This window comes from Myiozetetes cayanensis, unplaced genomic scaffold (genome assembly GCF_022539395.1).
Source record: "Myiozetetes cayanensis isolate MyiCay16 unplaced genomic scaffold, myiCay2020 scf1, whole genome shotgun sequence".
In the NCBI taxonomy this organism is placed as follows: Eukaryota; Metazoa; Chordata; class Aves; order Passeriformes; family Tyrannidae; genus Myiozetetes; species Myiozetetes cayanensis.
The window spans coordinates 142,881,985-142,954,073 of record NW_026086604.1 but is presented as its reverse complement, the minus strand read 5'-3'; positions in this window follow the sequence as shown (position 1 = coordinate 142,954,073).

Sequence of the window (72,089 nt, the reverse complement as noted above, 5' to 3'; positions counted from 1 at the left end):
TAATTCAGCTAGAATTGGCTCTCCAACAGTAAAAAGTGTCATACATTATTCATAATCCTCTGATGAGCTACTTCTAAGCAGCCTCAGATATGCAATTTCTAACATAAACCTCATATAGATATCCTTCTCTAAGTTCATATCTGTTAATTTTCTAGTAGTTTGCGTAGTAGGATAGCAAATGTGATTGAAATACTGACTCTGTTCCTGAGGTTGTAGTGAGATCTACAGAGCATCTGTACATTTGCAAAGATATTTGGGTTCACGTGGAGTCCTCATGGAGACCGTGCCATAGCCAGGAACCAGATATGTTCATTTCCTGGAAGTAACGACAGTACAGGTGCGAAATACCTGACCAATACCTTTGGGACCAAAAGTCACAGGGTGACTTAATAGCCTTAAAAGTTAGGAGGCTACGGGATGATCCAAACTGCAGATGTGTGTCCAGGGAGAGCCCTGTTTTCTAAAAGCTGAGCCCTTAGAACTTGCCTCAGTCAGGCAGCCAAATGCTTCGAGAAATCCTACTGCCTCTTTCCTCATTTTGAGGTAATACTGTGGTGTTTAGTGCATTATTTTTTCAGATAAGTCATCCATAAGACCATGGTGCAACCACTCAAGGCACAAGTACAGTGCAGCACAGTCAGTTTATTCGCTTGTATCTGGTTCCTTTAAAAACCCACACTATTGCCTTGATTCAATTAGCTCACCTTTACGAGCAGAATAGAATATCAGAAGTTAAAAGAAAGAAATAGTGTAGCCAGTTCAGGGTTAGAGCCTAGGGGATCAACAATAACCTGTAGCTCCACAACACATCATACCTGAAGGTTCATTTGCAGACGGAAGTTACTATCTCCCTTGAAGAATGAACTCAGCTTCATTCTTACATCTCTTGACAGCAGCCTTGGCCAGAGAATAAAGGTAGAGGCCTTCACCTGAGCTATTTGATCCTTGATTTCCGTAGCTGAGATCAGGGACTAAACCCAAACCTCAGACCAGTGAGCCGAGAAGGTTTTTTATTCACTTCGGTCAGACGAGACCATAATCCAATTCCCAAAATGTAGGGGAGTTGAAAATGAAAGGCAGATATGATGGACAGCTTTCCTGAGACTTCCCTGCAGTTAAACACTAGATAAGGAATTCACACATTATGTTGCTGTTAAAAATGTGGATATTTGTATTTCTTCAGAAAGCAAAAAATAAACAAGTAAATGACACTGGTTACAGTCCAGCCCATGACAAGAATGATTGTCAGAGTTTCACAAGAGAGGTGATGTTATCAGCCAGGAATAACGTTTATTAGAAAAAAAGATAAGCAGACTGGTTTGATTCACTGCCATAATGGAGCAGTGGAGTGTGCAAAATGCCCCTCACTGAGAACTGCCAGCAAAGTACAGAGTGATGTTATGGGAAAATGGAAAAAGCTGGCATTCAGCTGTTCATCTGAATTCAGCCACTACTGAAGAATTTGGGTCCAAAAAGAAAGGGAGGAGGTGGCTGTTGAGCTGGCTACTAAAGATCCCTATGTAACAAGCCAACTGTATAGTGACAATTGTATTGAAATGAATTTATTTTTATGATTATGTCAGTATTTCTTCTAAAGTGTGAATTTACAGCTTCACTACAGCTTAGAACAAAGTTCTACATTTCTAACAGAGACAACATAATAGAAGAAAAGGAAGAACTTTGCATCTCTGACATTTGTTTTAGAAAGAAAGGCAGGTTGGAAAAGGAGAAATTAATTAATTAAGATTTAACATTAACTAGAACTTTCATCTAATTGTTTTTGTTGCCTTCAGAGCTGACATTTTAGACGTGCATTCCTCTCCGTAGTTCAAGGAACTCTGCTGTGAGTTTCCCTCAGAACATTCTACTTTTTAGGATCCCAAGAATAACCCTGCTCCATTGTCACACTAATTCCCAACAATGAGGTCTTCAGCCTCAATAGAAGGAGAAAGGTTTTACAATACCAAATTTTCACAAAACCAAAGTGGCTAAAAGCTACTGTAACTCCACATTCCCTGAGGTGCCTTGTGAAAACATTCAGAAGCTTAGCACTGTACTTAACTGGGGGTTTTATAAGTTTTGTCTACTCAGCCCATGTCTGCATTAAAAAAAACATTCAGCATCTCAGGATTACAAGAGCAACAATTAAAGTAAAGCCTAAAAGCTGACCTCTCTTCAAAACCTTGAGCTATTGCTGTGCAGGAAACTATTTTATACTTAGGTGCCAATCTTTGCATAAGCCTTAAGCTTCCCATAAGCAAACAAAGACTAAAGAAACATTCGTCTCCACCAAACACCAGTGGCAAACATAAACATAGGGGGGTTTTGTGTATCTGGTGAAAAGATGGTTTGGGAACGGAACCATAATTCACTCTAATTGCCAGATCTGACTTCTGCTCTTTCAGAGCAAAAAGATAAATTTGAAACTTCACAATCTCTTTGGTCAACTCACCTACAACAGACATCATACACTCTCATTTTCACATAGTCTCGTGATAAGTTTAACTTGAAAGTGCCCTTTAATGTCCTGGAAGAGAAAAGCAAAGTGAAGAAATATCTCTGACACCTCAATGCTAGGCCTCCTAAAGTAAATGGTATATAACAAATAAAGCTGAAAATAAATCCTGACCATCAGCATTTCAAATCCCATATTCATATGAGGTAAATTGATTTTCATTTGAAATTTGTGTATAAAGTAGTCAACAAGTGCTTTAGTAAAATCACCTTTTACTAGCAAGATGGAAAGCTCATAGGAAATATTTTCAGTGACTATAATGATCAGGGATAGAGTCTGCCCAGTTGCATGTGTCAGATCTGTAGAGCTAAAAATGGGTAGGGTGACTGGGTTACCTCTATTCTTCACTGTGTGAAGATACTGGGAAGGGAGGGGGTAAACTGGAACATGCTTTCAGGTTAATACAACAGTGATTATCCTCACAGTTTAAAGAGGTCTGCAACCAATGGTAAAGTTGGCTTGAGATTGACAATTAAACCTGAATTCCTCCTCCACCAACAAGAAATTAAGACCACTGTATTTCAACATTTTTAAATGAGCCATTTTACTTACACATCTTACATTTTCTGGTTTTGATACCCGGAGAGATTCAGTCATTCACAGGGATTGAATTGGGCTGTGTTAACACAGAGAAGGAAGCTCTTTCATGGGGCACATTCTGTTCAGGAGGTGGATCCACAGCCATTCTCATGCTCCTTGGAAGAAGTCCAATGGAGTCAACTCCCTGAAACCAGTGATTGCTGCATGTTGAGAGGCTGTATAATGCCATACGCTGGCATGTACTGTAAAACAAAGGAGTTACAGAAAGCACAGATAGAAAATCAAAGGAAAATCCACTGTATCCCTGTCTATTTTAACTTAACCTGACTGAAGAAGATAGAGGCATAGATCAGATAAGACAAGTGCCCCAGTCATGATATTTATCATTAAGCTACTTCATAGAAAAATAAAAAAAGAGATTGAGAAGAATGAATTGGACTTAGATGTGATTTCATTTGTGTACTGCAAGCGGCTCAGGATTATAAGCAAGGCACATTCACAGACAATAAACTATCCCTGATGGACTGTTTGAGGAAAGTCTGCTTTCCAAAGTCAGGGAACAAAAATAATTAGCATTTAGATAGCACTTTCAGTTAGCAAAGCACTTGTAGGATCAGTACAGCAATATTAGGCAAAATGTTTTGGAGGATCACATAAAATGGATAATGGTGTCATGTAATATTCCCATTCTTGTGACCTGGGTCATGATCTGGTAGAAGGTGTCCCTGCCATGGGCAGGGTAGGTTGTAACTAGATGATTTTTAAGGTCCTTTGCAAGCCAAGCCATTCTATGATTCTATGATCACTTCATTCTGGAAGGTACTGCTCAAAAGGACTGTCAAAAAGACTTTTCTTCAGCAAAACTAGCATGGCAAAATTTCTCATTTTGTTTCAGCTGATGCTTGCCCCCTGAATTTTTGTTGCAGGTGGTTTCTAGTCATATCAATCACACTGTCAGCAAAGAAAGGGAAGATATTGTAAGTAACAACTTATAGGTATGAAGTCACACTGGCCAGTCCTCTAACATGCAGTTTATGTCATATGTACTTAGCACATTTAGTCTGGACACATGGTGGTTATTCTTCTGCAAATCACTCATGTCAAATACCTGAGCTGGGGGATAAACAAGCGGGCAAAGGCCACCCACAGGAATTTCCCTCAAGGCTACAGGTTATTATATAAAACAGCTCTTTAGACATCTTTTATAGCCAAGGAAAGGAAAGGTCCTCAAAGGTCAATTAATCCCTCTTATTTGAAGAAGCCAAGGATCCTGAATGTCACTGGGAGTACCTGTCCCTCCCCACCAGCCAGTGAGGGAGCCAGATAATCCAACCAAGATACCTAATTTGTGCACAGATACAGTCAAATCTAAGCATATTAGTTAAAGTTATTGAAACTGGTTTTTTTCTGAGCAATGCTCACACTTTGTCTTTAGCCTGCAAGGTGTTGCTAGAAAAATTATCACAAAAATACTTCTTTTTTTCCCTTCTTTAACTCTTATACCCAATTAGGGAAAATACTGTTCTTTAATGATGACAAGCTCTCACAGTTCTCATGGAAAATAAAATATCAAAATTAAGCCTGCACCTTTCTTTCCATATTTTGTTCTCTTCATCTCGTTCATGATAAATGCTTGTCTTTAAGAGAGAATCTTTGACACTAAGTAAATTAATGCATAGCTTTCCTGATACTTCCGCTTTAAACCATCTGTAACTGCTGTTACAAGATGTCTTGATCTAACCACCTGCTGCCTTCAAATTGACGGAGGATGAAGGAAGAGGCAAGGATGCTCCCACGACTGCGCTCATTCTAGAAGAATGACCAAGAAGACATTTCTTGTTTCTCCCCAAGGATTTTGCCCTGCTCCCTCTGTTCTTCTTGTATAAAAAGGGAGATAGAGCAGAAGGTAAAGCAGAAATGGTCATCAGCTTCCTGGGGTTTCAGAGCACAGGTAACATTTGTTATTTATTAATTGAATTACTTACAGTATTTCTACTGCAAAAGCTTCAGGATGAAAAACGTAATATAATCATTTTAAAAAATTGAAGAAAAGGCTGTCTTTCCCAAACATGTTAAAGCATATGGAAGTAGTCTGGCAAATCAAGCAAAAAGATAGCTAATGGGCCAACAGGATATCAATATCTTTCTCTGACAAGGTAGGCAGTAAATGTGAGAAAAGCAAGGGGAAGGAGAGAAAACACTCAAATGAAAGAAACAACAAAGAATGCCAATAAGGACATTTCCACCCTCCCACTCTCCCTTTCAGAGAAACAGCCTCTCCGTTTTTTAGGAAGTAGTTACAAGAACTATAAGCAATCCTTGGAAAGCAAAATAGTATGTTCCTGTGCTGGTCTACTGCCCTCCATGTACCTAAACTGACAAAGATTGTAGCACCAAAAAATGTGGGTATTAATATTTTATAGATGGCTGAAGCTTTTTAATGAGCATGTATATAAGTAGACTGCAACTCCAGGCATACTAAATTTAATGTTAGGGGTAGAGCCACCAGAATAATTTGAAGACCATTTAAAACTAATGGCAAACAATGCATTTGGTACATTCACAGAATCTGTCAGACCGAAATGAAATATCCAGACAGGGGGGGATCCACTTACGTATTAGCTCTGTGAGTTACCCTCCAAGCATGTGCCCATGCTGCTGATAATGGTGGAGTCTCCCAAGATGGCACTGGCAAAGTGGCTGTGTTGAAGTGGCACAACACCCCCACTCTGCAGCTCTGCACAAAGTCATGGTCCATGAACCTGAGCATGATATCAAGCTCATACAACTTTGATATGCCTGGACAGTGAGAAAGTATCTCTAGGCAGAGGTGCAAAATATAATCTCACAGCCTCTATGATGTTAATTTGAGGGTCTCTGCAGGTCTCCATTGTAGAGTGTAAGCATGACACATAGACTGAGGCTGGATGCCACTCTTTAGCTGGCTAACACAATCCGAACGTGCTGGTCATCACATCTGCCCAGATGTATGGAATCAGACACTTTGTGCTCTGAGGTTTACCAGATCGAAAATGTATCTTCCCATAACAAAGAAGAAGGGCAAAGCCTCTCATCTCACCTTACCAGATAAAGCCCCCAGACTTGAAGTTGTGGAAACACTACTGTAGCCTCCAGTCAAAGAATATGGAGCTCAGAGGAGATGCTCAGCTATATAACAGTACAGGTCTAGGCCACTGACCTCATCTGACCAAAGGACATGTGAGTAGAACATCCACAGAAAAACATATCTGGATGTGTTAGAGAAACTAAGATATCCCTTAAACTGTCATACTTTAGTTCCTAAAGATTCGCTCCAATGCCTTTGATTTACCCAGAAATCCAACAGTCAGTATGCTATCAAAAGGCACATTTAATGAATTATCTGTAATATTTTTGGCCCAAATCCATACATCACCTTCATTTGCACCCAAGTTTTAGAAAAAAAATGTTGTAATCAATCACCTTTTAAGCTGGTTCTCCCCTGTTGTATTCAGGACATATTCTGACTATTATGAAATCAGAAATAGGATATAATTTGAAAGCAAATACCTATGTGCCTATTTAGCTATATATATTTAGCTGTTTTGAAAAACAGCTCTTGTTTTAGGACAGCCACTGTTTCTGGCTGTCTGACATATCACCTTCATGAATCAGGTCAGAAATCTTCCTACTCTCTGCATCACTCTTCTGTCACTAAATAAAAAAATATGTTGACTCCAGAAGTGCCCCATATGGTATAGATTGCAGAGCTGCTTCAAGACTGGTCATCTTGGAGTGGAGACATAGGAATTGGTATCTGTCTACAGCCATCTTTGTCAATGTACCCTTATGATGATATCCATCTCACATAACTTAAGATATCTAAAAATCAAGCATTTAGTTTAAGCCAGGCTGCTTCAATAGCAGTGAATGAATTTCTTCAGGTGTGAAGCTCCAACTGTGACTCATTCACTCACCATCATCTTAAAATTAAGGAGTATTTTCATCCTGTCATCTTTTTTTGTTATGATATTTAAATAGTGTTCTAAATATTTTGGTTAATGATCATGGACTTGTTATGCAAAACAGCATCTTGAACCCATTTAGTCTCTAGGTACTGTAGAATTATAATGCTGGATGTCATTGCTAAGGGAGCCCATTAGACAAAGAAGATGATACGTCAGCTTACTATCATTGGCTCTTAACTCAAATTTGGGGGAGTTTGTTCAATTCTCCTCAATATTTTTTTTTACCAAACAAGTCCAGAAGTTGGAAACAAAACAAAACAAACAAATGAACAAACAAAAACAAGCAGAAAAAAGACCATCAGCTCCAGCTGTGTTTTCTTGATAATAAGATACCGCTTCGTGCCATCCATTTGGGTGTGCAGATGGAAAAAATCTCAGACATCTCTGTGAAATTAACAGCAAAAACATTCAACATGAAGTGATCACAAAACCCAGTGACTTAGTTACGTAAACATCTCAGGTCTGTGGGAATTCCAGAGACTGGATGTTGGGAGTAGGGCACAAGAGGAGTGTAGGGGTACATTCAGAAAATAGGGGCCTACTACAGACAATGTTGCAGCTGTACAGAATGTGGAAGATTTCTTGCACAATGGCTACAGTATTACTTTTTAATAAACAGTTGAAAGAGAATGAGTGTCTCTACAGCACAGGTAAGTAATTAAAATTCTTAACTGCACAGTCAAACACATACAGCAGCACATTGCCAACTACAGACAAAAGTAGGGCTGTACAAGTCTGAACATGCACCTATTTATTAAATCTTATTTAAAACACTGAAATAAGTGCAATGTCTGATGAAATATTTAGGGTGTTTAAACGTGCCACAGCTGACAGAAAGCTTTTTTTTTTCCCCCTACTGGCACAAGATTATTTTGTTTTGATTTTTTTTCTCTCTTTTCTTTCAAAGAAAAAAAGACAAGGTAAATTATTTGAACAGCATCTAAGTAAAAGGTAGGCTTTACATGTCTGTAGTTTTATCATGGGGTTTTCTAAATGAAGTGCTGCTGATTAATTGAATAACTTTTTGTTTCGCTGGATTTTAATCCGTAGAATTTCCTTTGTACCACTAAAGACACAAGTGTTTGCATATAATATGACATTGTGCCACTTAATATCACTGCATAGCTGTGCAACTGGCCCCAAGTATAATTTAAGCCCAGGCAAACTATTCTTTTGAAGTGGATGTCCTGGTAGTGATTCCGGTAAAGTGCAAAAAAAAAGGACATTGTATTATAAATTCTTTGAAATATAGAGGTCTCACCATCCCACATTCCTCCTTCAAGCAATAGCAGCTGTTAATACTACTGCTACCAGTTCTGAACTTTCACATCACCTGGCCCCAGCAGAACACCTCCACCAATAAAATTTTGGTAAGTCTTCCCCAGCCTCCTTTGAAAACCACACTGTTCTCTTTGAATGGCACAACCTCCCAACACAGGCACACGCTCCCAAACAGCCATCCAGTCATTACTGACTTATTATGACTAAGAAGTGGGCTGAACACTGTAGAAATTGGTTTTTACTACCTTCACCTCTCAAGAGGCTCCTGTCCCTTGGCCAGCCTGGACTTTGTGAGCTCCACCCAACCACATCACTCCCTTTTTGACTTTGTGTGAAGCTCCAAGAAGCCAGAGGTCATTATCACAACACCAGATAATACTGTTTTCTGCTTTGGTAAGTGTTGTTTCTTTTACATTGATCACTCGCTCTTTCATGCCTCTGTACTTCCACAGAGCTTCCTGTCAATGCTAATGGTTGTCTTGGTGCCTATTGGTGCAAAATATATACCCCTGAGAACAGTGGCGATTATTTGCATGCATGCACACAACTTTCTATTTGCTCTTTCTCGCTGGCTTACAAACCTATTACAAATTATTCTTGGTGAGGCTATTAACACATTGCGTTTGAATGTCATGGTTTCAGTGATTCCATAATAATCACTCAAGTGCCCTCCTCAGTTTTCCGGTTGCTCTGCCCATTTTGCAGGCTATTAAGCATGTGTGTAGTGCAAATTATCCAAGAAAGCACACAGCATCTCTCAGGTCACTTTGAGTGCCTTCCCATTTACTGAAATGTGAGTGGTCAGCTTTCTCACCCAAGCACATCCTGAGTAGCAGGTCCCACCAGCAGGAAAGGTAGGGAGGAGAAAAAATCTCAGCAAGTTATGTCAGGTCATGCCATAGACACTGCTGGTGGGAGCTGGCCTTATTTTGAGGACACAGAAACAAAGACGAGGAGAGAGTAAGTCAAGGTGAAGCAGTAGGATGGGTGTCAGGAAAGAGACAGGAATTTAAGGAACGGTGGAAAGCAAGCCAAGGTAGAAAAAAATTGGAAAAAATAAAAATGGGAAAAGAAGGTGGTAATTCCCGTTCAAACAGCTCTGCCGAGCACTGGTTTAGAGCTTCCGCCATGACTGGCTTGGCTGGATGCAGAGGAAGGCATCACAATACACAGGGAAAGCTAAAAAAAATATATGGCTGAGCCAAACAACCATTTCAAACCCTGTAACGCAGTAAATGTCTGAAGGAACAATTTCCACAGCTAAAAGGGATTAATTTCTACTCTGAGTGCCACCCACAGGAGCTGTAGACACCAACACAAATCGCCTGAGGATGCTGTGTTGAAGGCCCTCAGGGGTACCACAGCGGCAGCACCTTGGCAGATCAGAACCTGAACTGACATCCAGAAACAGTGATCCTGTTTCACTCCTGACATGTGGAATCTCACGCGGTCATTGCTAGTCCAGGAAGCCCTTATCCATTGAATTCTCCTCCATCTTCCTTCTTAAGTCAATGCTTTTAAAGTCTCAAGGAGCTTCTTGACAGCCTTGCTCCTATACCTTCTGGATTGAATGGGAGGATCTGCTTTGACTGCAGCAAGTATTGGGGCAGATCTTTACAGAACAGTGGAAAGGTTTTCTCAGTTGCTAATGAACAGCCTAAAAGATCTCAAAAGATGAGCTTCTCTTTTTCTCTTTGGGCACTCTGTGAGTGTGTCATCAGTCTTACAGATGTCACCCTACGATGAGTAAGTAATTTATAAGTTATCCAGTTAATGATTTCATCCTTACTGTGTAAGGTGTACTACAAATTTTGCAGTTTTCTCATGACTGTTCATCCTTCAGATTAAAATGTATCTGTTTATTCTTGGATTGTTCTGATGGTTCTGTTGGATTATTTTGTGACTAGTCACAAAAGTCACACGATCTGTGCAGTTTCAAATTCCAGATTGGATAAATGCAAAAGCACCCACATCTTCCATTTTATAACAGCTTTTATAGTTGACTTTTCACAAAAATTGTGAGAATTGTCCAGTTTAGAAAGCAAATTAATTTATTTCAAAATTGATTGATTATAACTAGTTGCTGTAACAGCTGTTGCCCAAAAAAGTGCCAGATATATACTGTATTTTGTGTTTTAATAGGCTAATGAAAATTTCAGATTTTATAAAGAAAATGTGAGGCTGTTTGCAAGGAAATGGAAGGGAAGAAGGGATCACGAGGGTGCCACTGATCCCAAATTTACAGTATTTGTCACTGAACCTCAACATATACAAAGACTGCTTCCCTCCCAAAGACTGATGTTTTCTGCCTTCTTAGTTGTTTTGCAGTGGGCAGAACAGTTACTGATGTAAGCTTAAAAGGGTATTTGGAAGGAATATGGGATGTCGTATTCATGAAAGAATATGAAATTGGATAGACAATATATCTATAATTATTCATATTGTGGTAGTAAAGACAGATCCTACTCAGAGAACCATGCCATAGTAGGTGATGTGTATTTATTGAAAAATCCCAACAGTCTTTCCTCTAAAAATCTCACCATTGAAGCATGGGATGAAAACAACAGGTGGATATAACCAAGAGGGAAATAAAGCAGTCGGGATAACAGCATATTTATCGTCTTCAGTGCAATAAGTAGCAGCACACCAGCTGCTGGGCTATTGTCAGATGTTTTCCAGCCACCACAGAAAAAGTGAGTTTTGAGGAGGGGTTTGAAGGAGAATAGATTAGCAGCCTTATGGCATTATTATGAGGAGTTATGCATATGCATAAGGAGTAGCTCTGAGAAAGTAAGGAGGCTCTTGGACTAACAAGCGATGAAGAGAGGCATCATGGGGCTGCCACAATGTAGTGCATATTGAACCTGCTTTCATATGTAAACAGACAGCATGCTGCAGTCTCACAGGATCTCTGTTGCCTTTTATTCAGCATCCCAATGCTGCATGTAGTGGTGGCTGCTATGCCAGTGAAACATTAAATACATTCAGTTAAATAAATATAATTTTAAATGTCTCAGGATTTGAATACTGAGCACAGTTATAGTGTGATGAAGAAAAAGGAAGAAAACGGTAACTATGGTATTTTAGGACTACTGGAAATAATGACCAATTTGCTACTAACCCCACTGGAAGATAGATTTTGCTCTAAGCATTTTGGAACCTTTCAGCTTCGGGTCATAAGCAAGGAACTTAGGAAAGGTTTTCCTTATTGATAGGTTATCTTACAGGTCACTTTTGCAAGATTTTCACTTTTGTCTTATGCAGGAACATACAAAGCACAGCGTTGACTCCCTGCAGCGAGCCTCTTAACATTGACATAGCTCCCTCTTAACACAGTAGCTTAGGAAAACAATTTGGAGTAAGCTGCACAGGAATCAAGTGAAAATTTCTTCATTTTCCAGATATATCTGATTTTTTTTTTCTGTCAGTCCCTTGCATCAATAATATCAGGAAAATGAGGGGGTTTTTTTTGATGACAACGTTTACTTTAGGACAGTGAATGTGCTTCCACATGAAACACATGGGCCATGTCAGTACACGTCCATGTACTGCACATAACCTTTTCATTTGAATTGTACATGTGTTAGGAACATATTCGCCGGGGCTACACTGGATGCTGAACACTAATATTTGCACAGGAGGTTCTGTTCCTGCATTTATTCCTCAGTGGGCAGGCTCCTGCCTTCCTTTGAAGGCATTTATAGGCGTATGGTTCAAACAAAATGTGCTGCAGACTGAAATCACCTAGTGCAAAATAATATATGGAGGTTATTTGCTCGACTGCGTGAGCCTGAGACCGGAGTGTATCGCTGCAGGAAGCCATGGGGACTACGCTGTATTTTCATTAGGTACTTAGGATTTAAATGATTTGAAAACTGCATTTCAAGTAGAGAGAAAATTTGCTGAATGGCCTCTTCACCTACCTTGGGAAATCTGTGAGCTTTCCAGTATTTCAGATATTTCCACAAGCAAATAGGCACTTCTAGAATATCTTTTACGATTTATCATCGGCAGGGCTCTGTATGGAAGGCCACTGGAGTGCCTTGGCATTCTGCAAACACCCTGAACAATTTAGAAATGTTATTTTGCCCTCTTATCAATAGATGGAATACATTACAAAGCTCAGCCCTGATAGAGAGCTCCTGCTCTCACAAATAGTGGACCTAGCATGAAAAAGAGAAAGATTTTTAACTCTTCCAGCTCCCTTGTCACACACCACACCAAGTTACTACAGGACTGCTACAGGCAGGTGAAAAACCCCAAGGAGAGACATCCAACATGGTGCAAGCACCAACTGACCCCACAAAACTGAGCAGCCTGTTCAAGCAAGGGCTGCTTGTCTTGGCGTTGCCACTCAGGAGAGGGATGTGCAGCAGAGAGGAAGGGAGGGAGGGCAGGAGTCTGGCCCTTGCACCACCAAGCGCACAAACATGAACCAGAACGCAACAGGGATCAACCTGTGTCATTTGGGGGATATTTTCTGAGCTTCTGTTTTGTTCCTGATCAGCTGATATGACCTCTGTTGTGTTTCCTAGCAGTTAAGACACTTTGTCAAGCAGTTTGATTTCATTTTGTGGGCATCTTTCACCTTACTTTTACTTCCAAAACAGAGTAGGCTGCATTTACCTCTCTGATACAACTTCCAGAGCAGCTGATGTATCGAACAATGGGGTGAGCTATGAAAGGCCAGGGGATTAGTCATTTTGCTTTATGTTTAGGAATGCTATTTAATTTCCCTCCAACACTTTTGAGTCAAAGTCCTACAGAAGGCTTGAGAAAGAAAACTGAAATTCATTGTGGACAAAACCTGTTAACCTCAGTGTTTTGCACTGTGGTTTTGTTTTTTTCCTCTTTAATCACTGACAGTGCCATGGGCAGTATCAGTGGCGTAGCCTTATCAGTTTCTATGTGTTAAAATACAGGGTGGATTTTCAGAGGATGGGTAGGAAACCAGCTACTGCTCTTTCAGTGGACATTTTACCTCTCCAAATAGTCTTATAAAATATTCCCCTATATGTGGAAAACCTGTCAGGGAGGAATGCACGTTCTACAGTCTCCTACACTCAGTTTTATGCCTCTTTTTTAGACAATTCCAGCCTGGCTAGGGCCAGAGGCAGCAGTGTGTAAAAATGCTGCAGAGTTATGTGGCTATGACTGCAGGCATGGGCGCCACTTTCAGGTAACTGAAGGGCAAAGGGAGAAAGGAAAAACAACCTCCTTGAACCCCCTTTATGAAATCCATACCAGGTACAGTGGGCTTGGTTTGCACAGAAAGGTCCTTTTGTTGCTCCTCTGCCATGACCTCTGTCTGTTTGTCTGCCTGTCCATCCAGAGACTGAAAGCACCAGCTCTTCCTGAAAGCCTAGAAAGTGCCTGTAACACTGTGGGCACTACCACAAACAAACATGAAGAAAGACAAAGTCTTATAAGATGTTAATAGGAATGTGAAGGCAAATAGTCTTGCAAAATGCAGGAGACCAGACTCAATTATTCAAAGAGTCTTTCCTGGACCTTGTTGTTTATCATTCCATGATAAGGGATATATTTATCTTTTAAATTCTTACTAGTCAAACAGAAGATCTTTGCTTTCCCAGAGGAACAATTTCCCTCCTTCCCAAGTTGAACACCTTCGCCTCCCTCCTGCCCTCCCCTCTTCCCGATACACACAGCTCCTGGTGCGTGGAAACAGCACTGGGACATGTCAAGTACATTTTTTCTCCTTAAAGCACGTGTACCTGGGAGGTCACAATCTTTACAAAGTCAAAGTTTTGTGTGTTTGAGAGCTTTGCCCTACTACCATGTAATTGAAATCAAGCTTTTAAAAGCTCACGACAATGTGTTTGTTCTTCAACCTCACCCAGAGAAAAAAAGAGGGCTTTGCTGAGAGAACCCATTGTTAAGCTCCTACACTTAAGTGATAAGGCACTGATACAACCAGTAGCAAAGAAAGAAACTAATAATAATAATAAAAGAAAAGATTCACATGCCTTCCTTCCCCACTACATTAATGCCCTGCCCAGATTAATTTTCCGAGTTCTTAACAGATGAGGCACAGCATCTTTAATCATATTAAAATATTGTTATGAGATTATTTAATAACAGGGAGATGTAATGAGTTCTCACATCAGAAAACGGAGGGTTTCATGCATTTGAAGGTCTGCTCATTAACCATTCCTACATTTTAATGATAGATGTGTCTATTACTCAAAAAAGTAGAGGCTCTATTCAGCAATGTTTGAGACTAAATGACTGGAACAATACATACTTAAACCATCTTACATCATCATCATGCATATGGGACACTTATGTTGTTGTGTGAAAACCTCTGAGCACATGGGGAGGAAGCACAAAGACTGAAATGGGGTTGTTTCTCTGACCCCGAGGAGATGACGTGCAGGTTGTGAGAGTGTATACAGCAATCAAAGCAATCACACCCTTTCCCGTCCAGGAACTAGGAGCCCAGGAGTGAACTCTGCAGGTGTTTGGATTCCGATTATTTATTTTTTTCATTCATGCCAAAGACTACTCACAAAAGATTTGTTTCCTCAGGAGAAGGTTTGCAGAAGCATGATCCAGCTTTACCAAGTCACACCTCTGGCTTGCCACACAATTTATAAACCCAGAGCTTTCCTTCGGCATGAAAACACCTTGCAAGGATTCAACCATTTCCACCCTGACTAGCTCGCTGATCTACGAGTTTTCCTCTCTTTACATCACGGTGCCTCCATGAAAATGCAAGTGGTTCCTGTTGGCCTCAACCTTCAATAACACAAAAAGATGCCTGAGATCCAGCAGTGAAAACCCTAGAATGATGGTATCTGTAAAGACAAGGAGTTTCCAAGGACTCTAATTGAATTCAACCGGCAAACTTCTCTGAATGGAAAATTGCTGGTAGCCAAAAGGTTTTTCCTGGGAAACCACCCAAAGATAGAACTTTGAGCTGACTTCATCAAAGGAGATTCTCAACTGTGAAAAATTATAACACCCCCATGGCAAGTAGTACATCAAAATCAAATGAGGCTTGGAACAGGAGTAACTAGAAGGGGAGTTTGTTGTGATACAGCAAATATCCATGTGCTGTATGTGCAGAGAAACACTGTGAGATAGTCTTTAAAGGGGGAAATTTCCACCACAGTGTAAAGTCCTTCTAAAGAAGTAGACAGCTGTATGGACTAGGATGTTTTTGCTGAATGATAAGCCAAAACACTTGGAATATGACAAAAGTCTATAAAAAAAATACATTCCCTTTAACGGAGATAATTTATAAAAAAGAAAGAGAAAATCTAGAAAACAAAGCCATTTCCAGTAGCTTGACCAATTTTTACAACTGAAAGCTGTCCATGTCCCTATATAATGGTTAGTTATGCTACTGCAGTGTTATGTTTTACCTTCTGAGCAAGTGGGTAAGAAAATTTATACAGCCAAAGAGATATGCAGGGAGGCTTAATTGATTCACTACTTTATTTGCTGATTTATCACAGTGGCTGTATAAAAGCAGCACAAAATTCTCTGCTTCTTGCAAGGCTGCCATTGAACTCCCCAGCACAGAAAACAGGTGTGCACAGTGAGCATCGATGCAGTTTTGAGTTGCAATCACTTTTAAGAGACAACCCCTTCATACCACCTGTCTCAGGGTTATCAGGGATTTTAGTTGCATTGTGGCCTAATGGTAAATAATTCAGCAGAAACTGAGAATCACATACAAACACAGACAAAGACAGAAAAGTAAAATAAAAAAGATCAGAGGAAAGATCCTTCTCTAGATTTGAAAGGTCATCAGTAAAACCCTATTTATAGGCTTTTCTGACCAGCTGAAGCTCTGTCCCTGGAGGTAAAAGCTGTCTGAAATGTCCCCATGTGGGCAGAGCAAACAGAGCCGTTCTAAAGAGTGAGGAAAGGTTAGGCTCTGGGATGAGTATGAGTGAAAAATATTTGGCTAGACTCCTGGTACAAACTCCCACGCAATGCTTTGAAAATCTACCCCTCTGTGTCCTTAGCATTGGTTTTCAAAGTACAGCAGCCTAGAGACAGATGTGCCATTATTGTTTATGGTTCAAAGGCAGAGAACTCGTTTGGTGGGGAAATAAAATCCATACTAATAGAGCAAGTACCAAAAAATGTTCTAAGAGGGAATAAGCATGTTCTAAGGTGTTTTAACAATCTTCTGGCTCCTAGCCCAGAACTCAGTTGGAACAGTTGTATTCATCTCTAGGCCACCACTCTTTGAACTTATGGAAACCTATGGTTATATTTAGCTAGTTAAAAGATATATGGCCAGCGCATTGTAACCCTTTTGTCAATGACTCCCCATTACAAGTTTTAATTTTATTGCTTTTTAACCACAGTTGCTTAATTCATGGGTTCAGCTGAGAGGGACAGTTGATGGATGGTGTGACAATGGCACTCCTGGCTGCTGTTAAGGCACTCATCATCTTAGGAGGAAAAGCCAGTTTGCATCACTCTGCTCAATGGGTGATATCAAAGTGACACGTGCTCTGAACCAGCCCTCTCTGTGCTTACAGGACTATTAATAGATCTGCTGTTAACAAGACAATTTGCAAACAGAACATCCCCTTAGATAGACAGTGTACACAGGGCATTGTTGCCAGCAGATTTTAGAGTATAAGAATGAAATTTAGTAGTCTTTAATACTGTACAGGTGCTCATTTGTACAGGGGGGGAAATAAAATCACTAAAGAAAAAACAGCAATAAAAAAAGGAACTTGTGCAGCAGCCTACACCTAAAACTTTTCATTTATAATGAGTTTCATATTCTTTTGGTTATAAGGGGATCAATCAGGAAAACGTAAAATCTTAATGAAGGAGAATAAAGCAGAATATTCAGAATATTCATAGACCTGACACTGTCTTCCTATGTGATTGTAAAGATCAAGTCTGCAGATAATGTGCCAAAAGGTCAAGCAATTAAAACCACCACCGAAGCTCCAGTCTACTAATAGGTCTGGTAAAAAGAAAAGTTTGAGTAAGTGAGAAGCTGTAAAAGTATCACAGCTGCTCTGCTGGGTAGCCCAGGTTTCCAGCAACCCCAAAATAGCACTACAGATAACGGGTAACAGTGAGGGCTTAGAGGGTAAGAGGCAACTTTTCTCAGTTTAACCTCCCAGTTTCCAGTGCCAGTCCTGAACAGGTGATTCCACCCAGACCACTTGTGTTCAGCAGCCACCACCAAGGACTGGAACGGCATCATGAAGGATAAAATGAAGATGTGAGGTTGAACAGACCACAGAATTGAGTGGCCTAATTACTTCCACCCTCCCTATTTTGAATGCAAAATGTTGGCTGTGCTGCATCAGACACACAGTCAGCAAGTGCATGGGATCAGAGAGTCATGTAGGAGCACATGCCAAGTCCACAGATCACAACATAATTACTTGCCCAAGTTATTCAACCAAGAGGATTTTCCTGCAGCTCCTTAACACCGTGTGTAAAAGCAAACTAAGGACATAAAAAAACACATGCATAAAGTCAGAGCAAATTTGTGTTCTAATGCAACATTTAATTGTTATAAAAGCGATTTTTAAAGTCCAAAGAAAGTGAAAAGAAGAAGAGAAGAAGCACAGGTATTAATTATGGCTCATCACATGTGGAGCAAAACAGCTAAGATTGGAAGGTTGAAGTGATTTCAAATAGATGTGATTGGAGGCTGTCATCACAAAAGGCCTGCCTTCCTTCCTTCCTCCCTCCCTCCTCCTGCCTTCCTTCCTTCCCTCCTTTCCTTTCCTTTCTTCCCTTCCTTCATTTCCTTTCCTTCCTTTCCTTTCTTTCCCTCTTACTTCCCTTACACGGAGTACTCCTCCATTCAGACAAGTGATAAGATGGATGAGCTACCTAAAGTCAGCTGGAGGAGCAGGGCAATTTTCAGCCCTCACTGGGATTTGCATGGGTATGATGGGCACAATGGAGGCATCAGGAATTTATATTTGGAGAAAGGAAAAGACAAAACTTCACCTTTCAGCAGCTGCCTGCACAGAGTTTTGCCTAAAGAAGTCAGGAAACTATAGCTTGACTTCATTAGACCTACACACCCAAAGGCAGGAGTGTGGTGTGAACTCACGCTGTAATTCTCTCTGGTGTCTTACTGCTGCTGCTCAATGAGGGCAAGCAACCTCTCCATCACCACACATTGCCTGCCTTGAGAGCTGAGCTCCCCAAAACACACACAGAAATAGTTATAAATAGGAGTTGTAAACAGGAGTTGTAAACAGTCCTTCAGTTCACTACCAAAGCAGTCAGACATATGTGAGGACTGTGTTAAAATCACGTTAAACTTCACATTCCCTGTTTCACTCAAAACCAAGAGGATCATCAGCTGTCGGCTCAGCAGCTGTGACTGCAGCTGGGCTACAAGGGTTCCTGAGCTATGACTGCCTTGAGGAAGCTTGGAGGCATCTAGATTTCCTTAGGCTCTGGAGAAACCTAATGAGATGTGTGAACAACCTCTGCAATCAAACTAAGTGGGAATGTGCATCAAAGAATACAGCAACATACAAAAATTTTGAAACGGTATCAATGCATTTACTGCTTTATGTTAAATAAGTTAACCCAAACCATTCCTAGAACTCCTTGAAAATATTTTTGAGGATGTGCTAAGTGCTTGCTCACCAGCAGTTTTCTGCAGCTCTTTCTAAAGCCTACCAGCAGCAGGTATTAACAGCTGTAATTGGGACTTCACATGCAACAAGCTTGAGAATTAACCCCATGCACAACCCACAGTTCAGACTGTGCTCATCAGAAAGACAATCTGAGGTGCAGGGAAAAGTGAACAGTGAGGGCATTGTACATGTTTCATCTCCCTCATACTCCTTGACCATTGTGCATGCTTATTAAAAACTAGACTCCAAAACTCGTGAGTGTTAATTAGTCTTTTCCTGCAATGCAGCAAGCGTATGGCAAGCGTATCCACCTCTCCACATCTGTCACTGGCAGGCAGCTGACACCTGTCCTTCGAACCTTCGGTGTTTTTCTCTAACTCTTCTCCCACCCTTATTCCCTTCTTGCTTCTCAGGTCCCAGCTCATCTTCCTGACCTTCCCTCTCGATGCTGAGACAAGGACCAAGCATAGCATAACAGCCAACTCCATGTAACAAGCTTTTCTTTAAGTTTATCTTTGAAGAAGCTGTCCTATCAAGAGTAAAAAAAAAAAAAAAAACAAAAACAAAACAAAACAAAAAAAAACCAAATAATAGTATCGTGTCTATCTACATATATATTCATGTATCAGGCTAGGAAATCAGGTAAATATTTTAGTCCCCGTTTCACTCCTAAAACCTGTATTTTCAGGAGCTGTCAAAGGTGTGCTATCACACTGGAAGACAGCCAGAACCATCTCATTCTGAGGTATGCAGTGAAAATACATCATTACTGGAAAGCTTTCCTTTTCTGGTGGATTGTTTAAAACATTTCCATAAAAATGTACTCCATAATCCAAACAGGAGCAAGGTTTCCCTCCTCACACATCAGGCTAACACATACAAGTAATTCAATTCCTCTTCTTCCCCCAGCATGGTGTAAGCAGTAGCCAACTCTCTTCCTCACCAAATATCCTGGAAAAATGTAAAAGGTTGTTAAGGTCTGTGCAGTTCAATTTAAAATAGAAATACTCCTATGAGCTCTAAGCTTCTGTTTAACTATCTAAGAGAACAACTGCAGCAGGGATATGCTCTCCAATATCATTCAGAGTAAATCTGCCTATTTGACAACAGGCCTTTAATGGGAAGCTGTGACAGAACAGGTATTCAAAGGAGATGGGATTTGGAGTAATTACATCAGCATCTTGTGGTGAGGAAAAACCTTTGGTCTCACCTGGATTATGCACACAGCCTATGAAAGCAGAAACCGCTCCATGATTTTGTAGCCTAAAAGCAATTTTAAAAATACATAACAAAGGGCTGTAACAACTCTATCCAAGTTAAACCAATGAAATTTGCTGCTACCACACACTGCTGAGCCCTAAGGAAAGCACCTCAAGAACCTGGGATTTGAGTCCAAGACAATTAAAAAGAGGTTTATTCATCAGAAGTCTGGAAGCACAGGGTGGGATTCAGCTGCCTAAACATAAATGTCTAGTGCCATTTTTGATGCCTTAGGGTATCGCATCTGGCCCCCAGCTGCTGCTCCAAAAGGGAGTAGGTCTTTCATAGATCATGTGTCATATCTGCCAGTCCTGTGTGGACGTCTCAGGTGGCCTCAGGCACAGAAAATGACGCTACATGCTTATGTTTTGGCACCTGAATCGCTTCTGTGCTGTCTATAAGCAATTTCCAATTATCTGTTTTAAGCGTTTATCCTTTTTTGGTTTTGCTTTTCCCAGTCTTCATTAAATCATGGAGATTAATTGTCTCACTCCAAGCACCCCTTCTTTTGCTTGGGCTATCTTGGTGCAGAAGGCTGGCAGAAGCGATGCTTCACCCCTTCCTGAGCCCTTCATGAAGGAGCTGAGTGACCCACGTTCCCTTGGGCTTTGGTGGGAGCTGAGGCAGCTCTGTGCATCACTGCAACCCTCTGCCTGGATCTGGACAGATGCAGAGGAATAATCCCCACATGAATCACACACAGGCAGCACAGGACAATGAAGGTTTCAATGCCATGGGACTTTGGCAAGGGACAAAATTTTATTTCTGTCTGTGTTAGCTGCATCTGGGCATCTGCTGCTGACAGAACTGACTTTCCATTTGTAAGAGGAGTTCCTCTCTCACCTTTGTTATCAGACACTCACCTCTCTGAGACAAGAGTAATGATGACTAACCCTCTGAAGGCATTTGAGCCTTACTTATTTCAAGTCACAGAGGCACACTGTGGTGACACGGTTGCTGTCACAGCATGGCCACAGGGATGTCCCTGCTGCTCTCAGAAAGGTAAAGGACACCTTTTGCTAGAGACAATTAGGTAGGCTGTTAACACACAGGATAGTAAAAGGGTGGTATGGGGAAGATCTTCATCAATTCATTCAGCCTATTTATGTAGCAGGAATTGTTTTCCAATGAGGACTTTATTTAATTAGAATAGGGTAAGTTATTGTGCCTGTGAAGCAGATAAAAGAATGGTGAAGGTGCTTACTGTTATATAACCAGACTTATGAGGAGTGGCTGAGGGAGCTGGGAGCATTTAACCTGGAGAAGAGGAGGCTCAGGGGGAATCTTATAGCTCTCTCCTACTATATGACATGAGGTTTTAGCAATGTGTGGATTGGTTTCTTCTTCCAAGTAACAAGAACAAGAGGAAATGGCCTCAAGTTGTACCAGGGGAGGTTTAGACTGGATATTAGGAAAAATTTCTCCACTGAAAGGGTGGTCAGGCATTGGAACAAGTTGCCCAGGGAAGTGGTGAAGTCAGCATCCCTGGAGGTATTTAAAAGATGTATAGATGTGGCGCTGAGGGACATGGTTTAGTGGTGAACTTGGCAGTGCTGGGCTAGCAGTTGGACTTGATGACCCTAGAGGTCTTCTCCAGCCTAAACAATTCTACTATTCTATGATTCATGTGACCCAGAGTAGCGTTTCATGCTGCCACTGCAAATAGCTACAAGATAGTGAGTGCCTCTGATCTGTTAATCACAGAAAAAATCACATCAGTTTCTGCTACAAATAGCACATCTTCAAAAGCAAACTGTAACACATCAGTAAGTTTTTGTAAGCTGTTTCAGTACAATGGCTCAAGAACAGCTTTGTAACACCACCTACAAGTGCCAATGAAGGATCCTGATGCATTTATTTGCCAAGACAGAAACACAGCAGCATCCACAGGTGCTTATTTTGCCTTTTTGTACTTCATCAACGTCATGCAACTGTTGGCTCAGTCAGCAAATGTGTCAGGTCTTGGAGTAACAACTACTTGGGTAGCTTAGGTACCCTGCCAAAAGGTAAGTGTTTTAAAGACTAAAATCATAAAGTATTATGGACATAAAGCCTGTGATAGCAAAGGTGACTCCTCAGCATTATGCTCCATAGCAACACATTTTGCCAAGGCTGGTAAGAGTCAGCTTTATCATCACCACTGTCATCACTCTTAAATATTGAATCCTAGGTAATTTCTTTTTTGATTTAGACAGATGCTTTCTCAAGCTCTAATTTTTGCTCTTTTAATCTCTAATAAACACAGGGTTCTCAATTAACATTTATGAGTTGCCCTCACGTGGCTCACCCTACACAAAAAGCACACAATACTCCCCAACTCTGCCCTGGGCACACTGTGTGCACGTTGGTATGGAAGCATGAACACAGGGATGGCTCAGAAAACAGGTAGGAAGCCTGGCTAAAGCCAAGCAGAGGGCTGACAACATGGTCAAGGGCCAAGAGAACATGACTCAGAGGGAGAGGCTAAAGGAGTTGAGTTTGTTTAGTCTGGCAAAGAGGATAAGGGGCAATATAATAGCAGTTGACATCTACTTGACAGGGAGTTACAAAAATGACAGAGCCAAAACTCCTTTCAATGGTCCTAGACAACATAACAAGGAACAACTGCCACAGGCTGAATCTTGGCATGTTCAAGTTGGACATTATGGAAATAGTGCACTTGAAGGGAAGTGCAGCACGAGAACAGGTGCCTGGAGAGGTAATGAAAACTAAGTCCTCAGTGGTTTTTAAGACTGTTAAAGTCATAGCTGAACTTATCCCCAGCTGGCAACAGTCCCACCTCTTATGGGGGGCTGGATGAGAGAACCTCAGAGTTTCCTCCCAACTACCATTTCTGTTTCCTGTTTCATTTCTTTAAGTCTGGGGGAATTGTGCCTTAAAAGTGCAATTTGCACTTCATATTTTCTTATGCTCTAAGTGAGCCTCTGAGCCCTTGAGATTTAGAAGGTCAATGCTACTCTTCTTTTAGGTGGGATGTGCCTCTCATGACTCTCCATGAAGTGGCATGTTCAGAGCATGTCTTCCAGAGGTGAGCTTTGCTGTGAGAGTGGACATGTGATCATGTATGTATAAATGAGCTGTCTTGCCGGATGCCATTATTAGCACCAGGATGCTTCTGATATGCCCAGAAGTGAAACTTTAATGTCTGCTGCTTTTAATCAATTGCATCTTAGGTAGCAGAAGTGCAGCATTCTTGGGCTTCAGTTTTTTGATTTAGGCAACTAATTCAACATAGCTTGTTCAGCTTTGTGTGACTGAGCAAATAATTTAATGTAAGCCCTTAGAAGTAAATCACTATGTGATAGTTCAGCTGGTCCCTCTATCTATGCCATACATGTGGTCTGGTAATTTTGCCTTGAAGAAAGTACAGCCTGATCCCTGATCTGAACTCCACTACACAGGTGGTTTGAAGCTGTCTGAAGCATCAGTCACTGGTTTGGATCTATTTGTCCTCCTTGGGGATTGGTGTGTGTTAGAAGCAAATATTGGAGCTTCCTGGTTCATCTTTGAAGGGAACCTACTGGGCACATAAGAAAACCACTCTGTCAACTCCAGAAACGATGAGTAAGTTGCAGCAACCAAAGCATTTATCTCAAATCCACACCAGACTTCACTGCCAAAGCCAGTCTCCAGATACTTACTACATTCATGGCAAGAGTGTTTTCAGAGAAAGGAGCATAAGAACAGAGTGCATCTAAAGCATTTAAGTAACACACAGTGTTATGTAACTTACCAAGCATTATATGATGATATAGTATTTTATTAGCAGTAGTAAGCACAGAAAGACAAACTTCATTATTTTTAATAATAAATCCTTATGAGTTTTCTGTGGCATCAAATGGTACATAAGAATAACCATAGAGTATTAAACCACTGCAGCCCAGTATCCTGTCTCTGATGGTGGCCAGTAGGTAAACATTGCATGGATAGATCAAATACTGAGTTATTCCCTGGTATAATTCATCCTCCTGAAATAGTCTCCTTGAAATGACTTAAGAGTCATGAGAACATATATTCTTCACAGATTTATTAAAGTCTCTTACAGTTTATACTTTTGGCTTCCACAAATTTCAGTGTCAAGGTGCATCAAAATTTAATCATATTTCCTAAAAAAAAAAAAAAAAAAAAAAAAAAAGGGGGGGGTTTTTGTATGTCTTAAGGTTCCTGCTTCATAGTTTCACTGCATTCCCCTAATTCTTGCATTATGAGAAATTGTGAAGCAGTCACAGAGGAGTGCTGTGATGACTACACTGAAGCGCTTGAGATGAGTAATTTTGAGTAATCTGTCCTTTGATTACATGATATTAAAGCAGAAGGAAAACCAGACCCTGCAAATAATTTATATCATCTTGCTGCTAGCTTTGATTTTCTGAAGAAGATATTCTACAACTGAGTACAGGCTAACAATGAAATTTCTCTCTTTGTGCAAAGCAGCATGAACTAACAAAGCACGTCTGTGTAACACATACACAGCAGTTGGTTAACCATTTCAGAGTGTTACCTTGGCAGTATGAGATAAAAGAGAGCAGAGCAAAGAGGAATGATGAGGATGTCAGTGTGTTATAAACAAATCTCCAGAATGGCTTAATTTCATTGCAGAGTTGACACTGGCACTGTTAAATCATACTGTAGAATTCTCTGGTGTCCTTTATTCTGTGGTTCTGTAAACACCACAAATCTTATTGACTCTCATCCAGTAATTGTAAGGTGTGTGTGTGTATATATATATATATGAGCTACTACTCTTTGTGTTTTTCACAAAAAGCAATAAAAGTTTTCAAGCATCCCTTTCAATTCCACACCAGAATCTGACCCAAGAGAAGACATGGCACTCTTGAAGCAATATTAAGTACCAAGGGTCATGGTGAAACCTCTCTTCTGAGGTATCACTCTATTTTTGCAATTTGTTTCCTGCACAAGCTGAAAGCAAAGTGGGTCCACATGACAATTAAAGGCTAGAATGATTCATGACTGGTCTTTAACAATAAATTACCAATGGATTTCTGAAGACCCCAATTCAATTCTCATTACAATCTCACAATAAGCACTGCCATCTATGCCCTTCAACGTTTGACATAAATTATTTGAGGCAGCATGTATTTCATCTTCGTTGATACAAGAAATTACAAGTGGCCTAATGGTTAGTGACAGAAGCTGACATATCAAAGGATTCAGAGAAACATAAACAAAAAATAAATCACCATCCGACTGCCCCTCCCCAATGCTAAATTCCTCATTTTACAAAGACCATATAATCCTTTCTTTTTCAAACAAATACCACCATATCGCTGTTATTCTAGCATAAGCTAGCATAAAGCTTACAATAAGGACCTGTTTAATGTGCTTTTTAATAGCCCTGTTTGAAGGACTTCTTACTGACATCATATCGCTGGGCGATCCAGAGGGGATTACACGTGTCAGCCCAATCAATTGCTGGTAATTGTAGCACAAAAGACCTATCTGAGAGCTCACACAGGCACAGTAAACTGTGCTTCTATATTGTCCTACCTTGTTAAAAAAAAAAAAAAAAACCTGCTATTAAATTAATTGGCACTAAAAGCATGTAATAGTTATCTAATCTATTAATTTTTAGTTTAATATTAACTAGGGTGTCTCCTATGACAAGTATTTGACCTGTAGAGAAAGAATGGAGTAAGATCACCCGTGCAGTCTTTCAAGTTAACAAAACAGTTGCCTGAACGAAAGAGGTGAAGGCATTCTTTAGCCTCTGCCTCGTACTCTAAGATTTTATTTGTTTTCATACAAGTATTGACTTTATGTGGGGCCAGCCTGGTTGTGCCTGGCGCAGCATGTTTCTCTGCAAACTTCAGGCCTTTCAGCCCAGCCTGGGGGACAGCAGAGGCCACAGTGCCGTCACAGAGCACAGAGGATGCATTCAGAGCTCACATCGGCTGTTTGGTCACAGGGGGGCACAAAGAGGTGACCATCCTGCTTGTCAGGATTTGCTGGGTACCGTTGGCTCTAAGAGAGGACTCAGGAGCTCTCATCACCTCCAGGACGTTGGCCCACGCACGGGGGTCAAGAGAACAATCAGCCTGGGTGTCAGCATCCTCTTCCCATTTCATTGCTTTGCTTTGCTCCTCTACCCCAGGGTTCAGATAGGAAATCACCAGCCTGCCACAGGGCCTGATGCTGCAAGGTGCTGAGGGCTCACACTCTGCTGCAGTCAATACAAGTTAAAAGTGTCTAACTTCTTCCAGTACCAGCTCGCTGCTCAGTCTGCAGCACACCCATCACCCAGGTCAGACCCAGCTCTCAAAACCAACACACTTACTCTAATTTATATTCGTGCCACTGAGGTCAGGGCTCAGTCTCACTAATTCTGAGTAGTGCAGGATTAGACACAAGTCCAAAACCCCTTCAGCAGTCAATTAGTTCCAATTATGGCAAAAAATTATTTGCCCCCTTCTGCTCCCCTTCTAGGAGAGGTTTTGGGAAAGCATCAGGAAGCGCAAGATAAATATCCAGAATACAAATCATGATTTCATCCTTCTAAAAAACTGCATTTAGGAGGCTGACATAATTTATTGATCTCAGTAAAAGAGGAGTTTCTGGCTGGAGTGCCACAGCTCCAGGGGAGTGGCTGTCACAAGCAGCAAATGCACCTGAGGCATGATCTGGTGCATCCCCATCACCACTGAGTTAACACACTTCCTGTGGTGCCATAAAGTTGGCAGAGAGTTGCAGGTTAAATGGAGTAAAATATAAGGGAAGAGTTTCAAGGCAGTAAATTCATTCCCTAAGAATACTCAGTCACAAAATAATCTCTCCTATTTCAAATATTGGTAAAGGAAGACCATGTTTTCTTTATATGCAGCCTACCTACCAAGTCTTTTTAAATACCTCACAAAACAAGTAAGAAGCATTAAAACAAACCAAAGCTATCTCACACAGCAAAACTTTCCAAAGTGCCAACGCTGCCCTAGCAGTGAAACTATCACCTGTTTTTTTTCTCTGACATTTTTGGACAAAGAAAGTCAACAAAGAGGGTTAGAAATTATATCCTCTTTATAGGCCAAGATAAATGGTTCTCTCGAAAATTCCACACTTCTATATGTGTAAAAATATACACTCCTCTGCGCTGACAATGTCCAGGACTGAGCAGTCACTTGTGATGAGGGCAACAACCAACCATCTTTCACTAGTGATGCACAAGCAGAGTTATAGTAAATTTGTCTGTAGTGTTGAAAAATGAGAACAGAAGTGTACACGTGTCTTCCAATGCTATCCCATAAGGTGAGCAGTAAAAACAATACTGTAGTCTTCAAAAGACTAAGTTGGTCCATGTCTCTGAAAGTCCTCAAAATCTTCCTGAGGCAGGGCAACCTCAAACCTAACACGAAAATAAATGGTTTTTTGGTGACCCCATCTTCTGCAAAAGTACAATCCAATAACATTGTTTCAATGGAAAATGTAATTTAAAAAAGAATCCAAGTATGGGTGCAAATGTGCTGACACATGAAATGTCCTAAAGAAACCCTGACTGTTGTTGGTATTGAGGGATACGAGGTCCTTATGAACTGAACATATAAACCTGAGCCACCTGAACAGATAAACTTGTCAAATGAAAGGAAAATGTAGCATATAGGATTGGTTTTGTTTGTTCCCTTTAGACAGGTGCTAAGTTATTATATTTCTTCCTACAGATCCCTTCATGGTGAGGAGTGTGAGTGCATGGTGATTCTGCTCAATGTTCAGGATTTGAAGATAATGTCTCTATCAGTTGCCCTTTCTCCAGGGAGGAAACTGGAGGTAGGGTTGCATCAGTCCAAATTATTTTTATGTTTGTCCTCTCTCCATTTAATTGTCTCACAGAAATTGCCCTTCCTGAAGCTTAGCTGCTTTTGCATTTTGTCAGATTTTCTTTTCTTACCTTCACCTCATGTATTGTTTTTTCATGGATGCCATCCAAAATAACTAAAGAAGATAAAAATCACTGCATTTTAAGAAGACCAAGAGGAAATTTTTAAACTTTCTGTCCACCATCTGCACAACACCTATCCTACTCAGGTGGGCAGAGTACAGGGTCATGAAAGAGTGTGGAGAGAGCAGCTCTTTCACTGCAGAATTAAGACCTCTGCTATGCCTGGCAGTTCTCTTCTTGCTTTTCTCTGCACCTCTGCAGGGTTGGATAGTTTACAGTCTGCACCATGGTTTGGGACAAGTAGCCTGAGAATGTGTCCAGCCTTGACTGAAGCTTCAGGAGCTACTGCAATATATGAAATAAAATATGCAGAGAAAAAAATTAAAAAAACAAAACAAAACAAAACAAAACAGGGTCAGATTATAGACGCTCTAAAATAGAATTACAAACCCTTGTGACATTTCAGCCTAAGATGTCAAGGGGCAGATTGCAAGACCAGCTATTCACAGCCACTAGACTTTGCTTCACCCACAATTAGCAAAGATGCAAGAAGTATATTCACACTGTTGTCTGTGCACACACAGCATAAAAGCCATGCTCCTTTTCTCCACTGACTCACAAGGAACTGGGTCCACAGCCCTCGAGATCAGCTAATCTGAGTTGTACATTCTTGGAGATTTGGTGCAGTGCTAAGCACGGTGCCACTCTCAGCCAGCATAATAAGTAATTTAATGAAGACCATAAGCTAACCATTTCAGGATTGTGTTTGCAGGTCAGGTGTCCCTTCTTCATACCCTGTGGACAAGGCTTCAATTTCTCTTCTCCATGTCATTTGTGTACCCATAATTTAGTTGTCAGCTGCAGAATAGTGGGTTTTATTACAGATGGATATACTAGAGACAGTCAAGATACAGATTTAATAGTGCAAAATTCCTGCCATTTCCCACTAGTAATGTTAGCACCCAGTGGTCACAACAGTTGGGTGCAAAGTCAGAGATTATTGTTGTATCTCAAAAATCAGTCAGAATTGAGCTGCTCTTTTGATCTAAATGACAAACAAAATGTATTTTCTTTACAAGCACACAAGGGCTGTCAAGCATCTTTGCTCTGCTTAGAATAGTTTCGCTTCAACTTCCTATGTTCAACAGGGCCAGGATCTCAGCAGTAGAGCTTTCTTACATTCTTCTCTGTTGATTTGTTAGTGCTCTTGAGTGATAAAAATCATGATTTTCATAATAAGTGGAGTTAGTGAAGTATGTTTGGAATTTGAAAGAAGTGTTGAGCTCATGGTGTGCATCTCATTCCAGTTAGGCAGCCTTTTGCAAACCAACTAAAGGCTCAAATGCGAAGTACAAATTATTCCTTGTCCTTCACAAGTGCCTGACAGCATTGATCCCTTTGAGACTGCAGCACATTACTTTCCTTGCAACACCAGTCGTGGCTGTGCAGTGAGCACCGAGGTATCCTGGTGCATTGACATTAGCAGTGACATTAGCTTAGGTCACTAGAATTGCAAAAACGTACAAAAGAAGTTACTGTTTTAACCTTGGCAGCATAAAAAGGCATGAGGGCTTTGTTTGTGCTGTTCTTTAGACATCTGAGCATTTCTTGTCTGTGTGGCAGTATCTCCCCACAACATGGCCAGGTCAGTGTGCTGTCTGTGTGGTCAGCAAAGGAGCATTATCTTACACAGCACAGTGACAGCAGAGGAGGACAGGGAATACTGTGGCAGTTTCATCACACTACAACTCAGAAGGTGCATGTACAACTCCTTACTGTAGATTAGCTTCTATGATCCTGGGCATTTCCTATCTTTTTTCAAAGCCTGATTTCACACCGTTGTGCTAGTGCTTTCTGCTCCTCTGTCCTAGACTTTACATCTCTCCCTGAGCCAAATTGTAGCTGAATCTGAAAGTGAACTTCGGATAAGTATGTTTTTTTCATGTACCTTATACAAGGCATCCCTTCCTCTAGGCACTGCTGTAGTACAAATTATCATTAATAATAATATGTGCTTTGCAAGGAGACTTAATTCCATAATTATATGGGTAATTATATAAGGAAAAGTGAGTAGTCTGAATAGGTCTCATTGCATCCTGGCTAGAAAAGTATTTCTCAGACTGCAGAACTTTACTTTTCTGGCACAGGAGATTCTCAGATAGGAATGACCCATAACCCACACCACGAAGCAAGATGTGACACTGTCCCTACACAAGATCCCGGTGCAGATAAAGGGGAGCAAATACTTCCCAAGGTTAAGAACAAGTAAGAGGATTCTACTGTCATTATCATGGCAATGCAGCTAGCCTACACTCCTTAAAAATGAACCATGATCTGGAGGATTTGGCTTTGTCTGAAAGCTGGAAATTATGTAGAATTACACAGTACAGAAATGAACTTTTGGCTACTTTCCCTTTTCCTGCTGGACTCACACAGACTCAGCTGTCACCAGGTATTTGCCCACCAAGAGCTTGACACTGAGAAAGCTGGGAGATGGAGATGCTTGAACATTTTGGTTCCATGTCTGGCCCTCTACCTCTCTCACCCACACTCAAAGTGGTTAGAGGAGAGTTTGTTTCCTATCACAGTACAGACACCCAGCTGTGCTGACCAAGGTTTCACACCTCTTCATCACACAGAGCGCCTCTGGTTCCCCCAGAGCCATATACTACTTTTTGAATATTTATGGAGAAAGGACCAAAGGATCTATCCATATGAGAGGGCTGGAAATGGAAGAACTGATGTGGATCTGGTCTGAATCAATTAGGAGTATTTGCATCACATCTCTGTCTCTTGGGCATGAACTGAAAGACCAAGAGCACGAAGAACCACAGGGAGGTTCAGCAAACTGAGTGGGGAAGAGATTTTCACCCACCAGTAAAGAATCAAAACCATGTAGACCAGAAAAGATCACCAGGATCTCTACAGATTTGTGTTCTCAGCATAGAGGTTACCAGCCATCTGCAGATGGTAATTCAGGAGCTGAAACAGTCTTCAGTGTGAAGAGAGGGAATATTAACCAGTAATACTGGATTGAAACATAGTTCTCTTAACAAGTAGCTGTGTGATAGGATAAAGCAGAATAAAATACAATAAAATAGACTTTTGCTAGACTTTTTACTATCTTAAATAAATTTAGACTATCCACTATGATAACTAATGTCACAAGAAGACAGATGGTGTTGACACAGTATGTGATTACTGAGATAGATTTTCTTGGCCAAGACAAATATTTTAATTGAAGAGAAAATAAATACAATTTTCATTTCTTTTTGAGGTTGTTTGAAATCCAGTGGGGAAAAGCAGTTATCTCATTTCTACTTTTTTCCCACAGTGGCAAAATGCATTCAAAATGTGAAAAGTCCTACCAGGTCTAATGTTCCCTCATGTTTCCTGTATTCCTGGATTGCAGCAGTGATGCCAGTCAGATACAGCATGGGAAGGGTGTGGAAAATGGAAACAGATCATACCCTGCCCTGCCTTCAGACATGAGGAACTTCACCTGCACTCAAAGGGAAGATCTTGGAAACCTGGCAGAGGAAGTTACACAACTGGAGTGTTTTGGTTGTCAAGAAATATTTTTAAAAATGTATAACCCTGTTACAAAACTTATGCATTGCAACAACCAGCTTTCTAAGATTCTACTTTCTTAAGTTCTACTGGTTTCTGAAATTGTCTATAGACTTCAATGAAATATACTTCTTGGAGGTTTTTTTTGGGTTGGTTGGTTGTTTTTTTTAATTGAATCCCCCAGGATTTTCTAATCAAAAGAACATATACTTCTCAAGAAAGATGTGGACCTGCAGCTCATATCCCTTTGGCTGCTGTGCTCTGATGCCCAGAGCAAGTCTTTTAGAGCATACTGAAAAAAGAGACTTAGGGATGGTTTCCTCATACTCTGATGCAGATTCACATGGATGCCCTTAGTCAAGTCACATAGCCATATGTGTGAATTAATAGGTTTATTGTGTTAATATGGGGCTGCAAATGCAGAGTTATGCTCTTTCTGCCCTCTGAGAATGTGCTGGGGAGCTGTACATTCAGGCTGTCCCTGCTGCAGGGATTCCTTCTGCTGCAGCATCCCGCCACATCCCATCCAGCAGCACCTGACAGCATTCCAGTTGGAGCTTGCACTTTCAGTCAAAGGCTTTCAAGTTTGATCCCTTCAAATCTCTGAAGTTCACCCGTACAATTACCTCTGCTGTTCAAAGCAACGCAGGGCTTAGATGGAAATAAAGAACACGAAAGGATTTCCCAGGGTGCTCTTGGAAACCTGGGGGGGAAAAAAAAAATAAAAAAAGAAAAAGAAGCAATATTAAACCTTGAAGTTCTTACAGTGGTGGTAGTTCATTTGATATTAAAAGGTAAAATTCTGCTCTCAGAGAGTTGTGGCCCTCTGGAGCTGGCAAGGACAGCTTTCAGGATCCCCCAAGAATCTGGAAAGTGAGTTTGCCCCAAAAAGTCCTGAGGACCCTTGCTGACCATCAGATACCCCTCTCCCAAAGTATATGTCACATTTTCATCTAGAGACAGCACCCTCATGGAATGCAAGCTCTGTCAGATTGATGTTCCAAGCCAGTATTTTCTTAGAGATGGGTTGTTAAAAAAATAGCTATTTATAGGACATACCATATATCAAGCAGTATGCTATATAATAAGAAGCACCCTTTCCTTTAAAATTGTGAACAATGAACTAGAGATTTTAAATATTGCCTACACCTTATGCCCTTCCTAGCTTTATCTGTCCTGTTTCCAGCTTTGACCTTACTTCCTGCATTTCTCTTTCTTCTCTTGCTAATTAGGGATATTTGTATTTCTTAGGAGGTCATCTGATCTTGCTGCTTATTTCCCACTTGGATCAAAACTCTTATAAAAAAAGTTAAAGCTTTTAAAACACATTTTACAAGATACCTATATATATAACTAACCTCTTAGGATCAGTCTTGACCTACATCCTTTTATTCTATCATAATAGGCTTATCTTTACCTGATGCTTAAAATATTCTTTTCACCTGAGTGATTCTGTCATTTACACTTTCCTTCTCTTTCTGTCTGTTAAAAAAACATTACAAGGAAAAGAAAAATCGTCTATTGGATACAGCCTGTTTGCACTGGGCACACATGTTTATGAATCAGATAAGACCTTTGAGTGTCAGGTAGGTGGTGGCACTAAAAGCTTTATATATCACGACATCAAAGCAGCAAGGAGATGAAAGAGCATATTTTTGCATCATAAACAATATTTACATATTGTGATATTCCAAGAATCTTTCATTTAAACAGGTGGAAAAACAGGGAAGCAAGCACACATGTAAAGCAAAGTCTTACTTGTGGTTGATGATTAAATTTTATATGGCTTTGATATAACCACTGCAATTAAGTGCAGTGATGAGCAAGGACTTGTTTTGCTCTTTATAGGGTACACATTGTTTACTAATCTCTGGTTCATATGATAAATCCATCATCATCTGGGCACAGCTGCAAATAAAATTTTTAAAGGACAATTTTCACCCTAAGGAACAAATTTCAGAATTTTTATCCTCCCTGTGCACTCTCTCTCTTCTCCTTCTTCTGCCTCCTTGAAATGTGCTATCCTTAAAAAGAGGAGCTTTTTATATTCAGACTTTATGGATGGTGGTAGCTATTTTTTGTGACAAATTCTACCATTTGTCAAGCTCCAGGTAGCACATATGCAATGTAAACAGAGGCTGGAAATTCATTTGCCATTTCAGTCGAAGGTGGCTGTTAAAAACTGGAACATGCTCAATCACCACAAATCAACACACTGCAATTTTCACTTTTCCTGATTTTGAGCATTCATCACCACTTGCTCTTCACCCTTGAAAAGAAGGGCAAAAAGACAAATTACTTTAATTAGGAATTAGTTATGAGAGAATGAGGTGTTCTAATTATATCTAGAACCTCTTACATAGTTTCACTCAGGCTTATTTGATTTCTTAATTACTGAAAGAGAAAAGCTGCACACAAATTGCACCAGTTTTTGAAAACAGAAATGCTGTTTTTCATCTGATATTATAGATTAGTCTACAATGAACAGTGGTAAGGCAATAACACCTCCAAGACAGCACATGCATTAGCACAGGATAAATTTTTTTTGTTGAAACATTAGATAATCACCTTCTTCCATATCTCAAAATACATAATTTTATACACTATGGTGTGAAACCATAGATGTGACAGGCTGTAATGATTTATTTATGAGACATTATTCTTTGATGCAAGAATACATTAGGTTATAGATCCCATTTCCACAAATATAAAGTGTCATGCACTGCCTCTGAGCTCCAGTAAGATACTGTGGGCTGTGAGGTTCATTTTGTATATAGAAAACTGTGTATAAATATATATTTTATGACTATATCAGCAGCCAAAGTTGTGCAACAGTTTCCCTTTTATCAGATCCTTCAAAACATATTTTTCTCAGATCCGTCTGAAAATATGTATGGAACTGGAGACAGGGTCTAGGAGACTGCAGCAGGGGCAGTGTTTGATTATGAATGGTTTGAATACTGTTCTTTGTTATGGATGTTGAATGTATCTATTTTATCTATTTCAGTACTATTTAGATTATATTGAAAATAACTATGGTGACTGTTAGCAGCATTTTTTTCAGCTATACCCACCCTTGTCTTAATAACGTGCCCAACTATGTGTGTGTCGGAGAGTGCTGCTCAAATTTTAAACCTCTCTGAAAGTTGCTTTCATTATTTTTTTTTTTTCTTCCTGTCATCTCTTACTTATGGAAAAGTCCTCAGAATTCTCGGTGTTGGTTGGACTCCTCTCCCAGCAAAGCCACTGGGCAGCATTTATCACATCTGCAAGCCTGCTCAGGCCAGGTTAGGACTTGGTGGCCAGTGCCTTTGAGATCACGAGTGAGGAGAGGCTGCAAGGTCCCAGCAGTCTCCTCTCTTATGGAATATTCCTGTTTGAGTAGAGGGTGCCTCTGGTAGATGGAAAATCTCACAGCTAAATGATTTGTGCAAAGGGATGAACAAGGGCTGGGGAAAGGTCAGGTATGCTGTGCATCTTACAGAAATTCTTTAAAATCTTTTGAAAACATTTTTGGAAGGTGTGATGGATTCGGGATTCAGGATCAAGCCCACATTTACTGAAAAATGAATCTCTCAGCAATTAGTTTTCTTTTCATGTATATATAATGCTTCAGGGTCTTCTTGTGATAGAGCAGCATGATTCAAGGGATGTCAGGATCAGCTCCTTCCTTTCTTTATCACATGTTGTCATGATGACCAATATGTGCAAACAGAGGCATGTTTATTATCAAGCCTAACACAAAATACTATTTATTTTTGTGATGTATCTAAGGTCTAATAATTGCAGTCATGGATTCCCAATAGACTAAGTTTGGGCAACAAATGTGTAGGCTTTAGAAAAACAGATATCCATAATAACAGAGGTGGAAAGGTTCAGGTGTCCTAGCTCTTCAGAGCTGCTTATGCAATACAAAAAACTGGGTGAAACTAAAGTGTCCAGTTGCACAGGAGAAGGCACTGCAAGGTGACATGGACAGGAGGGCACAAGAGGTTTGTAGCAACTCTAAGCTGGAAACTATCCCACAATTAAAAACCTGGAGATAATTATACACAAGAACCAGAGTGGTTGAAAGAGACAGAGAAGTGTCGTGTGTGTGGTGCACGTCTGTGCTGGGTCTACAGGTGGGTATGAGAGCTGGTAATGTGTTGCTTTATTTCACTCCTTGGAGAAAAATCTGGTTAAAACTGGATTTTTTTTCAGTGGAATTCTTTTTTTTTTTTTTTCGCTTTAATGTTTTATTAATATGATTTTTTTTCTTTTGCCTTTCAAATAGCTTGATTTTTAAATGTTAAGTTATTATATGTGTAGGAAAATATCAGTAATAAATATCAGTAATAAAAAGTACCCTGAAACATGTCATAGTTGTCAAATCAAATATTGCATTTATTCATTATTGACTCATAAACTTATTGCAATTTCTGGTTTTATTGCAGTCCAGACAGGAACATTTTCAAAATGTAAAATATTTTCCAGATACAGGAAAATTAATTCACCTCACAGCTTTAAAAGTCAAGAAGTGAACCAAGACCAGTTTATTATCCCTGTTAAAACTTCCTATGACAAACATCCATCTAAACATCTCCTAGAAATGTGTACTGACCCCAATCCCTGTGGATTTTATACTATCCATTAACTTACTTTTGAGGTCACAGTCTCCCTGTTACTGTTTACCCAAAGACCTCATGCCTAAAGCTTGTCTGCTTTCCCAATACATCAATCAGGCTGATAAAATCTATTTCTTCCTCCTATACATGTATATCTTGCCCTACTCATATCTTTAAACTCTCATGACTTCTTTAACATCACTATATCAAACATTATGAATATTCAGGTGGAGTTTAAATTAAAAATAGTAGCAATAATTCTTTGGAAACATTTTCTAGGCAACATTTTGGGGTCCTGAGGAAATTTCTACGTTTTCCCTCTAAGTCCTTTGGTTGCTTCAAAGGCATATATATGAATATATGTCACTGTGCACATAAACTGTTCCCTTAAAAGAGAGTCATCCTAACTTTCCAACTCTGTTTTATACCTTGTAAGGTATACATTGAAAAGTATAAAACACAAGCATAGGATACAGAAAATGAAACCCAAAACCAATGTAGACAACTGCAGAGTCACCATGGACCATCCAACAACCAGTGCCCTCACACACTGAAGGAAAGGAAGTGGGGCTTTGGGGAAAGGAGGCGAGAAGAGACCACCTAAGCATCTGAGGTTGACTTGGAGGGTGGGGAAGGCTGACAGGTGAAAACTGGGGTTTGGAAAGAAAGGAAGGTGAATGGGTGAGAGGGTTTAGGAACCTCTGAGAGGGAAAGAGCTGGGAACAGGCACAAACGTTTTGCACCTTTGAAGCAGGCACAGATAGAACCTCCATCTGATTCTTCAGTGTATCCCCAGCCAGGTCAAAGAATCACAGAATCACAGAATCATGGAATGGCTTGGGTTGAAAGGGACCTTAAAGATCATCAAGTTCCAACCCTTCTGCCATGGGAAGAGATAACTTTCACTAGATCAGATTGCTTAAAGCCCCATCCAGTCTGGCCCTGACCACATCCAGAGATGGGACATCTAAAGTTTCTCTGGTGACCTGTTCAGTGTTTCACCACCTCCTCCAGTTCTTCTGGAGCCAGGGCACCCTACTGTGTCCCTAAACTATTTCTGGACTCAGTTAGCTCCTTCTCCCAAAATACACTCTGCTGCCACCTACCTCAATGGCCCCTGATTTTACATTTGCATCTCCCATAGGGAATGGAAAGAGGAGGAAAAAGTAAAAGGGCACAGGAATACCAGGGATCAGGCCATCTTCTCATCATGTGCAGCAGCTATGGGATGTAGGAATCCTGCTGCTCCCATTCCACGAAGAAGGAGAGAGATGGAGAACGAGAGGATGTGACTGCTGGAACTGACCCTTGTACATATCATGCAAAAGGCTCCTCATGTAAAAGGTGAACAAAGATGCTTCTTCTACCTCATGGAAAGAGGATGCCACACTGCTTGTTTCAGTCCACTGTGCTTCTGCAGAAACTGCCTACCTTACCTGTACTCAAATCCAGCTCTGTAACGGGCAGTGGGTGGTTCTCATCTGATTAAGCAGAGGGACATAAATGTGTATATTACATATTTTGTATGTAGTGTGTGTGTTTAAGCAAGTAACCCCAGGCTGATGGTATAGTCAGTGAGATCCTCGGCAGGCTGTGCGTGTAGGAACCTTGGGTGTGATTCATGTCATCCTAAAGTAAACGCCTATAATAGGCCAGGCAAATTGCACCCTAAAAGCACTTATTGCTCTTCCTTGACTATAAAGGGAACCTAGAGTGATTAGCACAGCTGTAGACATCCACTTTGTAGATGTTGAAAGATAAATTACGTGAATCCCACCCTCTCATCTGTACAAACATCTGAAGAATTCGCTGTAACGATGGTGGTTTAGCTGTGGCCCGCAGAGCACACGACAGCACCATGAGGAGGTCTCTGGCTGCTCTCTGCTGCTCAGCATCAGCACTTTGCAGAGGTGTCTCAGGGCACCTGTTGCTGCAGTCACAAACAGACTCCTAGTAGGAAGAGGCCCAAATCTCAAAAGCTTTAGAAATTCCTGAAAGGGATTCAATCCTTTGAACTATACAGGGCCAAATTAGGACATTTCATTTCCAGGTAGAGATCAGGAAACAAGTACTGTTCTCCTTGGGAAATCCAAGGCAGTTTCTCAGGTGGAGGAACAAATCAGTAACACATCCAGAAACTCTGGAGACTGATGAGAACAGTCGCAATCCTATTCTTAGAAGCTGCCTAAAGGATCTGACCAGGAATGCATCCTATAGTTGTATCATGCCCTCCCTGAGGAGCTGGGGTCTGTGTGGATACAGTGAGTCAGTCTCACCAAATTACCAGCAGAAAAGAGGAAATTTCTCACTGAGTTCCCAACAACTGCCTTTCAAACATTGTTAGGTATTTTACAATGATATTTCCTTTTAAGCCTACAGTCACAAGAAGGTCTGGGATCTATCTATCAACTCCTATTTTTCATCCATTTATTTTTGATTTCTTCAGCAGTTTGTACGTTAGCAATCTTTGCCCTCAAACCAGAAGAGGAACCCTCACAGTGGCATCCCTTCATTTAGATGGTGCAATCGACAGAGAGATGTAAAGCACTCCCTTCTCCCTGGGAATGGCAGGCATCGTCTCTGGAGCATATCCCAGCTCTTGCCAGGACAGTAAGTGAGAGATTTCATCACAATAATTTTAATATCTTTCAAATGGCTGCATGGATGGATAGCAGTCCTGGAAGAATATACACACTAGAGGGTAGTCAGGGAGCATGATTAGTATTGGGAACAAGTATTTTTCTTGGCAGAGGACAAGTGTGCCATTTGATAGATGGTGAAACACAGCAAGAATGCTGCTCAGCAGCAGATGCCAAACATTCTCTTGTGTACATTGAAGAAAATTTGTTTTGTTTTGTTTTGTTTTGTTTTATGCATAGGGGAAGGGAGGAGGCTTCCCACTGTCTGCAAGAGCACACATGGCAGTACCTGCCTCCACACTGTGATCACAGCATCTGGGACCATTTCCCATCTATGATGCTACTTCTCCCAGCCTCGTTTATCAGGGTTAATAAACCATTTGAAAACAGTGACCTGGTTCTGATTTTGTTCTAGATCTCTTTGGAGGTGTTCAAAGCTCTACCATTCTCATTTTCACACATATACACCCCCAGCATCCTGTTTCCAGATAGGCACGTTTCAGGTGGAAAATTTTGCAAAGAAAAAGGGAGGGTATTTCTGAGCAGTTTGTGTTCTCCTTTAAATTAAAACAAAGCTCTATATATTGACAAGGTTTTGATTTGGTATGTTTTAATCCATCACCATATACTTTGAAATAAAGTTCCTTTAAAGAGAAAAAAACTCAACAGTTATTTAATTTTAAAATAGTGTTTAGTGGGTACCCAAAGCAATGGGCTTTTGATAAATATTTCATAAAGATTTTTAGTGAATGTATATCTTCTGCTTTACACTACAGACCCAGAAAATGATTGATGACTTTGAACTTAAGGCATCTCGGAGCCCAACATGAGATGATGCCTTTGGAGTAATTGCAGCTTATGCCAAGAAGTTGATAGATCAGCTTTAGCGTTATAAAATATAATAGTTCTGCAATAATGCATGTATTAGAGTCCCAGCTATATATTTACCAGCAGTAGCTAATACACTTGTATTAAACTAGCCCAGGCTGTGGATGATGGCTCCTTAAAATCACTGTGGAAAAACACCAACAAACCACGGTGTTTCCAAAGCCATCAGTGGGACTTTGCCATCCTATTAACTTGCTGACAGTATTATATTTCTTAAGAAACAAAGTACTCGGATGAAAAAAAAAACTAGCTCTTGGGCCAGGAGAGGGATTACCTGAATGCCTACTCCAGTGCAACAGCACTGCTCTGAATCATCCAGGTGAAGCATTTCCCTCCTGTCCTGAGTTGGCTTTCTCAGCTGTGGCCTTCCTGTGAGGGGACAGCCAGCTTTCCTCTAAAACAGAGATAAGTGGACGAATCTGGAAAGCTGAACAAATCCTCCCCTTTGAACTAAGCCCAAAAGAAACATCGAAGTGAAAGAAGAGCCATCTCAAAGCTTTTCCCCGAATTCAGACTCTCCTAAAGTTTGGAAACAACACTTCATTCTTCATGCTTTTCTTCGGGTTTGTGAAAGTAGAAGTGTTTTGTCCTCCTCACGATTTTACACGTTCAATCATGCTACCTGCTATACTTGGAACACTCTTCCACATCCTTTCATGGAATTTCCTCCCCCCTCTCTGCAAAAAGCCCTCTCACAGCAGTGCTTCCCCTTCTTTTCCTCCAATGTCACTGCTCTCCTGAGAATTTGTATTACCTGTGACCTGCTGAGGCATTCTTCCTTTTCTCCATATGAGCCTGTGTATTCCTCAAGGATGCTTAGCTTGCCACACATTTCATTAATGGAGAAGTAAACCGAAGCCCAACTGAAATTAATGGCAAAATTCCCATCAACTTCAACAGAGCCAGGATTTTGCTCAAAGTATTCAAATGAGGCCTCAGTTGGATGTCTGTGATGCAGATATTTCTGTGTGCAAGGGCAAATCACATCTGCTGTCTGCATTTAAAGCATATTGAACAGCTGATATTTTCAGTGCTGTATTTCTTTCTAAAATAACCCATTTCATCTGACAACAACGTAGAATTTTTTGTAGCAGGAAAAGAAACAAATTAGGAAACACTCTAATTTATATAAAAGTTCTGGGTTTGGTTTTTTTTTCTTTTATGCTGGCAAATATATATATATTTGCAGATATCTTATCTACATGTTGCTGTTTCCTTGAGCGCCTCAAACAATAAATCGAAACATGCCTCATGGTAACATTGTTGGGTATTTTTCTCTCACCCACGTACATACCTACAAAGGTTTAAAATACAACTCTTGAAAAGATTCAAGACTGAAGGGGGAAAATAATCTTATTATGCAACAATTTATTGTCCTGCCAAATGTGGGTGCCTTGGAAGCTTGAACAACCCGCCAACACACCTGTGTACATTGGCATTAAGTTAAATCAATAACAAAAAACAGGCCTGCAGCCAATTACCTGTCACACAGAGATTCATTTTAAGTGGAGATTTTACAAGCATAACTTGAATCATATCTAAGTTATAAGATAGTCCACACAAGAGATTTACAAAGATGTTTGAATTTAGAGTAATGCTTACTAAAAAGCCATGTATAAGAATGTTATTAAAAAGCGCTCACTAGCCATAACACCAATTGATTTTCCTTCATGGCAGAGCAATTTGCAGTAATACAGAAATGAGGGGAAAAAAGGCATTTTCTTTACATTACTGTTTCTTGTGATCATTTTCTTATATCAGACAGGTCAGAAAAATGTCATTCTCTCTCTCTGTTCTCGTTGCCTTGATGCTTATACATCCCGTGTCAAGTATTTATTTCTTTGTTATGATTTTTCAATTAGTTCTTTGATTGGTTAAAAACAATCGAGAACCTTTTTTTTTGTATTTGTGAGACACTATATGTGTCCATTTCAATATATGCTGAAGGTGCAGAGTACAGAGTTTAATTCATCTCTATTGATAAATTTGGCCTTTCTGCTTACTTTTTTTACCACTGAGCACTCAGTTGCTGTAGATTTTGAGCTGTTCTCTGCAATCCTGTGTGCTAAACACTAATTGCCTAAAGTATATTCATGTATTAGTATGAATCACGGTGGATTTAAAAAGCAGTGGTTTTCACGTTAAAGATGTTACTCATAAAAGCTATAACTGATATTTCATGGAGCACTCATTTTCCTGGAATCCTGAAGGCTGGTATTAAATACAATGAATCAACAGTTCCTTTTGAAAAACCACTGTTTCTGCACCAAGGTCACTGCATGTCATCAGAGCAGAACTGGTTTGCAGATTTGAGGACATGCTGGAACTCGAAGCTTGGAAGGGACGACATCATATTCCCTCCCCTTAAAAACTCTCCCAGCTATCCTCCTACTGTTTCAAAGTTAGTTAATTTGGTAAAAAATTCCTTCTAAGTCTTTGGGATATTTATAATGAAATCTCTTTTCCACTAATAATTTAGGGGTTTGGGGGTGATACGGTGCTCACTAGATGCTGATATAACTGGTTGTACAGATGGGAAATCCTATTTTGCAATTGGTTTAGGTGCCATATCACTTTTGTGAGCTGGAAAAATTTTACGTTGCTTCACCAGGAATTTGATCAAGTTAAGGTTAGATTAGATATAAGGAAGAAGTCCTTTACTGTGAGGATGATGAGGCACTGGAACAGGTTGCTCAGAGAAACTGTAGATGTTCCATCCCTGGCAGTGTCCAAGACCAGGTTGGATGAGACCCTGAGAAACCTGATCTAGTGGAAGGTGTCCCTGCCCATGGCAGGGGGATTGGAACAAGATAGTCTTTAATGTATTTTCCAATCCAAAGCATTCTATGATTCTATGATCCACTAAGAAAAATAATGGTAGTACAACCTTGAAGATACATTAAACAGCATCCCACAGCAGCAAGTGCTGTACCTACTGACCTAAAAGATTGTTTTACCTTCTTGCATGCATCATTTATCATTTCCATAGACATGAGGATGAAAGCACACAGAGAAAATGAAAATGTCAATCAGAAATCTCTGTACAACAGTGCCCTAACTTCTGTTTCACAAGCATCAAAACAAAAGAGATCCTATAGGTAAAGACACTAAAAATAATAATTGGTGGTTTTGGTGGTTTTTTAGTAAGCAATAAGACTTTTCTCCCAAGAACTAAAATTATCGTAGGAAAATGGATTTTATTTAGAAGAGGTAGGAAATAGAAGTGTACAAAAGAGAAGTTACATTGTTTAAAGCTGACTTTAGGAAAATTTTACCACATATTTCAGATGGATATAAAAACAAGAGTTTGCATTTGTGGAATGTGGGGGGAAGAGGAAAAAAAGAAAAAAGATAAGAAAGAAATTCCCTGCCAGGACATGCGTGGTGAGGGAACATGGGACAACAAGAGGGGGTGTTGAGAAGTTCTGCAAAGGCCAGGTAAATATCCCAAGCCTCTGGGATATACAAGAGCTGGAGGGAGAGAGTGTGAACAAATTCCATACAACTTCATCATTTTTACACTGGAAATAGTGGCCATGGGCAAAAGGCATCTCATGGTTTGGGGTGAACCAGGGCAGTCACAAGACTGCATGGATGAGTAAGAAAAGTGAAGTTTTAGATGAAGATTGAGGAAAAAGAATGAGAAGAGATGGTAGAAACTGCAGAGGAATGAAAGAAAGAAAAATGGGGAAAGACAGCAGATGAAACCATGAAAGGTCAGCACAGGGAGAGAATGAATAATGCTTTATTATAAAATTTAATTTTTGTTCCAATGAACATACACTACTTATTAACAAGTTCTTTTTTAACTTTAATATGTACTTTATGGAGTTTTTGTGTATTTTCTTGTAAATGTAGACATCCTCAGTGACTGCAGATTATCACAAAAAGTGACACTCAAGAGAACATTTCCAATTGTTTGTGAAGTCTTTTTACTGCCAAACCTGATTTTTTTTAACTATGAAGTCTGTGTTTTGTAATATTGCTGTATATTTGGGCATTTTCTCCTGAAAACTGTGTTATTCTTTAAACATTAAGACAAAGGAAATAAAAAATGTTTAGATGATTCCTCTCAAATTGACTGATTCTTTGATAAACATTTAGAATAGCATTTCTATTTTGTGTATGTATATATATATATATAATTTGCAGCTTGAAGTCACTGCTAATGAGTAAATTCATGCATTAATTTACCCAAACTTTAACTCTAATAGAGCATTAACCTGAGTTACTTTTTCTTTTTTACTATTTCAGAATCCTAATTTATTGCCTAACCATTATCTGAATAAGGATGTTATTTGTTCCAGAATCATTAAGTGTGGTCATATTTGTAGTTGGTCTTTCGCTGGACTTTACAGTATCTAGATCAGGTTTCTGAACTAGAGCTACACTCCTAAAGACCTGAAGCAATGCTAAATGGTTTCATCAAGGGACCCTTGCAGTTATTGAAGGGCAGTGTACTGTTGGGCTTCTATTTTTTATGGCATAGCCTATAAGTCCTTTCATCTCAAAAGTAACTGAGCTACTTTTTGTTTGCCCTCCTTGTATACTGTCTTGGCTAAGAGGTGGCTCTGCTTTGCTGCCAGGTAAAATGCCTGGCTGTTGTCAGCCAAAGCATAAACCTAGGAGAACACGGGATAAAGCTTTTTCACAAAAACTGAAGATTAAATAAAGATAAATCTTTTTAAATAGATCATTTTCCAAGGGAAGGAAAAAGTATAAGGAAACCCTTACATCTTCCTTTCATGGCTTTAACACTGGAAATAATTAAAAAGCCTACACCTCACTACCAGGCAGCTTCTTTGAAGCCTCTATTTATTGAATGCAATAAATACTTAGGAGTTATCAGTATCTGTTGGAACCTGGCAGTATTCTCAGATAGAGGATTACTAATTAATTAATGGAGGACTATTGAGTCAGAACTACTGCAGAGTGTGTCCCAGTTACAACATTAATAATGGTGCAAGCCAAACAGAGGGCAGGAATTTATCCTTGAGATCCAGCTCAAAGATGGCACCGAAATGCCAACGGCTCCTTCCACCCTGCTTCAAGTTGAAAGGGTTGAGAGCTTCCGCCTCTGGAAAAAAAAAAAGAACAGATAAAGATGCTTTAGTTCAAATATGCCAAGTGCATATGTAACCTCCCCCAAGCTAGAAAGATTTCCTCATTGCTAAACCAGACCTTGACCTCAGATATACCATAATATATACCAGCCAGGCACAAAATGGGTTTCAGCTCTTAACCTAAAGATGTCTGCTAGGCAATCGAACTACAAAATTATGGTTACCATGACACTTACAGACTGGCCCAGAACCTTATTTGAAATCAAAATTTTCTAGTTGCTTTCTGGAAAACTGTTAACAAAATCATCATCTCATGTTTTCTGTTCATTGGATGCTCCAAAAGCAGGTAGGATTTGAATCATGATATCACCCGTAACTAAAGAAATTTGTAAGTAGCAAACACTTTGTGTATGATTCCTCTGTAAGGTGCACGATTTGAATTTTGGTAGCAGATGGTATGGTAAAATTTTTGGGAGCAAAAATTGTATGTTGACAAACACAACTGTGCACCATAAGAGAAGTTAAAACACGGAATATTTACAATGTTGTGTTTAAAAACATTTATTAAAACATTTTGTTTTCCAAGTTTTGCATCCCTCAAAGCATTATGTATCTTAGTAATATGTATTCATGTGTTTGTATTTATATTAGCGTGTGTATATTGAACAGCAGTAGAAAAAATTAATTTTTTTTAAGTAAAACTGATATTTCATTATCCTTGTGCAGCTATGCCAGGGCACACTTTGCAGTGTGAAATAGATATCACCAAGGCATGTAACATTAAGCAGCCGATGGTGAAACTACAGACACTTTCATATAAAATGCCATGGAGCAAAGTTATTGCATTCTTCAATATTCTTGTTTGAGGCCACTTCTGACTTTTTATGATCACCCTAATTCAAACTTAAGTAATAGAGAATGTGTCAATACAACTTTCCCTTTAAGTATTGCTAAGGAGCATGCAGGAGCCTACATGTTTGCTTAACTGGCCCTGCAACCAACACTGCTAACAATAAAACCAGAAGTTCAAACTCAGTTCCTTGCTTTCAAGTATGCCCTTCAAACAGCAAATACCAGTTTATCATCCCCCTAAAACAGGGTGCATGTTAACCAGGAATAAATCCAACATATCTACACCAAGGCGCTTAGCACACAAGATACCAAATCATTTCACTGACTTTTTTAAAAAATACTTTTTACCAACAGTAACAGCCACTCATGGCATGTATGTGTGTCCGTGTGTGAATGTGGCTCAGAGACACACAACCTCCCCCACCCTGCATTTTCAAGGACCACAATATACTGCCTGCTTCCTAGTCCTGCAAATACCCTTGAAGTGGAATAATGTTTAACAAAGGGCAATGCTGCGGGAAAACTGCCAACAAAATGAAGGGTGGGGGAAGTCAGTCAAAGCATTCTGATGAATATTTTTGTACCTCTAAAGACACAACTATTATACAAACACTGACCTATTTGTCAAGCAATCACAGTTTACTATTGCTTAAAGGTCACAGAAGTTTCCAAGATTATTAAATAATGCATGCAGCCAAGACCAAGGATATTATTTAAACAGTAGAGGTAACTTTTGTTAGTGAAGGACAATATGATGACAATGTCCCTTTATTTTCCCTTGAAATTTTGTAGAGTTTGCAATGTCTTATTGTAATGGCCCATTTCAGATGAAAGAGAGAACTCTGCTGCGGAAATGGGGCTCAACAGTACAATAAAATATTACCTAGACTTTTTCTCCCCTTTTGTGTACTTTTGTCAGTACATGATTCATATTTTCTGCAGGCATTTCACTGGTGCTAGGGAGTAGCAGTCTATCCCATACATAAATTAATGCAAAGATCTATCCCTATTTTTCTTTACAATGAGGGTTATGAGTCAGTGCAAAAAGCGCTTTGCAAAACTTTAGAGTATGTTCTGTGAACTGACAGAAATCAGTAGAAGTTTTTAAAACCCAGTATCTACTCAGGCTCCTGTTAAGACAGTCTTGTTCTAATAAATACTGCACCTACTGCTTCCCAATGGCTGCAGTTCCTTCAGCTCTCTGCAGGTCTTCCAGATCACCCCTTCACTGACCTTTGGAGGTGCACAGCTATTCCCCAGACCGAGGGATTCAAGGATAATTACGACTGCCCACATACAGTCCAGCATGGTTTTACTCCACTCACTCGCAGTGAGTTTCTGCTAAGCGACAGACACTGTCCTGCTGTCATTGTCCTGGAGCAGAGTCACAGCTCAGGGATGAATGACTTAGGCAAAATCATACCCTGAATAGCTCATCATCAAATTATTATTGTTCCCTGCCCAGAAACACCTCCCAGGTCACTGTCCCTAAAGATGTGCCATGCTGCAGGGCTGTTACACCGTGACACACCTCAACAGCCTTTAAAACAGGTAATCATCTGTGACAGAACCCCAACCTCCCCCAGCACCTCCCAGTACCGTAAAACAAAAGCTAGCAAGGCTCCCACATCCTCAGTCCTTCGCAGGTTACGACACAGAAATCATTGTGGTCCCCAAAAGGCAGGACATTTGGAGAACAATGCGTCCCCTAAATAATCCTCTACCTTTCCTATTTACTGATCTCCACACTGCATAAAACTGGTCAATCAGGGTCATCATCAAGAAGAAGAATAAGCAGCAGCAGAAGTAGTTCCTCTCACAGAGTCAGTCCCATCTGATGCAGAGGATTATGCTCCATGGGCACCAAACTCCAGGAAGTCATCTTTTTGACCAAGATCAAGAAGGACGTTTTCCCACCTTGCTAAGCAGATGCAAGGCTGTTCTGAGATCTCCAGTAGGCTGAACTCGGGAACTTCACCAGAAACTACAACCAAGATAATTAAAAAGGTTTTGTTCCATCACTGAAATAATCAATAGTTCTCTTTACATCTAGAATGTACAGCCATGTATAAATTGGAATGTTGTGGAAGTGAATAATTACTGAGAGAATTTCTAATTTAAACTAAATTCTAAGAAGAACAGAGTCATGAATTGTGATGCATTCTAGCACCCAGTACAATATTTCTGCTTGGCTCCTGTTAGTTCATTTTTATGAACATTTATTTTTGGAAGAGTCACAACTAATGGTCTGCTCAATCACCAGGGTCTTCAGTGACAGACTGAGGGAAAGAAAAAGAGGAAACTAGTCAGGGGACTAGTGAGAACTAGAAAAATTCTACTCCTATTCCTCTGCAAACCATGACTGTGAATATATTCTCTCATCAAAATGTCCATAGGTCAGTTAAAATAAGATGAATAAAAATGTGATCTCTTTTGCATGAAAGACAGCTGCCTGACAAGAAGCATTTGGTCACATGACAGGGCAACTGAAGTTATCATAAAAATCAAAAAATACTCTTTAAAAAAAAAATCAATAAAAAGGCAGTTCCTTTGGAGAATAATTTTGCATTACACATGTAACTACATCATAGAATGGCGCTGATATTCCAAGACACACCAGTTCTCTGGGAAATCAAGTCATTAGCTCCATTTGTGGAGCAGGTAGGTACCTAATGAAATTGGTAGTTTTACCTGGACCATGCTTTCACATCTGACTTCAGGGCTGAAGCAAGATGCCTTCAGAGGCAGGAGAAGGAAGAATTCATTATCAGTGGGGCTGGCAGATACAGAATTATGCCTGGCAAACCCAAAATAGAGTTCTAAGAGCCACTTTGCTACTGAAAACTTAGTGGCATTTGAGAGGGCGTGCAGTAACTTCATTCCTTATCCCAGTATAACCCAAGGGGCACATTCATTTGTATACCCTGCAGACTCCTCAAATAAGCCATTGCCCAGGGCACTGTCTGCCAGTCCCACCCTTACCTTCCCTGTGATCTAGAGGAAAAAAACATGGAATGAAAGCCAGGAAGTTCATCTCTCTGGGTGCAACCTGATGGCACTGCAGTGGGCATGTCTATTCTGGCAGCAGCGATCCCTGTACCAGCTCCCAGTGAGGGGTGATGCCAGTAGGAGATACCATATCAGGTCACGAAGGCAGGAGATCCCAGTTCATGGTCTGTAGCACCCTAATTACAAATCCTCTCTCTCAGCATCCAGCAGCAGCACGTGGCACAGACCCAGTGTAGCACCGTGCTCCAGTGGGTTGTATAGCTGTGTATGGTACCTAAACCTCACTGCCGCCAACTTTAAGCAGTGACTCATCTCAGCAAAGGCAGGGAAACATCTAGGAATGCAAACTGATGCAGGGGAATTTAATATACCTTGAACCTACATGAAAATGAGACTAGGCTTCCCTCGTTCTTTCTTATCTTCAGTGTTCAATAAAAAATATTTTAAAAAAATAAAATAAAAAAAAATAAAAAAAAATCCAAGCAATCTGTAGAGTATAAATCATGACTTGATAAATGTAGGTCCTTAGAAGCCAGTTGTGTAAATACAGATACACCTGCAGGCCCTGATAACCAGATTAGCAGCAACAGCTGCCAGACCACGCATCAACAACCAAGAGATATTGTTGTGTCCTGGCCAAAGAAGTTTCCAGATTGTCTCTCAGGTGCTTCCCGTTAGTGAGAACAATGCATCATGAAAGCAGATGATCTTCATTGATCTTGAAAACTTAACATTTTTCTCCGCGGATGTATACAATGAAGTTTGACACTAACATTAGTTCACAGTACCTCTGCTGTACAAAGGGATTGCACTTTGTCTGCTGGCAGCTGGGAAGGATTTCTGTGAGGGAAGAAAAAAAAAAAGAGGTGTCTGGGTTTGGTATGACCTCATATAAAAAAGCATATCCTCATTGGATAAGAACCCAGATCAACTGATTCATATTGTCCTGCCACACCTGTTCTTATTGATGATTAGAAACTAAAATTAATGTTTCTTCTTGGCAAAACTCCACTTGAATCACACAACAAAATCTGATGAGCCTCAGAGCGACTAGTAATACAAGCTAGACCTAAAAGTACACAAAGGAGGCACAGACCTGGGAGGGGTTGGGGAAAAGATAGCTGTCTGTGTTTGGGAAAGAAGCTTTGTGTCCCTACAAAGCTTGGAAAACAAGTTTAATGTTACTGACTGTATTTCAGCCCTGTGCTTGCTACTCTTTCTAGAAACAGGGAAAGACTATTCATAAAAAAAATACCATAAAATCTGTATGCTTCTGCACCATTGCCAATGTGGAGCTGAGCAAGAACTGACACAGTCCCACCCCTCCTCAGCGGTGCCAGTCCCAGCACGGTTGATGTGGTGGGCAGAGCTAGGGGTTGGTTAACAGTGTCCATTGGCATCCCCCAACACACCAGGATCTGGACCAGGTCCAGGGATCATCCGAGGAGTCCAGTCAGGAGCAGAAGGAGATGGGGACCTCACTCCTGTGGCATTGCTGGGACAAGGTCTGACAGCCCTTTCAGGCTGAGCTGAAATAGAGTTCCTGGGCCATGGGTAGGGATGGGTGGAGGTTGGGCTGGGCCAGTAAGCGCCCTCAGGGTCCCAACAGCTTCCTTTATGGGAAAATATTGAAAAATTTTATAACCTGATACACCCTATATATGCGATAATTCTCCCCCAAAAGACCCAGGCATGAGCTAATCATCCATGAACTTATCTTCCATGATGGATGTGAGGACTCAGACAAAGAAAAATGTGTCTTGAATCAACTCTAGTGAACTAGGTGACTCCCTTCTTGGCAAGAACATCTATTCAGCCTAAAACAAGGCAAAAGTAATGCAAGTTAAAATGCTGATGGGATAGGAAAAACTGAGTGGACATCTGTTCAGAACAAAATGACTGAAAGAACTGCAGAGTTTTTGGGTTATGGATGTCTACTCTCTTCACCTAAGAGCTCTGGAATGGAGATGCATGAATATGGGCTCTCCTCTATGGGTAGGTTGGTATGAGGCCAATTCAGGCCTCACATTCCCAGTCAAGTGTCACTGCACTGTAGATACAGTTAGAGTATAACAATTAATATGCATCAGAGAAATTGCTTTATTATAAGATGTATTATAACATGCTGTAAAGACATGTAAAAATAATTTTAAAATACTTAAAAGATGATTCTAGCTTGTTGTGGCCTGTTGCAAAGCATTTATAAGTTGGAGTACTTACAATAGCTCATGCATGTCTCTGCATGTTACAACAGTACATCAGAGAATTTATTTATCAGAAGAAAAACAAACTCTGCTAAGTCATTTTAGTGCTTATAAAGGTTACTGTCATTTACAAATTTGCCAGATTTTATAAGGCACAATACCAGATTGTCACATGGGAAAGGCTTGCAGATTCAAGTCCTTATTCTTCCCTCTAGCGAGTGCTGGTACCAGCACATTTGGGACACAGGGGTTACGTCAAAGCCTTCCAACTCTTTGAAGGATAATTACCATACCTGCACAATCACATGATCTGCCTTCTATGCATTCATGTTAAGGAGAGGACATTAATCTAACAAAAGCCCAGCGGCTGACAATTTTCACATATGTACATATATATATATAACAGTTCTCTATAAGATACAGTATTCCACCTAACAGCCGCAGAAAACTCCTTGCCACACTCCCAATCCCTCCGTGGAAAGGTCTGCATAATTCTTTTCTGGTTGTACTAGGTAGGAGTGTTCTGCTGAGGATATGATGCTGTTGGTTGTCATTTTCTATTGTTTCAATAGACAATCTAGATCACTAGTTTATTATAGGTTATATAAGAATTACAAAAGGTAGCCAATAAATAATACCCTAATAGAATGATTTATGTTTGAAAATATTTGAAAGTACTTGTAAATATGTCTAGAGGTCATCTAAAAGAGATGTCTGGTTCAAGAGGATGGTGTACAATGACATTTATGATCTATGCAAGACTCTCCTCAGCAAACACATCACTAAGGCAATACTGGATGTAGGAATACCTGCAGGTCCTGGTGTAGCAGACTTAAAGGAGATACTTCTCTCTTCACCATCTGGTTCAGTATCCAAAGAGACTATAGTACCATGCGTCAGCAAGGTTCCCCTCTGGTGTCTGTGTAAAGGCAGGGAAATAATCCAATCAAGTGGCACATACCAGCTGGCCCTTTCCCTACAGTTGTCTCTCCTTTGTCAGTCCAAGTTTTCAAAACTGGAAATATGCGACAATTGCATCAATACCTGGATGTCCCAACAAGGATGGTGAGCCCTATGGTCTCTTTCTACCCAATACACCAATGACCAACAAGACATGACCTCTCAGATGTGTTCTCTGCTATTTGTGCCTTTGGCTCCTTCCAAAGTCTACTCTGATTCATCCCTTAGGAGCCTGCACCTGCTTTCGGTCTTTTCTGCATGTAATTCTAAAGATAAGCTTTTACCTCCAAAGTTCTCACCTGCCCTATATATCAGATCTTTCATGGTGCTGTGCTGTTGAGCTGTGGACACTAAAGGAGTGCACAAGAAGAGAGCGCTCTTGAGTACAACTCCAAGCAGGTCCACAGTGTTTTGACGGAGGAAGTAGGGAAATTACAGTGTAGAAACAAATATGTACAAGCTGTAGTTTTGGTCTGCAACCAAAATCAATAGCCATATATCCTGGACTGAGATCAATGTATGTTCCCATGTTTCAGAGACCTATGGACAAAGCCTGTGTTATTGTAATACAGTGTTTTCTCAACCTGTGTCCAGAGAAGCTTATACTTCATTAAAAAGCCATTGTCAAACAGATTCTATAAATGGATAATAACCCTAATAAATTTTATTACTTACTGTAAAAACACTGTAACATAAACAAAGCACATTAATGAAGCCCTTTTACCTACAGAAAACGTATCAGAACTATTTTCCTGCAAGATCTAGTTAGATTAAGATTTCATTTTCAAAACAGAAGAAAATAAGTATTTTACCTGGGGGAGATTTGGCTATAAGTCAGTAAGAGGTTTGTTGTGGGTTTTGTTTGGTAATTTTGTTTATTTGGTTTTTGTTTTATCAAATGGCAAATTTGCCCAGGTAATAAAGAAAAGGAGCACACTAGTAATAGTACTTACTTAAAAGTAAAAACTCAACTATGCACTAAAACATCAAAAGATCAATTGTTGCATTTTTAAAACAATTATATGGTTTTCTTTAATGTTTCATTCTGCACAAATATTTTTGCAAACAGTAACATGCATATATGCATGCAAATGTTAAGGAGCCGTAAGGAGCCTAGTGTCAGCCTCTTCATTTCATGTATTTATAAATGTGATACTGAAGTAAGTTTTAAACTCAGATCCAGCCTATGCATTCCTCGAAACAGCATTTTGATTTGGGGAAATAGTGCCTTGAGCTGCAATGAAGGTATGAAGTTGCACTAAGCTCTTTGAGATTCCATTTGATATCTGTAAATGGGAGATTAATTCCCTCCAACTGCTGAGCATATTACTGATGTAAGGGACCACAAGTCCATTGAAACCAAGGAGAGTCCCCACTGTGTTTGGCAGGGCTTGAGCCCTCACAGGACAAGAAATGGAATTTCCCTGGCAATTAATACACTGCCACTGCAGCAACAGAGTGGTGTGAGGGTGGGAAGGATCTCGGTATGAGTCTGATCCTGAGATGATATCTGGCTCCACTCTCTGGGCTTCAGCTGTGAAAACAATGATTGACTTCAATTGTGTCGTTTCTGAGACTCTTCCATCCATGACCCCAAGCAATGAACTCCTGGGAACTTGAATGTGCTACTGATGAGGCAGTATCTGCCTGTCCCTGCATTTGGTTCTTTAAGGGACTATAATGCTAAACTCTGTTTGCCTATTTTTATGAATGGGTCAGTGGCAACACACATCACCTTTGCATGTTTGAATGGCTGCTTTAACTTTCTCTGTGAAGAGTAAGAATCCCAACCACTCTTAACAGGAGAAGGCAGCAATAGGGACAGTATTGGTTTTCTAGTTGCACCCAATGTTTATGTCCATATATCCAGGCTTCAACACACATAGGAGCATCATAACTCATCAGTGAGACTGCACTTACTCAGCCTAATGAGAGCCTTTATTAGCCAGACTGCAGCTACTCCCTGCAGCTCCAGTCCCAAGCTACCCTGAAACCCACTAATCTGGATCATGGGAAATGCTATTGTAGAGTGGTCAGCACCATCTCTCTAAATAGGCTTATAGCACTCTTAGATGTGCCAAACTCCTATCCAGTGTGCCCAACTCACTTTTGCTGAGGTCCTCTAAATGGTTTCATCAGATTGTTCTATTGTTACTGAGAAAGGGGAAGAAATTTTATTATATATTTATATTTTTTTAATATATTTTATTATATATTTTTAGTCTGTTTAAAAGAAAGCAGCGCCTTCAGCTCTGGGAGAAGAGTGTGTTTATATGTGGGAAGTGCTCTAATGCAGAATTTCTCTGCACTACAGTTGGTACAGAAAACAAAGAGTTTCATTCCAGATAATATTTAGGGGGGGAAATCCCCCTTTAACTTTCAAAAATAAATAATTTTTTGAAGTGCATATAAATAAAAATATTTGATTTTTGTCTCCAGATTTTAGAAGAATGCTGAGAAGAGGAGGAAGTGACGGAATGAGGGAGACAGAAGGAACACCTCTTAATGCTCCAAAATTCTTAAGATTAAAAGTGAAAGAAGAACCTTGTTCTTAGGATAAGCCTAATGGGTGACAGGAGAGAACATTTCAGTAGAAAACTAATCAACCAAGGGTAGTATAATATTGTAGAGGGATGGATTATCCCCTCAGGACACTACACAGCAAAGAACTTATCATCTTGTTTTATTCTTGCTGGAGATGTGTTAAAGCAGTGGTCAAAACATTACCAAAAAAATGTGGTTGTGGGGCAGGTCTCTGCTACTTCAGTTTTTCTCTTTATCTGACCCAAACCAGAATTCACGCTTTGCAAAATGAACTCTGATTTCAGAGCTCCAGACCAACTCCTCCATCCATGCCTGTGCCCATCAGACTCAGGTATTTCTCTAAAACCAGGCACTACACAGCTACCCTGCAGTCTCAGCTTTCCCCCAGTACTTTACTTCGGGCTGTAAATCACACCCACCACCCAAGCCTCAATGAACAGACCTTTCAACCCATGATGCGCCTTGGTCAGCTGCTTTGCTTAAAAGCAAAGATAAAACTAACACTTGGAGATCGTCTATAGCATGTTTGCAGTGTTGCAAGAGTGCTGCTCCTGCTCTTGCCCTTCTTTTCTCTCAGTCCCTTTCCAGACCCACACTGTGGGTACCCTCCCTTGCAATTGGCTTTCCAAAGGAGAGGAGCCGGCACCACACAGAGGGGCTGGAAGGAGCCCTATGACATCACCTGCACTATCTTTCTTCCCCAAGGTATCAAAAGAAGTAATTTAAGGGCACTTTGATAGATCAGAGATAGCCACCCAATTTGTTTGGAGAAAGTATATGAGAGCTTTCCTACTTCAGAAGACCAAAGAACCAGGATAAATGTTTCAGAGTGATACTCTTATTTCCTGGCATTTCTTTTTTTGATTCAAGCAAAAAACTACAAGAAAACCCATTTTTATGTTACTTTCCATCTCAGATTTATCAGGAAATTGTGGAAAAAGAGAGAGGCATTGAAACATTTCGAACTTACAGAAACTATCTGTGCGAGACTGAACGTAAGTGAACATGAAAAAATCAAAAGTGGGTAGTTGTGTTCTTGTTTATCCCAATCTCACCCACCCACATGTTAGCAAAATAGGCACCATGCCGAAACTTTGTGGCAAGAGGCTATTGTGTGGGCTTAGAATAATTTAAGAATTGATTGTCAGCCTGTTTCTTGGCTTCCAGCTATGAAATAATGCTCTGACTAGAGTGTGGTACACTGAAGGACTCATTACAGACTTTAAAGCTGTCTCATTTTCAATTATGAATATTAAAAAGAAATGCTTTGAGTGACTCCTGTGTTATAATTAATACTCTAGGTTTTGGTTTGTTTTGTTGGTTTTTTGAGGTCTGTTTTAAAGATACTTTCATAACTTACTCCTGAGTTAGTTCCCAAAAACCAAACACTGTTCCTGTTTATATCAGTGGGGAAATTCCCAGTGAAAAAACTAATCAGACCCAAGATAATGAAAACAACACCCCCATTTAAAACAAAGTCCTAGCCTTAAACAATCTTCTAGCATTGCCTACTTGTGTACATCCAAGACAAAATTTTATAGCCTGCATGTTCCAACCTTAAAAAAAAAAATCCTGATTATTTATTTATGCCCTTTTTGTTTAAGAAGTTAAATCCCCAGAGCATCTCAATTTAGATCAAAAGCAAGCTACCAAACTTCACCTGGCACACCTGTGCTGTGTGATTTCTTAATTACCTGCCTTACATTCCCAGAGCTACAAGGCAGGGATGCAGGACTCGTTTAGCACACAGTCAGATCTCTGAAATGCTCCTCGTGTAGCAGAGCCTTTCCAGAACGCCCGAGGTGGTAACCAGCACTAAGTGATCCCACATCCCTACAGATACTTGCCTTTCAGCAAATTGCTTTCTCACAGGTTTCAGAAGGCAGGGACCTATTGTGGGGTAAGAAACCTAGGGAAAATGAGGGATTTATGAGCTTCTTGAGGAAGGTTTTCCCCTGTCTGGCAAATGACATGGAGTAGCTACGTGTCAGTGAGAACAAAGACTCGGACTAGGCCTGTTACAGGTTGTTATTGCTTAGGCTTGCCATGCAACTGCCTGGGCACCATGAGGGAGTGTGGCCACCTATGTCAGATACCAGGGAATCCTTCAGTTGGAAGCCCTGGGCATTGTGAGCACAGAATCTAAAGAGACACACCCAAAGCAGGAGAAAGCTTATGACAAGGACAAGGTTGATTTGAGGAGGCACACAACAATTTTTTGCTGAGACAAGCCTTCTTGGCCACATGATGTTTCTGGACACAAAACCTCTCTCATGTGTTAGATGTGACTGTTGCTTAAATGCTGACTGGTTGTTGACATGTCCTTTGTCCAGTTGAGGAACGTGCACACCTTGTCAGACGTGGACTCAAATCGCCCATAATGTTCATTTTGTACATGCACTGATAATTATGCACATGCAGAAGATCAGTCACATCTTCAACTTCCCTGAAACCAAGGACTTGCAGTGTTGTGTCCTCATGTGTGCACATTTTCATATTTTAATAAGGGATCAGCTACAATTTCTTGTTTACGGTGGTTTGGATAGTAATTAGACATCAAACATTACAGTTTCTTTGGCCATTTGTCTATAGTGTAATTTTATTAATTGGCCAAAGCACTGACTCTGTTACCCTGAATGTAATTTATACTGCCAAGATGTGCTGGCATCTCTGTTGGTACAGTGAAAATATATGGTTCTGGAAGGAAGTTAAAGGTAAGCATTAGCAATAATAGTTTATGTGTCTCTGTAACACACAGGAGTCCCAGCACAATCAGGATTCTTTACATGTAAGGCATAAGGCAGAGGAACAATACACAAGCTAAATACATGCAATAAGTGTGACAGCAGCCTTCCATCTACAGACAGGTCATTTGTTGTGACCCATTGGAAATGGAGACAGAAAACACTGAATTTTATTACAAAAATGTGTGTCTTTTTATGAAAGATTTCAGGAGAAAACAGTTTTAGTTACTTCCTTCAAAATTCAATTTTTTGTTAAGAAACATTTTCATTGCCAAAAAAAAAATGCAAAGTCACTGCTGGGATCAGAGATACACTGAGAAGATTCTGCAGCACCTGTTTCAAACAAAAACATCCTCCTGATATGACTGCAGAATTTTTGCAAAGTCCTCAGTGGATCAAAATTTCAAATAATTTTGCAATTGCAGTTGTAGGGCTTCTTACAGTTAATAAAATCAAGGAGAGGTTCAGACACACAGAGATTTGGGTAATCAGGAAACCACTTAATATTCTGCATGTAATTTTAGAACTTCAATATCATACTGAAGACCCAACCAACAAGATTTATCATTATCCTTTGAAATTGCAATATTTTACAGAAATTCTACACAAACTCCTGGGGCATGGAGATGTTTTTTAAAAACAAGACACTTCATAGCAAGGCACTTCCCACCTTCCTCCATGTAATAAAAAAATAACCAGAGTTATCAACGAGAAATCTATCTGCTAAAGTTAATGAGGAACATCTGTTGGTCTACTGGGAGAGACACTGGAAAAATGGGTGGGAATTTCCAACTTTAACTATGCTGCCACTCCCACAATACTCAAGTCAACAGAAAAAAAAACTGTCAGCAAAAGGTCAAAGTCATTAGAAGACTTTTTTCACCTACACAGAGATAGATGAGATACCCATAATTTCAGATATATAATTTAGGATTGTCCAAAATTCTCACATTAAGTTAATTTATCATATAATGCCTATCTTTTGGAGTAATATTTTAAAGGCTTGTGAGACTACCATGTACCCAGGACTCTAAGTGAGCAACAGGCTCAGATTCACAAAGTAACTTGGTTTGAAAAGCCTCTTAACATCAGCCAAGTCAAAACAATTGGCAATGCCCCATAGGTTCATGATCCCAAGCCACTTGCAAGGCACATTATCTTAGGTAACACACTGTCAGAGTGGGAAAAGCCCTCGTATTTGCCACTGGCTAAGGCTGTACATGAGCCATTTTTGCTGCTTAAGCGATGCACAGAAGTTTGTAAGATTACCATAATTTCATTGTGACTATGAGTCCTAAGAAGTTATGATCCAAGGCAATTAAATTTCTAAATGAATGATAATACAAAATGCTCCCAGCATGCAGTGTCAGTCAACAGATGGGTTTATGTGAAGTCCTGCAAACACATTCAGGAAGCCTGACCTGAAAAACACCATGGAGAAAGTGTTTTAATGAGTGAAGATGAGAAATGCTCATATGCTGTGTTCCATGATGTTTATAACCTTGAGGAATTTGAAAGCTTTTCTTGTCCACACTTGATAAAATTTAGCTCTTCCAACCTGTAAACCAGGTTTTCACCTCAATTTTAAGTAGTATTGACTATAGGGTGATTGAGACTAAAAGGAGAAGATCCATTACTAGCCGTATGGTTTTCTTTATTACCAAAGTACTTATTTAGGAAAAAACATCAGCAGATGCTATTTACAGGCATGACAATAGATTTTCCTAGCTCTGGGATGACTGTTGAAGTTTACATCTGTAAAGGTAAGTCCAGATCTAAAAAACCTCTTGCAAATGTTTATGGAATTCAAACAAGTAACTGCAGGGATTTTTAAAGCAGACAAATCACTTACTCATGAACATTTCTGCATAAATATCATCTGTCATCATTGGCTGATAGCCCTATCTATCAGATATAATGGCTATTCCACTGTTCCCATCATCACTTATTTCTGAGGATTTAAATCATTATGAAAGTGGATAAATGTAAAGCTGAATTATCATAGAATCAATAGAATATGTTGAGTTGGAAGGGATCTATCCGATCATCGAGTCCCACTCCTGGACTTCTGCAAGACACCCCAAGAATGACACCCTTTGCCTGAAAGTGTTGTCCAAACACTTCTTGAAGAGTGCTTTCAAATTCCTTGGTGAAGACTATGGAAATAGGTCTCTGAGTTGGAAGTGGGGGAGGAAGAGAGAGAAGGCAGTGGAAAATGAAGAAACTAAACTGAGGAAACAGACTGGAAACAGCCTGACGTTTGTTTCAGGAGATAGACAACATGGGCAGGCCAGAGTTTAGTGCCAGTTGTGTGGGAGAGAGCACAGTGTGGGAGCCAGTGAAAACGGGGACCTTGAATTACAGCTGGGAAAGACTATTAAAACTGAAAGATCTGATGGAGGACTAAAGAGGACAGAGCAAGAAAGCTGGCACTTCCCCAGCAATAGGGAAATCTGAAAGAAAAAGTGTGTGGCTGGGCAAAGAGGTTAGGAGCAGTTAAGTACTCCTATCAGTCTCATTTGGCACAGTAAAAGTGGTTGCATCTAGAAAAATAGGACATCAAACTTCCCTCATGAACCTGGAGTGGAAAACACAGTTTAGGGGCTTTGCACATCCCCTGCTGTTCTGAAATATCTGGAAGATCCACTGACTGGTCCATTCTGCCTCACAGAAAACAAACCTCTCAGTGTTTTCAGCAGGACACTGGTATCTAGTGATTGTTAATGTTGCTACTCTATTAACTGAAGTAACAGAGCTTTCAGTGGCCAACACAGACTCCAAGCCCCTCTGGCTCTCCTGGGAGTCCCAGTGACCCTGCATAATGAAATGCCTATTTTGGCAGTCTACGTTTTTTTTTTTTTTTTTCCCTCTCAAATATGGGAAATTACACACCTCAAACTGCGTGAAAAGAACCTTGCAGTTGCAATCAGATGTGAGGAAGTGCCAGAATCAAATTGCCTCTCCAGCCTTGATTCAACCCCTTTTTTGCATAGGCATTATCTTTAATAGCATGATCATATACTTCTCCCTCCTGCCGGGCACAAAATGGATGGCACTGATGATAGATGGGAGGATATAACAAAGGGAGACTGTGCCCATGGGATATGGATCTTTTATAATAGCACAAAAAGAAAAGAGGATTCAGGTGCAGTAATAATGCGGTACAACCATTCCCCAGGTATGACCTGGACTGCAGGTATCACACCGGGGAAGGTAATAAAAGATGGTTACAGCTCACAGCTTCTCCCACTAAATCTAGGGCTTACCAGAAGAGGGAGGATGGTTTCACCGTTGTCCTTGAGGGCTGGTTATATTTCTGCTGTTCAGCTCCTATGCAAAGCTAGGCAAGAAATTTAAACCAGCTCCCTCCCTCACCGTTATAAATCGTACCTCTTCATTTTCTGGGTCCCTGACTAGATGCTGTGGTGTCTCTGAGCTGCAGAAGTGCTGAGTACTCATATCAACTACCACATAAAATATGGCTCCATGCTGGGCAAAGTCAAACTCTAACTAGCAGAAACTGGGCACTCAAATCCAGCAAACATTTCTGTCCTGCCACTTGCCTCACCTGTAGAGTCAGGTTAGTGCCATATCTCATCTGTTGGGCTCTTGAAAAAATAAATCAATTATTTTTTGTGAAACTCACAGACAGCAGAGAGCTGAAAGCTGCAGGGAAGTCTAAGGAAAAATAATAATGCTGAATTCAGTACAGGAATTGGCAGAAGGGAGTGAGAGAATACTTGAGGTCACATGATGAATACCAAAAAGGAAGTTAAAGACTACTTGCTCATTAACAGAACATGGGCCAGTCTGTGTCCTGAAAGAGGAAGAAAAGAAGCAGAGAGACCAACTTGTAGATCTATAATTAAAACTTATGACCCACTCATTACACCCAAAATAGCCAAACTGAGACTGCAAAGCGAACCTTAATTCTGCTATTCTCTGACTTCTGTGGCTTGACTTCACAAATTAGCTAATACACTTTTGATGAAGGCTGGCATTTGGCCTTTCATTTGTCCGTGTGTATTATCTACAACCATAATTTAAAGAATTTAAACTTTAGAAGCCACTGAAATTTATCATTTGAATTATGACAGAAAAAAATAGAAATTCTTCAAATCCATCCCTCAGCTAGCATTTGTAGTTAAAACTTTTCACTTGTTATTCTTCCTAATAGCAAAGCTTGCATTGTCACATGGGACACTTGAGGAATGGGATTTAAGTGAAACAGAAATCAAGCTTTGATAAGTTAACATCGTCTATACTTAGCAAGAATGTGTAAAACTCAAAAAAGAATTTTGATTTGATTAAGAAAATTAGTAGCTATAATAATTAGAGATATTAGAACTTCACATCCAAATCTAGGTTTTAAAAGCTGAATAGATTTAGAGATTATTGCTTTTCTTGTTTTTTATCTTTGCTGCAAAAATCTATATTATTATGTTCCTTACAGCTACTTTTGGTATCTAGCTTGTTGGTACATTACTTTAACTATAGATCCTATTGAAAGCAGTATTTTTGGGGGCTTTTTTTTGTCACACCATTATTATCTTTATTCAAAAATCATACTTCTTTTCTTCAAATAAATCATTCACCATGCAGTAAACAGCTTGTTCACCTCACAAGTAACCACAGACAGGATTGCATAACACTTCCCCTTACCTTCAAGAATATTGAGTTATATTTCATGTGCTATCAATTTTGGTGACCAGGAGAGGTGCCTGAGGAGTAGAAGAAAGCAAATGTCACTCCAGTCTTCAAAAAGGACAAGAAGAAGGAACCAGGGAACTACAGGCCAGTCAGCCTCTCCTCTATCCCTGGAAAGGTGATGGAGCACCTCATTCTGGAAGCCATCTCTATCCACACGGATGACAAGAAGATGATCAGATGTAGTCAACATGGATTCACTAAAAGTAAACCATGCTTGACCAACCTGATTCCTTTCTATGATGAAACAACTACCTGGGTCGATGAGGGCAGAGAAGTGGATATTTTTTATCTCCGTTTCAGCAAGGCTTTCAACACTGTCTCTCACAACATCCTCATAGGCAAACTCAGGAAGTGTGGGCTGGATGAGTGGACAGTGAGATGGGTTGAGAATTGGCTGAACAGCAGATCCCAGAGAGTTGTGATCAGTGGCACAGAGTCTAGCTGGAGGCCTGTCACTAGCAATGTACCCCAAGGTTCAATACTGGGCCCAGTGTTAACATATTACTCAATGATATGGATGGAGAGATAGATACTTCCTCAGAAAGTTTGTTGGTGACACAAAACTGGCTCATACCTCAGTATGTTTTGCAGCCCTTCAGAAGGACCTCAGCAGGTTGGAGAGATGGGCAGAGAAGAACTATCTGAAGATCAGCAGTCAAATACAGGGTCCTGCACCTTGAGAAGGATAACCCCCTGCATCAGTACAGGCTGGGGACCAACCTGCTGGAAGGCAGCTCTGCCAAGAATGACCTGGGAGTCCTGGAGGGCAACAAGCAGTCCATGAGCCACCAATGTGTCCTTGTGGCCATGGTCAATGGTATCCTGGATTACATTAGGAAGAGCATTGCCAGCAGGTCAAGGGAGGTGTCTCTTGATCACTCTCCTCTACTCAGTCCTGGTGAAGCCACATCTGGTGTACTGTGTCCAGTCTGAGCTCCTCAGTACAAGAGAGACCTTGAGCTCCTGGAGCTGGTCCATGGGAGGACTACAAAGATCACTGAAGCATTTCTCTTCATGTGGAAAGGCTGAGGGTGTAGGTCTGCTCAGTCTGGAGAAGAGGTGTATAGAAGTATCCAAAGGGAAGGTGTCAAGAGAATGGAGCCAGCCTCTTCTCAGCAGTGCCAAGCCGTAGGGCAAGAGGCAATGGGCAGAAACTGATGGCAAGGAAATTCCACCTGAATATGAGGAAGAATTTCTTTCCTGTGTAGAGGACCATGCACTGGAACGGAGACCAGAGAGGGTGTGGAGTCTCCCTCACTGGGGATATTCAAGAACTGTCTGGATGTAATCCTGTGCCATGTGTTCCTACATCAAGTAGGATGACCCTACCTGAGCAATGTGGTTGGACCAGATGACCCACTGTGGTCCCTCCAGCCTCACCTGTTCTGTGATCCAGAGCCAGACCCATCAGAAACCAGAGGGGACACCTTGCCTGAGTCACAGGAATGGGAATTTTCTCCTGAGCCAGGCATTGTGCCAACCCTCTTCTGCCTTCTTCATACCAGACTGATGACAACCACCTTCTCGCTCAGGGTACATCGGTGCTGAGGGTGAGGATGACGAGACAAAAACCAATTTTATCTCCTTTTTTTTACACAGTGTTAGTGCCTGAGCCTAGCGCTAATGTTTTTCCGCAGACCTGTTAGATGTCATCACCCTTCAGTGCTCAGATTTGTTTTGGCTTTTAAGCATTTCTCTAATTATTTTTACAAGGAAACAAAATCTGATCCTTCATAAAACGTCAGCTGTTATGATGAAGCTGCATCTGCACTAAGAGGAAATTAATAGCAAATGTTTATCCAGGCCACTGGTGAGTGTGTGGTGTTTTCCCTCCCTGCAGTCAGTCCAGGATTTCAGTTTTTATGGCCTGTGGCTGTTAAATCTTGGCTCTTCAGATGACATATACAAAATAAGTATGTATATTCCTTTAGACCACTAGGATATAAGATGTACTTTAATCCTCTTTGAATGTGGCCAGACCTTCACTGAAGAAGTGGTGGTGACAGCTTATGCTGCTACCAGCTCTTCAGCTGCTTGTTCTTACTTTGCTCACCATTATCACTCCCTGAACAACTCCTGCAAGACAGATTGTGTGATCAGTTTGAAATGAATGAGGGGAGGCATCTTTCATGGGTTTAGACAGGTGTAAACCACACATCAGGAGCACTTCAAGCTCCTCAGAAACACTTCAGAGCAAGAATCAGCTTTGATGAAGTCCATTCCTGATGTCTCTTTATAGCTTTCCAGGAACCTCATTTTGGTCCCAAGTCCTTTGAGAGAAAGTCTATCACAATAAAAGCAAGGCACACAAACACACCCACTACTTTTTAAGTTGAGATATTTGAATCATTAGCTAACATTCTTTTCTGCCACAGTTTTTCATATCCATGAAAATGTCTAGCAACAAAATACCTTAAAAAGATCATCAGCAGAGCACAGATACTACCAGCAGGGTATCTATCTTTTGAATAAGGCAATCAAATTTCTACCCTACTTTATCCTCTCTTACCTCTGCTCAGTTGGCATGGTTGAAATATTATAGCCAATCTCATCAAAACAATCTGAAAGGAAAGTCAGGATCCTTTCAAAGCCCAGAAATATTACTGGAAGCACAGAAAGCTCATCTTTACAAAAATTATTAGATCTCAAGTTTGCTTCCTGCAAAAAGGTTAAAGGGCCTACATCCAATTAATAGTATGTATCTACTTCAGTCCAAGACATAATTTAGCTGTGACTATACTTTATTGTACCCCAGTCACTTCTAGACTATAAGTACTGTGGCTGTGTTTTTATTTTATCCTAAGCAGGTCTTTGGTCTAAGTGTGATTATTTCAGGTTTATTTTGGAGCTTCTTAAATAAACTCTGCAAAAGCAGTGCTTGAATTGCCATGTATATGAATGTTTGTGTGTTTTATTCTTTTGTGAGATGTGTATTTAGAAACAGGAACTAATTCAAATTTTTTTAATTGATTTAAGAAAAAAATTGGAAGGAAAGCTGTCTTAGCTGGAGAGTTTATCTTCCCCTTTTAAAATTCATTTTCTCTTTTGTAGCAAGCAATATCGTGTCTTGATTTTGGCTCACCTTCTCATCCACAGGGACTTGAATAAGGGGGGTTTATTTCTCTCAGCTTCAGCTTCCACCCTAAACAAGTCCCAGAGCTTTGTCCTGAATCCTTTCCTTTCCAGAGGATCATTTGCAGGCTGGAAGCCACAGGACTGGGTCTTGCAACATCCAGCTTCAATGGAATTTCAACTCCAGCAACAAACCCGGTGACATTTTGTAAATCTTCAGAAAACAGTAGTGAAGGTCTAAATTCCTATGTTTTCCCACTGGTAGCTGCATTCCAGGACAATAAGGCTGTTACTTATTCTGGGTCACCCCTGGACAGAGGGAGGCAGGGACAGCCCTGCTTCCACCTGTAACCTTCAGAGCCAGCTTTCCAACGCACCAGACCACTAGAAGAGAGGCCAGGTTATAACATTTAGATGACTGTAGAAAGCCAAGGTATTTTTCCCTTCCTACAGCATATGATCACTTGAATCTAAATTCCCATGCCCTTCTCCTGGCAACCTAGAGGAGAGGACAAACAACAATCGCAGGAGCAAGCCCTTGTCCACAGAGGTTTCACTCTTCCCATACAGCTTCACAGGCCACATTGGAGTTCAGTGCAATGACAGCCCCATGGCCTGTGCATAAAAATATTCTAGATCCTTTTATATGTTCTCTGTGATCTCTGAAATAACATAACAGGGTTAGCAAAACCTACATGCACTGAAAAAAATATAATACATGCACTTTACGCCTCAGCTCCAGCACTGAAAGGAGATATAGAAAGCAGGTGTTCATAAAACATGGCATTGAATATACTGTGGGGAAAGGATACATGTTAATCTCTAAATAACATGCCGTAGGGAGGAATACTTTTATAACCCAAGAAAATGTTAAAGTAAGTTTAAACTTTACCACAATGTCCACCTTGCCTGTTTACTGTGTGAGGCGATATATCACTTCTATGTGAGCAATAAAGATAAATTGTGTTTTAAGGCAGGACTATGAAAATTACAATGTGGATACAACAGTCCCTTCCCCTTGAAGCATTCCATTTCTTCTTATCATCTCACATACAATCTAGAAATGGGACTATTGGAGGCAATACAGGCTTGAAAGAGATTGAGGCTGAAGAAAGCCAATTCCTTTTCTCTCCCATGTTATACCCATCTGGCTTCTATTTGAGCAAATTGTTTAACAGTTCTCATTGTTCTCTGGAGATAATATGTAAATAATTATAAATCTTATTCATTAGTACCTCTGAGGAAGCGCACTTTGATTATCCCAAATGAACTGTGTCATTCCTGGGATTTAGTACTAGGTTGATGTATATATGTGTTGTGTAGTTATGGTTAAGAAAAAAATCAATTCAAATTGAAATTTGCACTTCTCAGTGTAAATGGTCAGAAATAGTGGTTGATGGTGTCTTGGTGGGTTTTGAAGACCTTCTGTCACTTGAGGAAAGAGAGATGTGCTAAATCTTAAAATTAAAAAAAAATAATAATAACTAAAAAAAGTAAAATACACTATAACACAGTTTTCTATTTTTTCCAGATTTTTTTAAACGCTATTCTTGTGGGAATAGAGTAGAATAGTTCTCAGCTGTGCCTGTTACACAAACTAGAAGGCTGTGCCGTGACTGACCCTGCAGCGGAGCGCCATCTGGTGCGAACGCCGGGCTTTGGCTCCCGCAGGGAAGCGCGTCCCGGTTCTTAAAAAATAACGTGTTTCGTTTCCACATCCACTTCTAGCAGTTGCATTAGGCAGTTCGCTCCCTGTAATGAGATAAATCATCCCACAACAGCCTTGTCAGATAGAAGAGTATCATCATCCCGCTCTGCGAGTGGCTATACCGAGGCAAGCAGGTTATCCGAGTTACAGCGGGAATCAGTGTGGAAGCCAGGATCGGATTCAGGATTCTTGATTTATAAGGCTGCCCAGCAGCCACCCAGCCAGAGGGAGAAGCTCGGGCCTCGTGTTTTGGTGTTAATGCGTGAGCTGTGAAAATTTGTTCTTGCTGCCACAAACCCTAAGAAACAAGGAGTGTTCAGGGAAATTAAGATGCAGCAAAATCAAAACTAGTGGGGGAGAGACCTTTCTCACCTATTCTGCCTGCAGAAATCACTGCCAAAGGACATCCCCAAGGCCAAGAACTTAGCCAAATTCATTAGATTTTCATACAGTGCTGGGGTCAGAAATTCTTACAGCAACCATTTTTGCTGACAAATTTGGAAAGTACTAATAATCCCGTGTTTTCAAGTCAAAAGCTCTCTGATTTTTAGAAAGTAGTATCAACTGAGATGCTGGCTAAAGGAGATTATCCTATATTTGTGGTGAACCAACACTGTCCTTTATATCACCCATTCCTGTCTGGACCAGTTGAAGCAAGACCCTGCAATTTTGGGGGTACAGCAGTTTTCTTCATCTTACAAGAGAGGGGTCAACTTTCCATTCTGCCACAGATTCCCCACATGATCTTGGGCAAGACACTTAGGGTGCAATTAGGTGTGCTTGCTGGTCTGGTGTGGCACGTTGCCACCAAAGGGGACTTCCTCCTCCTTTATCCTCCAGCACATTTTATCAGGAGTCCTCACTTTCTGCTGAGTGGTTTCATCTCACCAAACTAGAAGAAATCTGCCAGGAATCCAGAGGGCAGAAGAATTCAGAAGTGACCTTTTCAGCAGAAATGAACTTGCATATTTAAGCTACAATTTAATGACACAGGATGAGCCACTCTGACAGATCATCACCACCAAAATAGAGAAGTTCTCTCTCTTCCTCAGTCAGATCCTCGTCCTTTCTCATTGCTTGCATTCATTTGGATCTACTTCTGGTGTCACTGACCCCTTTGAGCCAGGGCTTACAGCAGGAAATAAACTCCACAAAATACAACAAAAAAACTCCTGCTAGGTTAATGAGTTTTAACTGGTTTGTAGCAAAATCCAACTATACCAAGGCTGGAGACAAAGCAGTGGGACTTTGCATCTGGGAAAGGGAAGGAGGGAAGAAAAAGGGCAGTGGGGAAAGAATGGAGAAAGGTGTTGGGAAATTGCCTCTCCTTCTGGTCAGTCATCAGCTCTGTTCAGTTGCTCATAAAACCAAGCCCAAGCTGTCATCCTACAGTTAACGATTATCAGATAGCCACGCACTATGAGAACAGGAGCATAAAAATCACTTATATAAGCATCCTGATTCCTTCTCTTCTCTGCTTTTGACTTGTCTCATTTGCTTTCTAATTGTACTATATTAGATTTAAATATATAAGAAAAGTGTCCTGAAAAATGCAATTGTTTTCCTCTCAATAAGGATTTTACAAGTATTAATAAGGTAAATGTAACCAAATTCACTTACAGCTGAGGGATTAAGCCTTGTTACTGCGATGACACATAACCAAATTCAGATCTATTCTAATAATCTGTTGGTGGAGCCTACATCTTCATCTTGATCAGACAGACATGCAGCTGAGATGAGGCTATAAAGTATATTGGTATAAACAAAAATGAACATGAGTGAATAGATGTTTCCTCACCCTTTACACTGGGAGAATTGAATAGCTAGATTGTAGGAGAAAGTGATACAGGCAAGGGTGTAAGAAGGTGTAAAGAAAAAAGTCTCTCTGTCACAACTTTCCTATAGTATGTAAGCTATATATTTATCAATGCCTCTTAACCCCAAAGATAATTTATACCTATATTTATACTGTGACAGTGTTTGCCTACAGTTTTATGAGAAATATTGCCTGCTCTGACAAGGGTGTAGGGCAAACTCCAAGGACGAGATGCCAGTGGCAAAACTCCTGCTGACTTCAGTGAAACCAGGATGTCATCCTGGACACTTGGATGCAAAAGTTCCCATAGCTCCTCTGAGGGTAAGGGGGACACATGATAATAACTAAATAATTGGCCATGAACAGGGGAGAAAGGTAGTCTGGTTTTACACAAACAGGAATTCTCAGGCCTCAAAATTGAGCTTCCCCTAGTCTGGCCTATTCTTTAATATTTCTTTTAAATTATCTCAATATTTCTTTTAAAGAATGACAGATTCCTGACTATAATAAGGAAAACATATGCAGCTCCAAAATAAAGACAAGGGTGTAACTTTATGAGTTACCTGCAGCTGTAGCCAGTAGGTCCTACACAGGGGCTGCCCCAAAGCAATGTAAAGTACAGCCATGGTCAAAGTCACCACCAAACACACTGCTTTCAAGATGGACAAAAGGGACTAACTGGAGAAGACTGGCAGGGCCAGGGCTAACAGTACTGGGGCTGACCTGTACTTCTCTGGAGGTTATGTGGACTTTGGGGTCTGTGAAATAACATCATAAATCTCAAAAAACACTTCTTTGGTGTTTTTTATCTGCTTCCTCTTCCAGTTTGAACCAGCATCAGCAGCTGAAGACCAAAGCCTGGAGTTTTGGGGGAAAACGTTAGGTTGGTTTTTATTATGAGTAATAATATTTACGGTACAATAGAGCCTGGAGGCCAACAAGATTGGGATCCATTGTAGTAAATGAATACCACTTGTCTCCACGTAATTAAATAATTAAATTATTAAATCATGTTTAGTGCTTCTTAAAAAGTGCTTATTTTATCTACACATGAAACAACCAAAACTCCTCCAGTATTGGGGTAAATGACAGGAAACATCTTCTGCAGACAACTCCATGGCTGCCTTCAGGACCTTTGCCACTGTCATGTGGCTGCCTCGGAGCAACCTGTTCATCCTCCCAGTCCTTCAGAAAAACACTTTCCTGGCCAAGCCAGTCATACTGATACAAAGCTGGGGTGTAGACCAGACCAGAGATAGGGAAACTTTGCTAAACAGGTGTGGCTCATTATTAGACACTTCATGCTTTCTATTTTTACCTTAATCTCTTTGCTCTTCCCTCAGGGCTTGTGTAGTCTAGAAAAGATTTATTTTAAAACTTATTAGCTCAAGCATTTGAGCTAATATATTTAAAATCCCTGGTTTCTGATCCTCACTCAAAAGGTGGCTACTTTAATCTCCCCAGGCAGGGTGCAAGCATCCCCTTTTCTCTACTTGGTCCTTTCAGAGCACCAAAGTGTCCTAACTATTCCCTTTACTCCTTCACCTCATTAAGCCACTTTTCCATCAATTGATGATGAAAATACCTTGTGCTGTTTATTCCAGGGCTTAAACAGGTGTTAATTAAAACACTTTAGCTCACACATTTTAAAAATACACCTTTTATCCTAGGGCCTCAGATACAGGAGCAAGTTCCTGCAAGGCAGCAGAGCCCTGTAGCTGCGCAGGCTCTGTCAGCTGCCTCCAACCTCCGCTTGCCTCTCCAGCCCTAATCTCTGCAATCTCCACACACACATCATCTACAAGCCAACAGCCAGATTATATTTGTTAAGGAGAGCAATTATTTAAATATCCTCCAATAAATTCCCAATCCCATTTCAATTAACATATGTAAAAGTCACTGTAATGTTCCCCTTGCTGCTCCTGTATCATTTTAGAACTGCGTAGCCACAGTTTGAAGAATTAGTTATTTACCATTAAGAGAATAACGGCACATCTGCCACCTTGATCACCGTGTTTGTATTATTATCAACTTCTGTCTGAGTGCCAAGTAATTTAATCAAACTTGAGAGAAGAAATAATAATGTTTCAGTTGAACAATGGTGTGGCCCTTTGAAAAGGCAGAGATTTGCTCTAGGGTGCACTAAAAGGAGAGAAGGTCTATAAACAAAGGGTAACACTGTGAAAAAATTTATCTGTCAAACCTAGGTTGTTTTTTTTTTTTTCTACTTGCAAAAAATTCTCCAGCAGATTGCAACTACTATAAATGTATCACCCTTCAGCAGATATGCTACATAACACATTGCTTCTCTAGAGATTGTTGGCAGTTTGTTCAGTTTAGTATTTATGGCTTCCTTTTTATGCTGGTTCACAGCACATTGCTTTGTTCCTCTGCTCCAACTGGACAGTCCAAAGGAAAACGTGGAGTTGTCTTGGATAAAATAAAAATAATACATAAATAAATAAATAAATAGAAAGAAATAGAGGGAAAGAAAAGTAAGCAAGTAAGCTGAGGACACATTAAAATGTATGAAATCTTTCCTTGTCATTTACTGTGTCAGGAAGATCATTGTATCTGGTTTTGCTCCCAGGTTGTTTAAACTACTGATGGAGGAAGAGAAAGCATAAGTCGTATTTACTGACTGCCTGGAAAACTGTTCAGCCGGTGTAAATTCTTTGCATGTGAGTACATGTCCATGTGCCGTGTTGTTTGCAAAGGGTGCAGTCCCTTATCCTTGGCCCTTTTGTTTGAGCAAATGCTTAAGTGCCAAGCCTTTGGCCAGAGACATCTGGAAACTGCTGCCTATCCTCCTCGCAGCACACACAGCACACGCTTCTGTAGCTGAACCCGGTTGTCTTTCTTTCATGTGATGCTATCAGTGGGATAAACGTGGCTAAACCAGAGTGGCTTCCTTTTTGGCCTCCTAGGCCTTCTCTGCCTCTGTAATTCTCCATCGCCAGATGTGTGAAACAGCACTTGAGCTCCCAGAAAATATTACCCCAGGCTGCAGATCCATGCAAGCAGAGGATGACAATGTACTGATAACAATGGAAAGAGCATAGGCTGCTGATCACCAGAGGATAGGTACTAACATCCAAGCAGGAGTCTATCTGTTCACAGTAGTTTCCTCAGAAATAGAATGGAAACCCTGATAACACTGGACAATTAATTTATAGAAGTAATGGTTGTGAAAAAATTTCTGCATTCGCAGGATGTTACGGGTGCCCTGAGCAAGTGACCAAACAGTAATCAACTTTTGCATCCCTGTTTTTTCCCCCCTGTTCCTTTGATGCTGTGGATTATTAGGGTGGGATATGCTTTATGGGGGTAAGAAAGCCAAATCCCAATGTGAAAATGCTTTCAGATCATCTGAAGAGAGCAATATGAAGGTTAGAGCTTATATGACTGTTTACAAGAATGTTGTTATTACCATGCTATAAAACAGAAAGGAATGTGACCAGACTAGTACAGAACATCAAAAGAATTGTAGAGTCATTTTAATGAGTTACTAGAAGCTAAGTGAGGTTCTGCTGTTTTGAGGCTATATGGTTCTATTCTGTGCAATGGATTTAAGTCACTTAGCAACCTTAGTACAAGTTGTA